At 40.0% G+C, this 72,089-nt stretch overlaps 4 protein-coding genes across 5 annotated transcripts; 3 read left to right on the top strand and 1 right to left on the bottom strand.

Annotated features, from left to right (window-relative positions):
* The first annotated feature begins 12,554 nt into the window (after positions 1-12,554).
* Positions 12,555-30,033, top strand: tspearb (thrombospondin-type laminin G domain and EAR repeats b). Its single transcript, XM_060875600.1, has 12 exons — positions 12,555-12,804; positions 16,857-17,077; positions 17,794-18,020; positions 18,137-18,227; positions 18,400-18,556; positions 18,892-19,023; positions 19,136-19,368; positions 22,046-22,232; positions 22,850-23,082; positions 29,002-29,180; positions 29,268-29,369; positions 29,717-30,033. Exons 1-12 carry the CDS (start codon positions 12,693-12,695, stop codon positions 29,877-29,879), a joined length of 2,037 nt encoding a protein of 678 aa, XP_060731583.1. The 5' UTR covers positions 12,555-12,692; the 3' UTR covers positions 29,880-30,033.
* Positions 30,034-37,897: 7,864 nt separating this feature from the next.
* On the bottom strand, positions 37,898-42,840 carry tmem41aa (transmembrane protein 41aa). Its single transcript, XM_060877153.1, has 5 exons — positions 42,633-42,840; positions 39,334-39,484; positions 39,056-39,217; positions 38,536-38,674; positions 37,898-38,395 (listed from the first exon to the last, which is right to left on the bottom strand). Exons 1-5 carry the CDS (start codon positions 42,779-42,781, stop codon positions 38,205-38,207), a joined length of 792 nt encoding a protein of 263 aa, XP_060733136.1. The 5' UTR covers positions 42,782-42,840; the 3' UTR covers positions 37,898-38,204.
* A 495-nt stretch (positions 42,841-43,335) lies between these two features.
* On the top strand, positions 43,336-56,610 carry ehhadh (enoyl-CoA, hydratase/3-hydroxyacyl CoA dehydrogenase). The gene is made up of 7 exons (XM_060877152.1): positions 43,336-43,508; positions 44,356-44,459; positions 44,872-45,041; positions 45,121-45,232; positions 45,844-45,948; positions 54,304-54,645; positions 54,732-56,610. Exons 1-7 carry the CDS (start codon positions 43,435-43,437, stop codon positions 55,982-55,984), a joined length of 2,160 nt encoding a protein of 719 aa, XP_060733135.1. The 5' UTR covers positions 43,336-43,434; the 3' UTR covers positions 55,985-56,610.
* Positions 56,611-61,054: 4,444 nt separating this feature from the next.
* Positions 61,055-68,413, top strand: nup35 (nucleoporin 35). Of its 2 annotated transcripts, none has more exons than XM_060877151.1 (9): positions 61,055-61,187; positions 62,108-62,275; positions 62,386-62,522; positions 62,609-62,663; positions 64,850-64,985; positions 65,071-65,140; positions 65,221-65,349; positions 65,443-65,589; positions 67,818-68,413. In XM_060877151.1, the coding sequence occupies exons 1-9, from the start codon at positions 61,175-61,177 to the stop codon at positions 67,893-67,895; spliced, it is 933 nt and encodes a 310-aa protein (XP_060733134.1). In that variant the 5' UTR covers positions 61,055-61,174; the 3' UTR covers positions 67,896-68,413. The 2 variants fall into 2 exon arrangements, with proteins under 2 accessions (XP_060733134.1, XP_060733132.1); XM_060877149.1 differs by having other exon boundaries at positions 64,847-64,985.
* The last annotated feature ends 3,676 nt before the right edge of the window (positions 68,414-72,089 follow it).

Genomic DNA, 72,089 nt, shown 5'->3' with positions numbered 1-72,089 from the left:
TATTTGTAGCAGAAATGGAAAAATTGATAAAATCAGGCAGAAAATTCAGACCATTAATTTAATACCAAACAATTTGATTGATAATGCCGTAGATAATATTTCTGTTTTTGATAAGTACTTCAAGGGACTGGCTTATTTTCAATGATTTTTTCTTCAAAAGTGTCAACCTGGATACTGGATCCCTTACCCACATGTTTCTTTAAACAGATGCTACCAGCAGCTACCCAACCCATTCTAAAGATAATAAATTCTTCCCTTAGCACTGGCTATGTGCCGAAATCTTTTAAGCTAGCAGTTATCAAACCTTTGATTAAAAAAACTGACCTCGACCCAAGCCAGCTGGCCTATAGGCCAAAATCAAACCTCCTCTTTATCTCTAAGATCCTAGAAAAGTTTGTAGCTCAGCAGTTATGCTCAGACCTACATAGGAATAATGTTCATGAAATGTATCAGTCAGGATTTAGGCCTCATCATAGCACAGAGACAGCGCTGGTTAAATGACCTGTTACTGATCTATGATCAGGGTTGTGTCTCTTTGTTGGTGTTGCTTGATCTTAGTGCAGCTTTTGATACCATTGACCATGCTACTTGATAGGCTAGAACATGTTGTTGGTGTTAAGTTGACAGCCCTCTCCTGGATCGGGTCTTATTTGACAGATCGCTATCAGTTCATAGATCTAAATGGTGACTACTCTAATCAAACTAAGGTAATGTCCGGTGTTCTAGGCCCATTGCTTTTCTCCATATATATGCAATTATTCGTAAACATGTTATTGGCTTCCACTGTTATGCTGATGACATGCAGCTATATGTTTTAGCTAAGTCACATATGAGTCACCAGCTTAATAAGATTGTGTGAAGGACATTAGACAGTGGATGCTTACTAACTTCCTCCTGCTTAACTCTGACAAGACAAAATTGATTTTTCTAGGACCACAGACAGCCAGAAGTAAGCTTTCTGATTAGAGTAACTCTGGATGGTCTTTCTATTACATCATGTGCAACAGTAAAAGACCTTTGTCAGGATCCAGCCCGGAGTTTGGCCATGTGCTTTTGTTTATGTTCGCGTTCACTTGTCTGCCCGCCCTTGTCTGTTCCTCCCTGCCTATGCTTCCTGTTCCTTATTTGTTAATTGTTAGTTATGTTTTTCAGCCAAATGCTGTAAAAATTGTCATGTGTATTTAGCCGTGACGTGTTGTCTATGGCTGCGCGGAATCCTCGTTATTTGTCGTGTTTTGTGGAGTCCTTGTCTCTGTTTTGTGTTTTTTAGTTAATAAATCAGTTTATTTTTATGCTATCCTGCATTTGGGTCTATTTTTATCCCAACATCGCTGACAGAAAGATTTTGTCAGATTAAGACCCAACAGGATAGCTTCTAGCCTGGACCGGCTTATTGTAGGAGCATTTTTTCTTGGACTGTTCTTTCTGCCTTGTTTTACCCTGGATTTTTGTTTTCTTTGGTTTTTTTGTGTGACATCACTCCGCACCTGTTCCAGTGGGGGACGTCGCTTCACTTCCTGGTTTCCTGTGGAGGATGTCGCCTCACTTTTTGTCCGTGGGGGGTGTTGCAGGCCCGTATGTTTTGCCATATGGATATTTTTTGTTTATTTTTTGCTCCATGGCAGAGGATTTTACCCGCCCTCCCCCCAATTCTGGTTTTCTGGACATGGGTCTGGCCGCGATGTGTCAGGGGTTGTGCTCGGCTCTTATGCTCAGCTGTGGACGTCGCTCGGCCCTTCTTCTCGGCTGTGGATGTCGCTCGGCCCTCTTTGGCTGCGTCGCCGTGTGCCTTACTCCCCCCACCTGCCTCGCCATGTGCCTTGCTCCACGCACCTGCCTCGCCGTGTGCCCTGCTCCCCCCCACCTGCCTCGCCGTGTGCCTTGCTCCCCCCACCTGCCTCGCCGTGTGCCTTGCTCCCCCCACCTGCCTTGCTGTGTGCCTTGCTCACTGATTGGACTGTTTTTGAAGCTGCTGCCACCGACCTGGAGGAGCTCACAGAGACTGTAACATCATATATCAGTTTCTGTGAGGATTTGTGTATTCCTACCAGGACTCACTTAACTTACAACAATGACAAGCAATGGTTCACTGCAAAATTCAGCCAGCTCCGTCAGGCCTGTCAGGACTCAGCCCGGACTTTTGGCCATGTGCTAGTGTTGTCATTCCTCGTCACGTGTCTGCCCCGCCTTCGTCTGCTCCTCCCTGTCACCACACCTGCTCCTCATTGTGTCATCATTGTGTTATATTTAAGTGAGCCGCGTTGCTGAGTGCAGCGCGGATCATTAGTTACGTTTCCCCTCGTCATGTCTAGTCCTTGTTAAATGTTGTCATTCGTATTGTTTCAGTTATTGTCATTTCTGTCTATGTCTTATTTGTTTATTAAACCCCCCTCTTTTGAAGCTATCCTGCGTACGGGTCTGTCTCCTTCCGTCCCCGGTTGTGACAGAATGATCCGCCTTAAAACCCAGCAGACCCAGCAGGATAGCTTCCAGCTCGGACCGGCTTTTTATCTTCATCCCCTTGGACTGTTCCGCCAGTCCTTCAGGTCCTTTTTTTTTCTTTTCTCGGTGACATCGCTCCGCCCTTTTTCCGGTGAGGGACGCCGCTCCACTTTCGGTTCCGTCCGAAGCGGTCGTCGCCTCACTTCCGTCGCGGAGGATGTCACCAACCCGTTTTTGCTCCTTTTTTGTTTTTTGGTGCCCTGCGGCATCGCCCCGCCCTTTTTTCGGTGAAGGACGTCGCTCCAGTTCCGGTTCCGTCCGAGGAGGGCGTCGCTTCACTTCTTCCGCGGGGGGTGCTGCAGGCCCAGGGCGATGGACCTTCCCACCCTCCCACCCTTGGTCATCAGGACGTGAGCTGGCTGCGGTGTGTCGGGGTTGCGTTCGGCCCTTCAGCTTGGCTGTGGATATCGCTCGGCCCTTCAGCTCGGCTGTGACGTCATTCGGCCCTTCAGCTCGGCTGAGGATATCGCTCGGCCCTTCAGCTCGGCCATGGAAGTCGCGTGGCCCTTCTGCTCGGCTGAGGACGTCGCTCGGCCCTTCTGCTCGGCTGTGGACGTCGTTCGGCCCCTCTGCTCGGCTGAGGACGTCGCTCGGCCCTCGCTGCTGTGCCGCCGTGAGCCTTGCTCCCCCCGCTTGCCTCGCCGTGTGCCTTACTCCCCCCACCGGCCTCGCCGTGTGCCTCGCTCCCCCACCGGCCTCGCCGTGTGCCTTACTCCCCCCATTGGCCTTCGCCGTGTTCCTCGTTCCCCCATCTGCCTTCGCTGTGTTCCTCGTTCCCCCATCTGCCTTCGCCGTGTTCCTTGCTCCCCCCATCTGCCTTCGCCATGTGCCTCGCCCCCCCTCCTGGACTCTGCCAGGGTTTGGCGCTTCGGGAGCCGCGCCTTGGAGGGGGGGTTCTGTCAGGACTCAGCCCGGACTTTTGGCCATGTGCTAGTGTTGTCATTCCTCGTCACGTGTCTGCCCCGCCTTCGTCTGCTCCTCCCTGTCACCACACCTGCTCCTCATTGTGTCATCATTGTGTTATATTTAAGTGAACCGCGTTGCTGAGTGCAGCGCGGATCATTAGTTACGTTTCCCCTCGTCATGTCTAGTCCTTGTTAAATGTTGTCATTCGTATTGTTTCAGTTATTGTCATTTCTGTCTATGTCTTATTTGTTTATTAAACCCCCCTCTTTTGAAGCTATCCTGCGTACGGGTCTGTCTCCTTCCGTCCCCGGTTGTGACAAGGCCAAACTGGATGCTCACAGAAATGGGGATAGAGTCTTGTACAAACAGGCCAAATACACACTGGAAAAGCTACGGATTCAGTTTTCCTCTAATGACTCAGCATCAGCATCAGGTCTGAAAGCCATCACCAACTACACAACACCATTCTCCTCACTGTGGTGAATCAACAACTGGCAGACGACCTGAACGAGTTCTATTGCAGGTTTGAAAAAGCCCAATTCACACCTCCTGGAACCCCCGACTCCGCCACACCTAAAATCCAGTTCAGTGAAGATGATGTATGTCAGGTCTTCAGGAAGATCAAGAGAAGAAAGGCACCAGGCCAAGACAGCGTTTCACCAGCCTGTCTGAAAACCTGTGCTGATCAACTGGCCCCCATCTTCACACGGATCTTCAACAGATCACTGGAGCTTTGTGAAGTCCCCGCGTGCTTCAAAAGCTACACAATCATTCCCGTCCCAAAGAAACCCAAAATTACCGGACTTAATGACTACAGACCTGTGGTCATTTGAAAGACTGGTTTTGGCTAATCTGAGGGACATCACTGGACCCTTACTGGACCCTCTGCAGTTTGCCTACAGAGCAAACAGGTCTGTGAATGATGCAGTCAATATGGGACTGCATTATGTTCTGCAGCATCTGGACAGACCAGGGACTTATGTGAGGATCCTGTTTGTGGACTTCAGCTCTGCTTTTAACATCATCATCCCATCACTCCTCCAGCCCAACTTAACCCAGCTCTCTGTGCCCTCATCTGTCTTTCAGTGGATCACCAGCTTTCTGACAGACAGGCAGCAGCTAGTGTGACTGGGAAAACTCAAATCCAGCACCCGCACCATCAGCACTGGCACCCCTCAGGGTTGTGTCCTCTGCCCACTGCTCTTCTCACTGTATACAAATGACTGCACCTCTAATGACCCCTCTGTCAAGGTCCTGAAGTTTGCAGACAAACTCATTCAGGACGGTGACGAGTCTGCTTAAAGACTGTCTGTCTGGTGCAGTCTTAACAACCTGGAACTGAACATTCTCAGGACAGTGGAGATGATAGTGGACTTCAGGTGAAACCCCCCTTGCTCTACCCCCACTTACAATCATGGAGAGCTTTGTTACAGCAGTGGAGTCATTCAGATTCCTGGGAATCACAATCTCCCAGGACCTGAAGTGGGACATTCACATAGACTCCATTGTGAAAAAGGCCCAGCAGAGGTTGTACTTCCTTCGCCAGCTGAGGAAGTTCAACCTGCCACAGGATCTGCTGAAACAGTTCTACACTGCAATCATCAAATCCATCCTCTGTACTTCAGTGACTGTTTGGTTCAGCTCAGCTACCAAATGTGACCTCAGGAGACTACAGAGGGTAGTTCGGATTGCTGAGCAAACCAGTGGCACAACTCTCCCCACTCTCCACGATTTGTACTTCTCCAGAGTGAGCAAAAGGGCAAAGACAATCACTCAGGACCCCTCACATCCAGCACACTCACTCTTTGAACTGTTGCCATCTGGTCGACACTACAGAGCCCTGAGCACCAGAACGACCAAACATAGGAACCAGTTTCTTTCCTCAGGCAATTCATCTGATGAACACTTAACATACACGGAACACACAACACTATTCTTACACATTATTTACTTAAAACACATATTATTTATTAGGGATGAGCGAGTACAGCATTATCTGTATCTGTATCCGTATCTGTTAACCATATGAATTATCTGTATCTGTATCCGTACCCAGAGTGGGTGGGGCTTGTCTTGAAATGGGCGGGGCTTTAACCGGTAATAATTAATTTGTAATATTTATAACACTAGCTTACTACCTTTACGTTTTTATGAAATACAGCAAAAACGTGTCAGACACTCAGTGTCTGGTTACTGGTTAGAGACAGCTGAAGGTTTAAAAAAGAAAAAAAATCTCCGACAGGCAGAGACGCAATGCGAGTCGCATTCTACCAAGCAAGCACCACGTCTGAACGAACCCACGTTTACCAGAACTCTACTGGTTAGTAAGTACGTATTATTAACGTTACAACCCGAAGTAAAAAGCTGAAGAAACCCTAAACGTTAACGGAAAAGACCCGCGAACCCGAGTGACTGAGGGAGAGACAGAGAGCTGTTGTGTGTGTGACTGTGAGTGAGCAGAGCGAGACACAGCAACACAATACATCTGTATGTGTGTAGGGGAGGGGCGCTGTAACTAGCCTATCACAGAACGCTGACACAATCAGCTACCCAATGATGATTTTCATTCAATCCGAGCACAGATATTGACTCGTATTACTCGAATAATACTCGTACTCGGCAGAAGTGCTTTATCCATACCGGATACTCATTTCAGCCGAGTATCCGGCTCATCTCTACTATTTATATTTCAATTGCACATTTCACACTTGTACATTTGTACATACAAATTGTATATATTGTATGTCATTCTGTTACACTGTGGAGCTTCTGTCACTAAAACAAATTATTCGCATGTGAAAACATACCTGGCAATAAAGCTCTTTCTGATTCTGATTCTGAGAATGAGCTGCCAGGTAAGAGGTCAAAAAGAAGGACAAAGAGGAGATATATGTGTGTTGAATGAGGACATGAAGGTAATTGGTGTGAGAGTAGAAGATTATGAGGATAAAGTTAAGTGGAAACTGATGATTTGCTGTGGCGACCTCTGACGGGAAAAGGACAAGATGGCATGTAGGATATCTTCTGTTGCCAGGTTAGAAAAATGTTCCAGTCAAAGAGAAAATAAATACTGGGTGTGTAGTGTAGGGGTAGTTGGGGTAAAAAAAAAAGGTTCTGGAATATTATGGTAGGTTGTGAGGTTATGGAAGAGGTTGGAGTGTAGCTGCTATTTTGCCACAGCTAGCAATTTTTATTTAGGTGTATGTAATATGGGAGGTAGATGGTGGCTGTGAGTGTGATGTAAGCTCTATTAATGATAAAAGAACACACACAAGCAGCCACACAGCCACACACACAGACACACACACACCTCTGCCCAGAGCAAGTCTTAGGGAAAACTGTAATGGAAATTTTATCTGCATGTTCACACACCCAGCTTTCTGTCTCCATTGTTAGATTGGGTTTTTTTTACCCACAATTCCCTGGGCTCATCTCATCATTCAGCCACACTTGCAATCACGCCAATCCTGCACTCACTAGCATGAGTCTAATTATGTAAAATCATATTGAATAGGATCTTTACTATTGCCTCTTTGTGTGTATGTGTGTGTCTGTTTCTTGTTTAATCAGAGGAAGTGATATGGCCTCAGCTGGGCACATCAAAGACATTTGCACACTTTTAATCACCTTCAGCCATGAGATGTTATCTGACAGGCAGACAAAGAGACGTGTATCTGATTGAGCATCCAGATTTAGCTCACTCTGATAAGTCTCTCTCATGCCCACACAGGAAGTGTATTTATCAGCATTGTTTCCACAATTGTCCATAACCTAGGCAATTTAGACAATGAAACCAAGTATGTAAGATGAAAATTAATGACTTTGTTATAGCTATAAACACATAACCACCATAATCGCTTATTTAATCATTTATTTAAATGTTCATTAATGCCTTTACACATTTATTGTTGGTTTTTTGGATGACGAGTTGGACAAACCTCTAATTTAATTATATATAAGTTAAAGTTTAACACAATACTGAAATAAAAAAGGAAATCTTTGAAATAAAAGAATATAATAAACTGTACTGGAGATTATGGTAACAGAGAACACTGGATTAAAGTTTAATGATAGATTTTGTTCTTGCAAACAGTTCAGCACCTCAGGAGGGGAAATAAGAATATACCCAAAAACTGCTGAGGACCTGTGGGGGTAATGAACCATGAAACATTAGAGTGAAGCATATCAGTGTCAGCATAATGTTAGAGTTTCTCTTGTCCTCTTGGTTGTTTCTTTTGACAAATCCCCTCTTTACTCGCTTACTAATTTGGTAAGTAGTTCTAATTTGGTAAGTAGTGTCATTGTACTGTATAGTTACAGTTTGGAATATTTTATAGTGAGATACTGATCATTATTATAATTAATGGTATAATAGATAATGAATAGGTCCTTGGTGAAACAGTAGCAGGATCCTGTGCTCTTACCACCAACTTCACGGGCAGGGAACCATTGATGATCCACTGTGGCAACCCTGAACATGGAGCAGCCGTAGGACAATAACATTGTAGTTTCTAAATAATAAAGTGATTCTGAAACTCTTATATGAGCCCCTTCTTAGGGTATGCACTTTCAGTCTCTGGAGCACTGCTGAAAAATGTAAAAATCTAGGCATTTTTTAAATCCTTTTTTTAACCATAACACAAATGTCACTCTGTTTTTAGTGTGCACAGAGTTTTGCAGAGGTGGGAGACTTTATAACCCACTTGGCCGTGTTTACCACTAGGTTAGTAAAAATAAGGGCTCAGGGGAACTTCAGCTCCACCTTAGTGTGAGTGTGTGTGTGTGCGTGTTCATTTGTGTGTAGTGTTGGGATTGATGTGGGATCTTATGCATGTACACCTGCTGCTTTAAAGATCAACACTTCCGCTCTTTACATCCCTCACAGAGACAGGGTGTGAACTCTAAAGCACCTCAACATGCTCTGACCAGACAACCTCAGTGGTTCATCACAAACACTGACTGTGTATGAGCAGTTTCAACAACACAAACCATAAAAATAATTTTTTAATAAAAGATGAAATTATAAAAAGAATACATGGCAAAGTAGAATTTAATTGATTTAATTCTACCTGATGTGTAACATGGATTGTCTCTTCAGAGCTAGTTATATGGATATATGATAAACTTTACGATAATGATATGAGCAAGAAACTTTGAAAGGAACCAGAATCAAAGATAACCCATCTGGATGACACTGGAAAGTGCAATTACACATAATCTCACAGAGATTTCTGATATAAAAATATATGGCTAGAAAGTGTTTTTTCGAATTATAATTTTGATTATGAAATATTGATATTATATTTTATTCAGTCAGTTTCAGTAAAAACAAAACCTCAATACACCACATAATGTGGTGTGTGTGTGTTTGTTTGTTTGCTGTCTTAGTATCAGACATGCTTTTGCACTCAAACAAATGCATGCAGGGTATTTGCACAGACATTTTTGAAAAGACAAAAGTCAGTGATGGAGGTAGCAGAGATGAGGATAAGGATCCTTCACAATGCTCCAGTCCATCTCACAAGACCACTTGCCCTTTATCCTTTTAACAATCAATGGCTCTATAACATATGGTCATTTATGAACATCCTATCATTGATAACTCTGTGTATCGATGTCTGTTCCATGTAGACTCTCCAATGGCATCCCACAAGGCTCAGTACTTGATCCTTTTCCATTCTACCTCTATTGTCATTCTCTTGGAGTGGTGTCAAAACCCATATAAGGATATGACTATGATAAGGTGAAAATCCTCTCCTTCTCTTCCTCAAAGACCACTGTTTCTGCTCAGATCTTAGTATGTCAGACATGGCAGACATCTCATCTCAGATAGCTTTCTCCCAGACCTTTTCTGTGCTTCCTCCACTAGATTCCTTTATCTGCCCACATCAGATTTAAAATACAAAACACCAACATAGCTCAAACACTCGTCTAAACCTTGATTTTCCCTGTGCCTTCCCTGTGCCTCCAAACTTCCCTTCTTTGTCCTAACCCAACTCTCTCTTCCAATGATCACATGCTTCAATTTTCAAAGGCACTGGAGTGCAGGTAAGTGTGTGTCTGCTTAGTGTGTTTTGGTGTGAAGGTCAGATCAGTGCTGTGTGTGTGTGTGTGTATGTGTGTATGTGTGTGTGTGTGTGTGTGTGTGTGTGTGTGTGATGGTCAGTAATGACTGGGGTTGTCTGATTACAGGCCTGAAATGAGAAACACAGCCAACAACACAGCTGGATTATTGCACTAATTTACATTCCTATTGTGTCCCTAACATTGTTTATCTTTGTGATCACAGCAGTGTCACACATTTTTTGTTATCAGAAATTTTCTGTTTTCACAGTAATGTGATTTTTATCATTTTGAAGACTAATTCTTAAATGGATGCTAGAGAGCAGAATAAATGCAAAAGGCTGAGTATTTGTTCTGGGGAATCAAGTCCATTTTGAATTTTGAAAGAGTCCTTTCCCCAACAGAGATTTCATTTCTCTCTCATGAAAATTTACAGCTTTACCTGTAACTTATACAAAACTGACACTGAAGACTCCTTCCAAGTTAAAAAAAAAAGTCATTACAGAAACTATATCATCATATCATTGTTTACACAACATATATTTGTGTACACTGTACAAGTATGTTGACCTATTAATCGATTGAGACTCTCTCAAAGCACTTTTGTACACCTTTCTGCATAAGGGCATCTGCCACTCACTCACTCACTCACTCACTCATTTTCTACCGCTTATCCGAACCACCTCGGGTCACGGGGAGCCTGTGCCTATCTCATCTCATTGAGCATTTAGAACACTGTGTTGGTTTAAGAGGTGTTGCTCTAGATTGGTGTAAATCATATTTTGCAAATAGAAGTTTTTCAGTCCAGATTGGTGAACATTACTCAAGTAATGCTTTTTTGCCCTGTGGGGTTCCTCAGGGTTCTATTTTGGCTCCTTTGCTTTTTTCGGGTTGTCATTTCACTGCTATGCGGATGACACTCAGGTCTATTTTCCTGTCAAACGAAACTCTGTGGGTCTTGAATCTCTTATGGCATGTTTGGCAGATGTAAAGGCTTGGCTTTCTTTAAATTTTTTAATCTTTAATGAAAAGAAAACTGAAATTATAGTTTTTAGTCCATCTGAACTTTCAAATTCCCCGAAACTAGATTTGGGAGGGATGCCTTCGTGTCTGAAACCATGGGTAAAAAATCTTGGTTTCATTTTTGATGATGGTCTAAAGTTTGACCGACAAATAAATTCAGTCGTCAAAGCTTGCTTTTTTCAGCTGCGTCTGCTTTCTAAAGCTAAGTCTTTTCTTTGTTTTAAAGATTTTGAAAAAGTTATTCATGTTTTTATTTCATCTACTGTAACTGGCTTATTTTGGGATCAGCCAGACAGCTTTATCCCGCTTGCAGCTTGTTCAAAATGCTGTGGCTCGACTCTTGTGTGGGGTAAAAAAGAGGGAGCATATTACTCCTATTCTACGCTCACTACACTGGTTGCCTGTTTGTTTTAGAGTGGATTTTAAAATTTTGCTCCTCGTTTATAAATCTCTAAATGGTTTGGCCCCCCTTATCGCAATGAGTTATTGACTGCGTATCAACCCACTAGATCCCTTCGGTCTTCCAACCAGGATCTATTGTTTACCCCAAAGTCGAGACTTAAGTGCAGGGGAGATCGTGCTTTTTGTATTGCTGCCCCCAGGCTCTGGAACGCCTTGCCACTGTCCATTAGACAAGCCACTTCTCTTAATATTTTTAAGTCCAGGCTAAAGACATTTTTAATTTTGCATATGGTTGATGGGTTATCTGTATGATTTTTCTGTTTGTCTTGTGTGTTTTTCTGTTTTTAATTACCTAATGGAAAGCTCATTGGTCGACAGAAGTTGTAAGTAATTGTGCTATATAAATAAATTGTCAGTGTCAGGCCTCATCGGGCATCAAGGCAGGATACACCCTGGATGGAGTGGGCATCTGCCAAATGAATGTAAATGTAAAGCCTGTGATTGTGCTGCTTTTATTGTATAACTGTTACTGTTGCAGCTGAAAAGTAATCAACCAAAGCAGTCACTTTTCATCTTCATGACTATGCAGTGGAGCTGTTTGTACAGAAACAGTGCTTAAAGCTTTTCCATATCACATTTCTATTTTTTGTCCTTCCCCCTTTTTGAAAAAGCTGAAATCCTCCCACTGGGATGAACACTGAACTCTCAGGACTTTCAGAACCAGTTTTCTGAAGTAGTTCTGAGGTTCTGTGGGGTTTCCACATTTCTGTTGATAAGGAGGAGCAGCTGACTCGGCTCAACAAAGGTCTCTCTCTCTCTCTCTCTCTCTCTCTCTCTCTCTCTCACACACACACACACACACACACACAGATGCACTATAGACACACAAACACAACACTGGGGAATTCCTGCCCACTTCTAAGACAAGACCATTATTGCTGACATAGATTGAAGTTGTCCCCCCTTCTCACTCTGTTTCTTTCTTCTATGTTAATTTCCTGTCTTTCTGTCTTTCTCTCTTTCTGTCTATAGCTTTTGCATTCTCAGTATTAATGCCTCTCACAGGTGAGTTCCTATCCCTCTCTCACACACACACAGATAGAGGGAGTGTGGTGAGGAAACACCTCCTCCTGCTCTCAGCTGTTTTTGTAAGTCTCTCAGACTGACTTTAGCTCAGTAATGAAATTCTGTTCTATAACAAGGTCCTCCTGAAAACATTTGTATGCTACACATAACCATGGAGTTCTTTACTAAGGAATTTACATTTTCTACTCTACATGGGACATTTTCTGTCTGTATTGTTCTTCTGGATCTTCCTAAAATCTGAGGGCACTTCTGATTTTTTTTTTGTTGAAGATTTTATACCTTATGTCTACTGTAGAGTGTTTCCTGGATGTTCCAAATTTCTGAAGCTTTCTCAAGCTCCTGGATGAATCTACAAACTCTCTTGGATATGTAATCAGTTTGAAGAATCACAATTCTTATAAATCTTTAGCCAATAAGAATCCAATATGTTCCTGGATGTACCTCAAATGGGAATGTGTTATGTTGTGAATGTTTCAGTAGAGCCAATCTTCATGATGATATAAGCTCTATCATGCTGGTAATTATTTTAGACTATTGGATAAATCTCAAGAGACTTCTGGATGTAAATTAAATCTGAAGGCTTAACTGTTAAAAAGTCTTCCAGATATTACCGAAGTTCGAAGATCATATCTTGGAGAAGCTCCACTGCTGTGAAGTGAACTGTAATGAGGAGACTCAAAGAGGAGTTTACTTAATCTGACTGATTACATATGAATGCAGCTCTCATGCTGCTGAAGTTGGTCATCACTTTCTGCTGTTTTATCAGCAGCTGGTCATCAACATGGAGGCCATGCACAGGTACACTTCCACACCCAGAACAGCGTAAGTACAGCTTCTCACCTAGAACTGGTAAAACATACCAGTGACTACAGATCTTATCTTACTTAGCACAAGCAAAAACCCTCAACTACAGCAGTTACACCTTAATATCTATCTCAGATAAACCTCCTCAACTAGCAAAGTTCACCTCTAACTCTACACATAAGTCAAATATAGTTCCAGTTGAAACCCCTTAACTAGAGAAGACATCTCACTCAGGTATGACATTAACTCCAGAAAAGATATACATCTACAATGAGAACCACCTTGCACATACATTGAGCAGATCTCCTTACCCAGCACAAGTAAGACCCATCAACTAGGACAGGAACACAACTATTTTTATAATTCGGGTACTCATTACTCTGCACATATTTACCCTTTCACCTAGTAAATGTATACCAAATTACGTAAGTGAAAATCTTCACCTAGAAACGGTACCTTTCCTAACACAAAAACAATTGTTCATCTATCACAGGTGTACCTTTTATGTAGAACTTATTCACTCAGCACAGGTGAATCTCTATAGTTAGAACAGGTTCACCTATTCTCTATACACCAGTACATGTAGCACAGGTACACCTCCCTGACTGTCCACATTGTGTCCTCTCTTTCTAAAGCAGTCATTCTGCTTTATTACCTGGAGCAGGTAGGAGTGCAGGTGTTGGTATTCCTCTAAAGAGTGCTGTTTTATGGCTACTTCAGAAACAGCAAGCTGTAACTTGTCCCTTTCATGTCAGCTGTCAGAGGTGGTTTCTCTATATGTTGTGTAGCCCAAACTCTATAATTACTGTGGATTTTCTAGCAGATTGCCAGGAGATTATGAGCTTCAGGTTCTCTAAACCATTTAAGCTAACTAATTATGATATCAGTCAAAGGTCTGAAAGGAAGGGGAGGAAGACAGTGCTCCTGTATGATCTTTATACTGACTCACTTTCAGAGCAGAATCTACAGCAGCTCCGGAGCTGGGTTTAGTGAGAACTCACATCAAAACCATGTCAAGGGGCCAGACAGAAACACTCCTGTGGTTGTTTCTGTAGATGAGATACATGATTAGATGTGGTCTCCAGGTGTTTTGATCAAACATCAAGGCACTGAGTTTTACAAAATGTTAGCATTTATAGACAACAATTAGACACCGGTGGATATTTATCTTCATTCAGTTCATTTCAATTCAATTGTTATTATAAAGGGCTTTTAACAATATGAAATTGTCACAAATCGGGTTTACATAAATAAATAAATAAATAAATAAATTCAGAATATAAATGATAAATTTCTATTTATCTTTAATGAGGTAGTGAGGGAACAGACCTAAAGGACCCTCATCCTCATCTGGGTTAAACCAGAGAGTGTGATTATAAAATAATTCCATAACTGTGTACTCTATGGTGTGTTAATAAAACAATATAATAATATGTGTATCATTTTATATATCTTTTGCGCATCCTAGCATGGTCTAAAAAAAGTCACTCAGGTGGACAAACTGTCAGCTCAGCAATGATCACTGATCCACAATGTAGAAACTCCCAAATGTCCTTATCTACAGCAACTAAAATAACTTATCTCAGTTCATATCATAGCAGTAACAGTGCTAAGATTTGAACTTACAACCTTCTACTTATAACTCAAAAGTCTTAATCACCACACCACCAGTTTCCACTGCACCACCAGATTTATCAACATCATCTACAGGGTTGTATGGGATGTTTTCTGTCATGTTCAACCACTGGCCAAAATCTAGCCTCGGTTCTCATGGCTCACAGTGTGGTTATTGTGGATATCTATATGTGTACATGGGTTCTTAAGGGTTACAGTGGGGTTACTGTATATTGTGTGTGTCTGTAGATGTATATTGTTTTTTATGGGTTTCAGCAGGGCTCTTGTGTGTGTCTGTAGTTGTATATAGGTTCTTTTTATGTCAGTGGGGCTCTTGTTGGACTGTGTAGGTCTGACTTTTGTCTTTCTGTCTGTTGGTTTCTCTTGTTTATTTGTATAATGTCATTACAAACACAGGTTTCAATTAGATTTGTACGTTATATCTACATATTTGATGTACTTGGGTCAGGTTCATATTTTATGTTTGGGTTTCTCATAGCATAGTGCTGTTACTGTAGCTAGTTAAAATGGGTGTACACTGTATGGTGTATCTGTTTTCACTTTGCAACAATGGTGGGTGAACATCCAGGTGGGAGCTGGATAGGTGGTAAATGTGATCACAGATGAACCAGTTGTGTGAGTGAAAATAATAATGAGTCTTTATTGTTCTCTTTTCCTGTGTGTACCTATAGATTAGACCCTCCGGGTCTCTTTATGCTCATATGACCTGCATTTCACCTCCAGTAATGCATTTGTTTTACAACAATAGGAGGGCCCAGAGTGCCCTGTGTGTTGAGTGAATCAGCAACATTCTAAAATGTGTTATTTGCTCTCTGAAAAGTTTTCTCAGTCTTTGAAATACGATCTAGTCCATTCTATTACACAAGTCTTCTCAATTGCTCCTATTTCCCTCTTTGATTTTGCCAGGTGAATCTAAACACAAGCCCTTTAAAACAAGTCCTTTAAGCACACTGGTTTTACATGGATATCTGACTGAACTTGTTATCAGATCACAGGCCATATGAGTGCAGCATTAAAAATAATCAAACCGCCGTACACTTCATCTGTTAGGGCCTCAGTGAGGCCTATAAGAACATGCTAATAACATGTTTAATTCTTGACTAGCTGAAATCATCACCTGACCATTTGTTTTTGAAATTAGAGGTATTTCCTAATTTATCTAAGTTATATTTAATTCAACTCTTTATTATTTGTATAGCAATTTTAACAATGGACTTTGGAAATCTGGATATGAATTTAATTTGATAAATGTATTTCATGTATCTTTAATGAGCAAGCTCTAATAGAGGCAGGTGGGCAAGGAAAAACTCCCTGAGACAACATGAAGAAGAATCCTAGAGGGGAACCAAACTCAAACAGAATCTGGAAGACACGGGTAGTGCATTTGTAAATAAGTTAAGCTTGACAATTAATCAAACTTTATAATTAATCTTCTATATCTGTATACTATAAATATGTACTAATTGTGTTAATGGGAACTTACAGTATATTACTGAGTTAGGACTATCCAAGGAATAACATCAACAACCATCCTTATGGTTTCTACATGTCACTCTCCACAGTAATTGTGGTGGTTTTGTCCATGTGGGATCATCCTCAGTAGCAGTGATTTATATTCAGGTGATGAAAACTCCAACCAGAAGTAGGGCATCAGGATGGACCAGGCAAGTCCAGAAATCAGAAGGAGTTAGGATCACCACCTTCACAGAAATAGCATGTGTTGCTCAACAGAAAGAGATGGACTTGCTCTTCCTACTCTCCGACTTTGTATCCTAAATGATCTCCAGTGATTATCTCATGTTTTCTGCTTTGTATAAGCTTTTATTTGCCCCTTTTGCAAAAAAAGTTCTCATTTCTTCTCATTCTGTTAATCAGTGCTAGTCCTGATCTATATGGTGCCTTGAGCAAGATTTTAATTTCTGACATTGAGTCAGCAAGGCCTCAGATATTGATCACAGTGTCCATTGTGAGAGTTTCAGAGTGAAATTTGTATGATTCAATGACTGCATCCCTTCTTTTGATCTAAAGCATGTCAACCTATATACATACAGTAGACTCATTAGGGCTCTGAAATTGCATGTTCTGTATTAACGGGTGGTTTGCACTGATATTTTTAATTATTAAGAATTAATGCAAAATTCATCACCAGATAGGATGAGGCAAACTTTGTAAAACGATGGCAAGAAAAACATTTCCCCAAATCTTTCCTAGTTAAAGGAATATTGTTTAGATTTCCAATTAAGGGAAATATTCCTAGGATAGGCCCCAGATCCACCTTCACCCTTACCAGGATAAAGTGGTTAATAGAGTGTGCATACCTCTTTAATGTACCATAGAGTATTTACAAATTTTGTGTTAGTTTTTTTACTGGAACTATGAGGCTAACTGTGGACTGAATATCATGGTCAGATCCTCATTCTGTATATTATCCACAGACCTGTTACCAGTGGACCTGCTGCATCGTGTCATTCCTGTTGTAGGCAGTCACCAGACTCGTGTCCGGATGGTGCAGTCTCAGGGCTCAAGAGGACTGAAGCTCTCTGGTCCTCCACATGCACTGAGTTACCCATCATCAAAAATCTTCACCAACTGCAACTTCTTCCCTGCTGAGTTCTCCATCGTGGTCACACTGAAGATCCCCAAACTAAATCCTAATGTAAAAAACACATACAGAGCAGGTTCTGAATTCCCAGTAAATTATTCAGTGTAATTGCACACTGTTTCACTCTCACTCTCACTCATTTTCTACCGCTTATCCGAACTACCTCGGGTCATCGGGCATCAAGCTGTTTCAGCTTTTATTTAAATTTAAATAGTTATACCTTTCTAGTGTTTAACAGCCACAAAAAACCTTCCAGAATTTAAGATTTAAAGTCTTTCTCTCTCTGTGACTATTGTCCAATCTCTTTACATCCACCTGTTTCTGCCTCTACCTCCCTGTGGAACCGTACCTGTCAGCCCCTACCTCATTTTGTGCTGAATATGTCCCAAACTCCCTACCTTGCTCAGTCTCTATTGCAACCTCCCTACCTTTCCATGACACTGTCCCACATTCTGTAGGTCATTATAGATAGGTCCTATCCTCCTTATGTTCTCTCAGTTCTACCTCAAGTGGTAGAGATCGAGAGAGAGAGAGAGAGAGAGAGAAAGAAGAAAATCCTGCCTGCTTGTGGCTACATCCCAACCAGTTTAACTCTTTATGCTTCTGTCCCAACTTTCCTAACACTTGGTAACTACATACTAACCACCTCATCTTAAAATAGCTACATTTTACGCACCCATATTATCGTTGGTGATATCCTAAAATTGGACACATAGCCATAGCAGAAACTGCTCATGTATGCTAATCTGAGTGTTGATTATTTCATGCAGAAAGATGAGTACATATTCACTCTTTTGGATGGAGAGTCAGATGAGCTGCTTGTTGGTCTTCGTCTTGCTCATGATAAAGTGCACTTCCTGCGGTGGATAGATGACAGGACAGAGCGTGTGACCTTCAGGCAGATGAACATGGCAGATGGACATTGGCATACAATGGTGCTCGCACTCAGTGGCCATTACGCCGTACTCACTATGGACTGTGGCATCCCAGTTGAGCTGTAGGTGAAGGGTTACTAGCAACAATGTTCTCCTCCTCTGATTATCTCAGTCTTTCTGCCTCCCTGTCTGTCTGTATGTGTGTCTTTAACTCTCTGAGTTTTATGCTCAACTGTAGGCAGCTGGAGAAACCATTTCCTGAGCAGTTGTACACAGGTGGCTCTACATTCTTTATTGGCAGCAGAAGGAGATGGAGTGGCCTATTCTCTGTAAGGGATTCCACCTGTCTCACTCACCTGTCTCACATGAACTTGTCTCTCACCAGCACTCACCTGTCTCAAACCAGTATATTTTGTATATTTTTTATTTTGTGTTGCTCTCTGTTTCTCTATGTCTCAGTCTCTCTGTCTCATTGTGTTGTATGGTCTTACTTTCACTCAGGGTTTAATAAGACAGCTTGTCCTCCTGCCTGGATCAGATGCGTCCTCACGTCTTTGTCCCTCGTCTGATCCCACACTGTCTGTTCTGTCAGTTCCTCAGATTCTCTTACAACTGCCAGTCAAACCTTCAACCAACCAATTTACACTTTACCCATACGGTGAGAATGAACGCATGCTCACCATGGGGTCTTTCAAAATACATGTGTGTTTTATATATGTATGTGTGTGTGTTAGTGAAGCATATAACGTTACTATATTATGGGGTTATATTGGGAACTGTGTGACATGTGAATGTTTTGTGCTTTTTGGAGGTCAGCAAATCTGTTGATGATAAAAACAGCAAAGGAATGTGTGTGTGGGTGTGATACTGTATATTACTATATGCTCCTGTCTCTCTCTCTCTCTCTCTCTCTCTCTCTCTCTCTCTCTCTCTCTCTCTGTCTCTCCCTGTGTGTGTGTGTTCCTGATCTTGCTGTGTGGTCTCTATCTGTAGAGGCGGAGTTGCGTGTTACTCAGTATCTTCCTCCAGTGTGTATCAGTGCTGTAGCAGGCCAGTTGTGGTTCAGCATTGAGAAGAGATCGCTGTTCTTGTGTAATGGCACCACATGGATAACCATGCTGCAAGGTACACACATACACACACACACACACACACACACACACACTATATATATATATATATATAACTATAACTATACCTGTGTTGTTAATCCCTTGTTTCTCACCATTGTGTGCAGATAAAGAGAAGTTGGATTATGTTGAAGATCATCAGGATATCTTTACAATCTCAGAGACATTTGATATTGAGGTTTTTCATCTACCATCTCTTGGCTTGTTCATTGCTATGGCAAACCGTGACTCCAGCTACGGTTCAGCTATTTACAGATGGATCAATGGTAGATTTGAGCGATTTCAGAACATCAACACATATGAAGCTCAAGCATGGAAATTCTTCACTGTGGGAAAAAAGGTTTGAGTCTCAAACCTTCTGTTTCCTGTATAGGTTCATTAAGGAGGTTAGAATAAAGCTACACAGTGGTAAGGATATTGGGACAGAGCTACCATTAGGCGGGAAGAGAGCCAAGTGGAAGTACAAAGGTTGTGATAGAGCCATCAGAAGTTAGGGAGATTGAGACAGATGGAGGTTGTTATAGAGCCATAGGGAAGTTGGGAAAGATCTATACAGAGTCTAAAGAGGGTTAAAAGAGGTTGTGACAGATCCATAGGGATATAGGGAAGTTGCATTCCATGGGGCTCTGTAAGAAAAAGGTCTGCCCCCTGCTGGAGTCTTTACAATGACAATGACAATGACAATTTATTTATATAGCACAACTAATTACAACTTCCGTCGACCAATGTGCTTTCCATTAGGTCATTAAAAACAGAAAAACACACAACAAACAGAAAAATTATAAATTAACAAATAACAACAAAGAATTTTCATTTTGATCAAAGTAGTTGTGACAGATCATAAAAAACAAAGATCACTCAGGTACTGAGACCATTAAGTGCTTTATATGTGAGTAATAGTGTTTTGTAGTCTATTGTCAGAGTTAAGCAGGAGAAAGTTAGTTATCTTCCACTGTCTAATATCCTTTATTCATTCTCCAGTTATGTTAAGCTGGTGTCTCTGTTGTGTATTCACGTGAAATAAGAATAGGCAATACACTGAGTACCAAACAGGTTTCTTTACTGAACATTAGCCACATGTGCAACTCCACTTCCTCTCTCATCTGCTACCTTCCTAGCTATCACACACTAGCTCCATCTAGTGTACATCTATTAATTAGCAATGTAATAAGAACACAACAGTCTCTCATCTGACTTAGATGAAATATATAGCTGTGTGTCTCTGTGCTATGATGAGGTCTATATGAGGATAAATGCTGTGCTACGACCTTTTCTAGGACCTTGGGAGGTTTGATATTGGCCTACATATCCTCCAAACATTAAAATTCAATTCAATTTCAATTAAATTTATTTGTATAGCACTTTAACAATCTCCGATTGTCTCAAAGCAGCTTTACAGAAGTATGGAAACAGAAGAGAGAGAAAAGGAAATACATGTATAATAATAATGAGAAGAAGAAAATATAAGAATAAAAATAAATAAGTAAATATACACAATTGAAGTTTAAAATTAATTTAAAAAAGATTAACTTAAAATTTAAAATACTAGATATCTTTCCCTGTCCCTAATGAGGAAGCCGGAGGCGACAGCAGCAAGGAAAAACTCCCTCAGATGATAAGAGGAAGAAACCTTGAGAGGAACCAGACTCAGAAGTGAACCTCATCCTCATTTGGGTGACACTCTACAGTAAACAGTGTAAATGTAAATAATGTCCTTTCTACAACAGTTTATAATAGTGCAGCCGAGAGCTCCTGAGGAACTAATGGTAGTTGAAATGGTCATCGTAAACTCTGAGTTCAGCACAGACCTGATTGCTGATAAACACCAGAACATACAGCTGACTGACACAACATTGGTTCAAAAGAAGGCATGACAGTCTCCGGTGGCTTCATACACAACAATCTCATGAGACACTGACTGACCATGTAGATCAATCCCTGGCAAGGTGACCACCGGGAGACAAGACTCCAACCAGGGGTAGAACATCAGGATTGAGGAAGTCGCTCCGTAAGAAGAGACGATCAGGCCAAGAACTCAGAACACTGGGAGCTCCAGAGTGGCGTATATAGCTCAACAGAGAGAGAGTGAAAAATTGTTAGGCATGACTGTGATGAGGTTATGGCCAATGTAAATTATGTGCAGAGTGCAGACAGGGGCAAGGCTAGCTATGACAGCATAACTAAAAGGCTAGAGCCAGAAGGCGTGTTAGACCTGAGAGCTTCCTGGGATGTAAAGTGTCCCACCACTCCACAGTCTGTGAACCTAAGCAACTTGTGAGGGTGGTAAAGAGACAACATCCAGACATCCCTGTTCACCAAACACTCAATGCCCATGGAATAGCTATTCACAAAAAGCTAAACTGAACAAATGTGTTTTTAGCCTGTACTTAAATACTGAGAATGTGTCTGAGTCCCGAACACTAATTGGAAGTCTCTTCTATAACTGTGGGGCCTTTTGTATTTGAGGTACTACCAAATATCCTGCACCTTTTGATCGAAGTAGGCGTGACGGATTATAAAATACAAAAGATCTCTCAGGTACTGTGGTGCGAGACCATTAAGTGCTTTATAGGTTAATAATACTATTTTATAATCAATGCAAAACTTGACTGGAAGCCAATACAATGAGGATAAGATAGGGGTAAATTCTGGTTCTAGTTAGGACTTTAGCTGCTGTGTTCTGGACTAACTGGAGCTTGTTTATGCTCCTACTGAAAAATAATTCATATTACAGCTACATATTGTGTGTGTGTGTATATATATATATATATATATATATATATATATATATATATATATATATATATATATATACGTATATATATATATATATATATATATATATATATATATATGTATATATATATATATTCATTCATTCATTCATTCATCTTCTACCGCTTATCCGAACTACCTCGGGTCACGGGGAGCCTGTGCCTATCTCAGGCGTCATCGGGCATCAAGGCAGGATATATATATATAATGTATATGTATGTGTTTGTGTGTGTGTGCTTTAGAGATTCCTGGTTGTGGCAAACTCCCGAAGAACTGATGGTAACTGTGAGCTCTCAGTGATTTATAAGTGGCGAGTGAAAAGACAGCGTTTTGTTGAATATCAGAAGATTCAAACACACAGTGCTCGTGACTGGGAGGCCTTTCATATCCATGATGACAACTTCCTCGCTGTGGCTAATCACAGAGAAGGTGGTTTATAGTTTCTAGACCCTCTAAACACACACAGACACTATATATATATATATATATATATATATATATATATATATATATATATATATATATATATATATACACCCAACACACATTTAGACTTACAGTTACACAGACCAATCCTCCTTCACTGTGATTGGCAAGTAGAGACAGAACGAACAGAAACTTCACTGTGACTGACATGTATAGGCAGAGCCTAGTTCCGTGTGACTGACAGTTACAGACATAGCCTACACCTGATTTGTTGAGTCTGACAGGAACAGACAAAGCCCTTACCACCTTCACTGTAACTGACAGGTACAGACAGAGTCTTAACTCCCATACCTCCTTAATGGGCACTGACAGGCACAGACAGAGCCTGAATCACTAAGATTGACCAATGCAAACAGACCCCTCACCTCCCTTACTGGGACTAACAGGTACAAGACAGAGCCCTCACCATCTTTATTGGGACTAACATTTACAAGACAAAGCCCTCACCACCTTTACTGGTACCGAAAGATACAGACAGAGCCCAAATCTCCTTCGCTATTAACAGATACAGAGGTCCTGTTCTTATACTTGTCCTCACACTCCATCTTGCTTATGCACAGGTGAGATGAATCACAACATTGACAGCGTTATTTACAAATGGAACAGACAGTCCAGGAAATTTGAGGTGAATCAGACCATCTCAACATCTGGAGCCTATGACTGGGAGTTCTTCACCATCGGACCTTATCACTTTCTGGTGGTAGCCAATAGCTTTAACGGTATATCCACAGACATCAGCTCCACAATCTACATCTGGATGGGGGGAAAGTTCCAGCCATTCCAGTACATAACGGTAAATCAAGATGCATGAAATTGCCAGATGGGTCTTGAGTGATAAACTGTGGACTACAACCACACCCTTTAATTAATGAAAGCTGTAATTAGTAATGAGATATAGGTTAAAGTATGTGTGTGTTTTGGGAGGGGGTGAATTTTAGGTACTTTAATTGTTTTTAACTTAGCTGCATCAAGACAGAATGTTTCATAGAACTATAATAATAGGCAGACATTTAGTAGGCAATAGTATAAACAGTTAATGAATGCTCTAGATCTGCTTATTTAACGTATGAAAAAACAATTCAGAAAATGATAGACTAAACAAATCTGTTTTTACCCTTTTTTAAACCACTAATTTGAAGTTACCAAACTGAGGTAATTTATATGGTGCGGGGGGGTTTACACTTGATGTACCAACATATAGCCTGCACTTTTGATCAAAGTAGCCTTTTGAACTAAGTAGGCCTGGTGAATCATAAAAAATACACGAACAAAAGATTGCATGTACTGTGATGCAAAGCCATTCAGAGCTAGGGCCATTGGTAGTATTTCCAAAACAATGTGGAATTTGTCTGTGAGCCAATGCAGTGACAACTGACATTGTCTCAAAGCAGCAGTGTAGAAACATAATACATTTTTTTTGTTTAAATTTAAGTTACTATTTATCTCTATCATTTACCCCTAATGATGTGGAAAGGAAGAAACTTTGAGAGGAACCAGACTCAAAAGAGAACCTCATCCTCATTGATGTGACACTGGACAGGAAATAATTTAAATGTAAATGTAATGTCCTTCCTACACCAGTTTGAAGGAATTGTGCAACCAGGAGCTCCTGAGGAACTAACAGTCAGTGTCATTTCTTAGTTTATTACAGACTTAACACTAATACCTTCCTGCAAAAGTCTTCAAATGTTCAATGATGAAGACTTGAGCACAAAACTGGCTGATGCAATGGCAGTTCAAAGAGGGTATGATAGTCTATTCACAGTAGTCCCATGAGTCACAGATCTGTCCCAGCAGAGTGACCAACAAGAGACTCCAACCAGGTGTAATGCACCAGGATGGATCAGGTAGGTCCAAAAAAGAAGAAGTAATCACACTGAGAACCCATGAGTGGCATGTATAGCTAGACAGAAAAAGAAAGAGAGAGAGAGAGAGAGAGAGAGAGAGAGAGAGAGAGAAATATTAGGTATGCTTGAAACTACCAAATAGTCTGCACCTTTTGATCAAAGTAGCCATGAGGTATCGTAAAAAAACAAAAGATCGCTTTAGGGTTAGTATTTTATAATCAATGCGAAACATGACTGGGAGCCAATGCAATGAGAATAGGGTGATATTTTCATATCGTCTGGTTCTAGTTAGGACTCTAGCTGCTAATTTTCTGGACTAACTGGAGCTTGTTTGTGATCCTACTGGAACATCCAGACAGTAAAGCATTACAAGTCAAGTCAAGAAGCTTTTATTGTCATTACAACCATATATAGCTGTTGCAGTACACAGTGAAATGAGACAAAGTTTCTCCAGGACCATGGTGCTACATAAAACAAAGACAGAGCTAAAGACTTGGTGAGTAGTTCTAGCCACATAAAGTGCATCTGGTTCAAAGAGTGCAAGACAGGACAACAAGACAGAAAGACAGTGCAGGACAAAAGACAGTGCAAACAAAAAAATACAAGAGTAGAGGTATAACAGTTGAAGCTATTACCATGTTTACAAATAATTGCACCAAGGGGTAGCACATACAGTATAGGGAGAAAAGCAATGAGCCTAAAACAGAACCATGCGGAACTCCAAACATTACCTAAGTTTGTTTAGAGTAGTCACCATTTAAATCTACGAACTGATAACAATCCTTCAAATAAGACCTGAGCTAGGAGAGGGCTGTCCCTTTAACACCAACAAAATGTTCTATCCTATCAAGTAGAATAGCATGGTCAATGGTATCAAAAGCTGCACTAAGATCAAGCAACACCAACAAAGGTTCAAAAACCAGTCAGTATCTGGTGTGACCACCATTTTCTCACACAGTGCAACACATCTCCTTCACATAGAGTTGATCAGGTTGTTGATTGTGGCCTGTGGAATGTTGGTCCACTCCTCTTTAATGGCTGTGCAAAGTTGCTGGATATTGGCAGAAACTGGAACATGCTGTTTCTAAGATGGAAACAACTGCTGTTCTCAAAGGATTTTGTAACTTATCAAAATGAATATTAAAGTCTCCAACAATTACTGCTTTGTCTAAAGAAACAACTAGGTTTGAAATGAAATCTGCAAATTCACAGAGAAATTCCGAATGTGGTCCAAGAGGTCTGTAAATAACAATTAGAGGAACTGATTTAGTAGACAATTTTTGTGGCTACATATGTTATGTTAGCATGAAAAACTTCAAATGAGTTGAACATATGTCTAGATTCTTGCTTGATACCTAGCTTATCATCAATCAATCAATCAGTCTTTATTTATAAAGCACATTTAAAAACAGCCGAGGCTGACCAAAGTGCTGTACATCAAATAAAAAAACACAATTTAATCTTTGTAAAAACAACATGCTAGGAAGACAACAACTCTTAAAAAAAAATCAGGGCGTGTTAAATGCTAAGGAAAAGAAATATGTTTTCAAGAATGACTTGAATGTGGCAATAGAAGGGGCTAGCCTGATATATAGAGGTAGGCTATTCCATAATTTGGGTCTCACAACTGCAAAGGCCAGATCACCTCATTTTTTAAGGCGAGATCGCAGTACAACAAGTAAGCATTGGTCACACGATCTTAAGTTTCTTGACAGGGAATGATGGGAGAGTAGACTGGTCAAATACTCAGGGGCCAGATTATTTAGTGCTTTGTAAACATAAAGTAAAATTTTAAAATCAACTCTAAATTTGACGGGAGGCCAGTGTAAGGCTGATAAGATGGGAGTAACCGACTCATGTTAGCGCGTCTTAGTAAGAAGTCTAGCTGCTGAATTTTGAACCAGCTGTATTCGAAAGAGAGATGACTGGAAGACACCATAATAAAGAGAGTTGCAGTAGTCTAGACGTGATGTAACGACTGCATGTATGTTTGGAAATTTGGAATATGTTTGGACAGCTGTCAGAGATGAAAAAAGCTGGATTTTACCACAGCATTAATCTGTTTGTCGAATTTAAGGTTGTGGTCAAAAAGAACACCCAAGTTCCTAGCGCAGAGGGTTTCATGAAGAGTGAGAGAGCCACAGTCAACGTTTACAATGCAGTTTTCCGTAGGATCGAATAGGATTATTTCGGTTTTATTTTCATTTAAGTTTAAAAAAATATTAGAGAGCCAGATCGTACTGTAAGTTCCTTCAGGCAAGCCAAAAGCGGTTGTAGGCTGTTTCAGTCATTAAGTTTTAATGGGAAATAAAGCTGTGTGTCATCGGCATATAAATGAAAATACACTCCATACTTATTGAAAATAGAGGCAAGTGGAAGCATATATAGAAATGGTCCAAGGATTGATCCTTGAGGAACTCCAGAGTTAAACGGTATTGCAGAAGAGGAGTACTGACCTATGTGTACATTGAACCATTACTTATTTGTAAGATAAGAGAGAACAGTGCCACGAATGCCCACAGCTTTCTCTAAGCATGTAAGGAGTATCTCATGATCAACTAAATCAAAGGCAGAGCTAAGATCTAATAAAACTAAGGCCACAGATCTTCTAGAGTCAGTTTCCATAAAAATGTCACTTGAAACACTCAACAGAGCAGATTCAGTACAGTGTAGTGCTTTAAAACCAGACTGGATTGTTTCTTGTACAGAGTTCATGTTTAGATAAATTTGCAGTTGAGTTAATACTTTTTTCAAGTATCTTGGAAATAAAAGGCAAATTTGAAATATGACGAAAATTTGAAAATACAGCAGAATCAAGATTAGGTTTCTTTAGATAATAAGGTGTTGTTACCACAGCATTTTTGAGATCTTTTGGGAAAGAGCCAGTAGACAAGAATTTATTAATAAACATTAAGAGACCTGGACCAACAGTGTCAAAACAGGTTGAAGGACAGGTCAAAGAACACACTGGAGCATCATGAAATGTTATCACAGAATTTGAAATCTGAGAAAATGTAATGTTAGAAATGTAATCCTGTCTACAAAATATTTCCCACATTTTTCACAGAGGGTTAGAGAAGGCTCTAAAATAGTATGCACAGGAGGATTTAAAACAGAAGTAACAATAGAAAACAGAGATTGAGGTTTATGATGACTTTTTACAAGTTCTGAGAAATATGTACATTTTGCAGTCTTTGCCGCTTTGCCGCTTTCCGCTAGATGAACACCAAGAAATTTGGTGCTTTTGACAATCTCTACAGGTGATCTGTCGATGTTCAGATAGTGGTCGCTCTGTGCTCTTCTGAAGTTTCAGTTTTATGAACATTCAGAGACAGGTTGTTGGCTCTACACCAGGCAGTTAGCTGTTTCACCTCCTCTCTGTATGCTGACTTGTCATTCTTGCTGATGAGACCCACCACAGTCCTGTAGAGTACCTCATCGTTAGGGGGAGGAATGATCTTCTTTGCCACTGTTCTGCACCTCAAACCTAGCATGGAAGTTGTTCAGCACATCTGGTATCGCAGGCAGGTGAATCTGTCTTGTAGTTTGTGATTGCCTGGATGCTCTGCAAGTGGCTGTGGATTTTCTGGGCATGTGCATGCTTTGCTTCTCTGATGGGTCTGGACAGTTTGGCCCTTGCTGTTCTTAGGGCTGCCCTGTCCCCTGTTCTAAAATCTAGGTCTCTAGACTTCAGCAGCACTTTAGCAGTCAACCACGGCTTCTGGTTGGAGCGTGTAGTGATGGTCTTGGAGACGTTCACGTCATCACTGCACTTGCCGATGTAGCTGGTCACTGTACTCCTTCAAGTTGACAGAGTCGCAGTTGGTTGCAGCCTCCCTAGAAGATGTTAGTCAGTGAACTCAAAGCAGTCCTGAAGAGCAGAGGTGGCTTCTGCTGGCCAGGTTTTCACCTGCTTCAGAACCAATTTATATCTTCTGACGAGTGGTCTGTATGCTGGAATTAGCATAACAGAGATGTGGTCTGAGTATCCAAGGTGGGGGCGGGCTCTGTACGATACGTGCCGGGAATGTTTGAGTAAACAAGATCAAGATGCTGAAAAGTTAACATTCTGATGGAATTTAGGGAGCACTGATTTTAGATTTGTATGATTGAAATCTCCTGCGATGATAAACAGTGCAGGGTGAACATTCTGCAGATCGCTAATAGCCCTATAGAATTCACATAAAACTTCTTTAGCATTAGCGCTGGGGGGAATGTAAACTCCGACAATGAAAACCATGGTGAATTCCCGTGGTAAATAAAATGGCCTGCATCTTACAGTCACAAACTCCACTAACGATGAGCAGTAACTAGAAACAAGCACAGAGTTCTTACACCGTTCTGAGTTGATGAAAACACAAACACCACCACATTTTTTCATTGTTTTTTATTGTAAATAAATATGCATCTAAATAGTTTATAACTAGATTTTTGTAAAGCTACTTTGGGCCTTTGTCTTTTGTTACACATGCTATGTAGCGACAATTGAATTTAATTTAATTTGAATGGTTAAACTGACTGTCTCTGGTTCAGATGTTAAAATTAGCATATAAACTCACTAGTCATTACAATAATCTGGCCTTGGCTGTGGAGAATGTGGTAGATATTTGAGAATTTATCTGCTTACCTGAACTGTCTAGTTATCTCACAAACTTCTGAGGACCTCTGTAAAGTTCAGTGAAGTGATGGCAAAGCCTACAAACTAACTTGCCAAACTCTGAAACTGTGAATGTGCCTTCATGTTATTGGATATGCCTAGTAGGTTCCTGCATCCACCTTCTTTTTATCTGCAGTATTTCTAACCCCTCATTGCTAATTACAAACCTGATGAAGGAGTGTGACTGAATTCAATTTGATCGTTTCAGACATTTGGAGCAATTGATTGGGAGATGTTTCAGATTGATAACAGGTTCTTTCTGGCTGTGGCGAACTCTCAGAAACTCAGTGACTCCAACACAGTTGTCTACAACATCAACTCCACCATCTTTGAACTTAACACCACTTCACAGAGCTTCATCAAGTTCCAGGATATAGCAACAAGCAGGTGAGTAAATGTTGAAGCTCTCTGTGTCCTTCATCAATGGCCAAGGATGTGCATTAACACTGAGCATTGTGTTAATTGTGTTTGCAGTGCTTTAGATTGGGAGTTCTTCACTGTGGGTGATGATAAGTTCCTGGTGGTGGCAAACTCATATGATGGAGCTTCATACTCTTTAAACAGTGTTATATATAGGTGAGGTGTATCATGGTATAACTTTGCTAATCCACAGCTAGAGCTTTAATGGTTTTCTTTTGTTTCTTGTGTTTGGACATGAACATGAACATAATTATCCTTTTAGATTTTAGTATTTAATATCCTAAAACCCTAGGCACAAAATTGATGTACAAATCATAGAGCAAATAAAATAAAACACTGACATTCTCCTGTAATCCTAAGATATTAAAAAGAAAATTAGAGATTCAGATGCTGAAGTGAGCAGAACTTTGGGGGTTTTGAAAATACATAGAACTATTAAATGTGATCAGTATAGAAGTATTAAGTAAAAATATCTCTCAAACTGTGTGTGTGTGTGCCCTTAGGTGGCAGGGTTATGAAGGATTCGTGCCTGTGCATAGACTAAACACAAATGGATGCCGAGACTGGGAATTCTTCACTTCCTCTGATGGATCATACCTCATTTCCTCCAGTGCCAGAGCTGCTTACTCTAAAGTCCTCAAGCTGAAAACCTACTTCCAGCATTGAGTCCTAAAAGCCACAACATCAGGAGAAACATCTAATTCACAGCACATCATATATACATTATACCATTACATTATGACTTTTGTCATCAATATGTAATTGTCAGAAATAACAATAAAACAAGCTACAAACATGTTAAAACATGCTATTACAACCTTTCAGAAGGTTTTTATGAAGCTGTAGCACCCTCTGTAGGACATATCTTATACAACAAGGTCTAATCTACTATATTTAAGAACACATATGGAGTGTTTAATGTTTAATGTATTTATGTTTCATTTACTAGTTGTTCTAATCAGTTTTCAATTTTATGACTGTTTACAAACACAATTTTTCTGTAATTCGTTTCTGCACAGTGAGAAGTAAGCGTCTTCTTTTTCATCTTCTTGTCGTTGTTGTAGAAATAGTAGTACAAGTTGTGTGATTTTTAGTTTATAAATATGACTGGCAGCTATCAGAGCAAAAAGTGATATGGAAGCATATATCTATGAAATCAATACTGTTAAATACTATGTTTTTATGATATTTTAATTATTCATCTATAATTATTTCAATTATCTAGAATAATATTGTAAATATTAAATGTGTTTCTGACATTTATACTATTTAAATAAAATGATATATAATAATATATAATATTATATAATAATATTATATACCCAAACACAACAATGGGGGTGCCCACTGGCCTAGACTACTTGTTCTGAGCAGGTGTTGTCAGTGAACCGGGGCCCCCTGGCACCATCTCAGGGCCCCCAGTTTGAGAACCACTGGCCTAGACTACTTGTTCTGAGCAGGTGTTGTCAGTGAACCGGGGCCCCCAGTTTGTGAACCACTGGCCCTAGACTACGTGTTCTGAGCAGGTGTTGTCAGTGAACCGGGGCCCCCTGGCACCATCTCAGGGCCCCCAGTTTGAGAACCACTGGCCCTAGACTACTTGTTCTGAGCAGGTGTTGTCAGTGAACAGGCTGTAAAACTGTTGGCTAAGTTACAGACACTCATGAAAAACTCCTGCTGATGATCTGGGAAACGTCTCTAACAGCAGTCACAATGTCATTGTTTGTGTCAAACACGTTGTGAATTAGTTGTAACATTACAACAGGAGATCATGACTTACTCTGTGCTCAAAGTGATGCTCACAGCTCCAGTGCTTTTCTCTGTGGGTGAACGAGGATGATGATGATGAACAATTCCAGGATCTGCTTTTTTTTCATTGGTTGTTGTGTTAAATCTTACCCAGATACAATAGAGCTATTTTCTGATTGGCTGTTGTGTAGCCTCTTTTTTTGTTTGGCTGATAAGTGTCAGGCTCGACTAAGAGCTCCAGGGGAGACGCGCTTGGTTCCTGCCCGGTTCCATAGAGACAGCGGTGCGGACTGATACATTTTGGGCGCTGAGGCTTATTAAATATATGATAAATAGTCAAAAAGTTTTTCTGCGTGACAAATACAATGTGTGACGGGAGCGTATATACATAATACATATATATATATATATATATATATATATATATATATATATATATATATATATATATATATATGTTAATTTTTTTATGATCTTTTTTTTTCCAATATGCAGCTGAACATGGCATTTGTTTGTTTATTTGCTCGTTTGTTTTTGCATAATATTACTGTTTTATTGATCTGTGTAATTCTAAGTGTTCTCTCAGTAATAATGATCATGTGCATTAAGTAATCATCAGGGGTCTCATTTATAAAGCGTGCGTACGCACAAAACGGGGCTGAAAAAGTGTGTACGCCAGTTTTCGCACAAAGGTTGTGATCTATAAAAATCAAACTTGACGGGAGAATGTGCGAACCTTTAAGCAAACTTTGAGACGTGTGTACGCACATTCTGGAGACAAAGGGAATTGGCGACACAGATGGTGAGGTCGTGAACTGAAGTTAGATTGTAGAAAATACATGTGAGAAGAACGATTATAAGAATTAATGACATTAATGACAATTAATTTTCACTCCATTTCATATGTTATATTTACATTATCATGAAGATTAAATCCAACAGTGTTATTTGTGCCGATTGTTTTAGGCTATATACATCTAGTAAAATCCAAACGTAATTCAAAATGTATTAAAAATAAAATAATAATAATCATAATCAGCGCTACTCCGTCCAGGGTGTATCCTGCCTTGATGCCCAATGACGCCTGAGGATAGGCGCAGGCTCCCCGTGACCCGAGTAGTTCGGATAAGCGGTAGAAAATGAATGAATGAATGACATTAATGACAATTAATTTTCACTCCATTTCATATGTTATATTTACATTATCATGAAGATTAAATCCAACAGTGTTATTTGTGCCGATTGTTTTAGGCTATATACATCTAGTAAAATCCAAACGTAATTCAAAATGTATTAAAAATAAAATAATAATAATCATAATCAGCACTACTCCGTCCAGGGTGTATCCTGCCTTGATGCCCAATGACGCCTGAGGATAGGCGCAGGCTCCCCGTGACCCGAGTAGTTCGGATAAGCGGTAGAAGATGAATGAATGAATGAATAATCAGCGCTGCCTTACGGTCACATTGTCCACAATGGGAGAGCAGGAGGAGATGGCGCGACTACATGTGATACAAAATAGCATGAAATACCCTTTTATTAGAGAACTGCAGAACACAGTGTAAAAACGAAATATTTTCCTTAATGTACATATCAACATATCATAAAATGTCAAAGTCTGCAAATACAGTCATGAAGCACAATCGCTACTCATCATCGGTCCTAACTATTACGGTGTTCATTACAAAACTGTCATGAAGAAGCATGTGTTCACTACATTTTCGTCTTAAATTTTCGCCCACAAATTAATTCTGTGATTTTGTCAAGGTGTTAACGATCAGTCTAATTGCTAGAAACATATAAATCCTCCGGTGACCCGGGTATGTAAGGCTTCATGATGGCACTGCTGGCACTGTTGGAGGATTACGCCAATGGCAGAATAAGGAGAGAACGAGTTTTCAGGGACTATGATGATATCCTGGCCCATTATGATTCCCTAGAGCTGTGCTCTTAGATCTATGTGCTGAATTGGGTCCAGTATTAGAGAGGGCAACACGCCGGAAGGCAGACAGGTAAATTATTTATATAAAAAAACTATAAGTAATCCTCAACTTTGTCTCTAAGACCTTTTTGTATATGAAATAATTCTATTGGAATCCATCATCTCACCCTATAGGTCTGGTATATCACAGCCGTCCCTGAGTGCCATAATATCTGTCGTTTTGAATGGTATACTTAATATGGGTAGTCGATACATCAGGTTCCCCTACACTGTGCGAGAACAGGCCGAAATTAAAATGCAGTTTGCAGCAATGTCTGGTTTCCCAAATGTAATCGGCACAATTGACTGCACTCATGTTTGCTATAAGTTCACATCTGAAAATGAATTTGCTTATGTTAATAGAAAGCATGTGCATTCTATTAATGTGCAAATCATATGTGACTCCAACATGACCCTCACAAACACTGTGGCACGCTGGCCTGGTTCAACACATGATTCCTTTATCTTGACACATAACAGTGTAGGGAACAGACTAAATGCAGGCGCAGTACGTGATGGTTGGCTTCTTGGTGAGTTTAACAATATTAAAAAGTAGAAACGGTAACAATTTTGTTTTTAATATAATTATAACAATGTTGGCTCCTCACCCCATTTTTAAACCCGCAGAGCGCAGAGGAAACTCATTATAACGAGGTCCACTCTCGTGCCCGCGCAGTGATTTGCATTGACTATTTATGGTTAAAAATGGGTGTGTACAGGGCGGGATTTCACGTACGCACATCTGCGGGTGATCTGTGATTTATAAAGGGAACGTTGCTTAGAGGAGTGCGTACGCACGGTTTTATAAATCGGAATTTTTTTTTGCCGTACGCCATTTTTGGCTTTTGGGCGTACGTAAACTTTTAGTAGGGATCCTACGCACAGTTTTATAAATGAGACCCCAGTTCACCAAACCGATTTAGTTTAGTTTTGATTATTGTTTTAGTTAACTATGTCTCACCCTGGTGTCTAACACAGGCACCGACCATACTCTCGTTTCCCGTTACATTTTGCTGTAGTTGTAGAATTACATTTAGATTTATTTACACAGAGATAACAGGACGAGTTATTAGCGAACACCCACTCACAGTTCAGGGGCTTGCAGTGGTCCATGGTTTCTGCTGTTAGTCCTCTGACACGAACAATCACAGATTCCACAGAATGAGCAACAAAGAGAATATGTGTGAGTAAATATGTAATTTTAATGATTTTATCTGTTGTTTGTCATTTGAATGTTGGTAATATGACAAATTGGAATTAGGTTTATTTTATAATTCATTTTACAATTCTGGTAAAATTACAGTTTTGTTGTAATTGTTTGTGTGTAAACGCTTTAAAAAGGAATTTAATTCCACCTGTTTTTTAAGTGATGCTGTCAGCATAGTTTAGAATATGCGCGTGCGTTGCATCGCGTTAGGAACACGTGGTAACTGTGTATGCGCAGAATGTCTTCGTTTATAGTGTTACAAAAATCTATTCTAATTGCAAATAAAGTTAAATCAGTAAAATTCTATACAGGTACGAGACAGACTTATTAAACTGAATTTGAGCCAAATTAACAATTATCTTAAAACGACACAAAATAGTATAATTGATAATGATATATAATGAGAGTTGTATTACTTTTAAAAGTAATGTTTTAAACTTCAATAATTTATAAAATCTTTAATTGTTTATCCTTTTTCAGATATTTCTAGTAATTGCTAATATTGTTTTTATGAGTTAAAAGATTAAGAATGTTATCTGTAACCTTTAACAATCTAAAATTGGAAGCAACCCAGTCATCATGGTTATTAGCACATAAAGGGGCAGTTGTGGATTCTAAAAGATGTGGCAAGCAATTACTTATGTCTTAATATTTGCTATAAAAGCAAAATAATGTATTGTGTACAACTTTCCACTTTATCCAGACGTAGTCAGTCAGCTAAGGCATGTTTGGTTTCTAATGTTTGTTTATTTACTGTGCAATAAACGTGAGACTTGTTAGTGGTTAGATTTCATCAAGTACAAGAAGTAGAATAAGCGAACTTCATTCTCCAAATATGTCCCAGCTGATGGAGTGCATTTGTGTTAAAGATGGCCGATGTGTCAATCCTGATGTTCTACTCCTAGTTGGAGTCTACAGTAATCGCCCACTGGTCACCCTGCCAGGGATTAATCTACATGGTCAGCCAGTGTCTCATGGGATTGTTGTGTATGAAGCCACCCGGAGACTGTCATGACTTCTCTGAACCAGTGTTGTGTCAGTCAGCTGTATGTTCTGGTCTTTATCAGCAATTAGTTCCTCAGGAGCTCCCGGCTGCACTATTATAAACTGTTGTAGAAAGGACATTATTTACATTTACATTATTTACTGTAGAGTGTCACCCAAAGAGTCTGGTTCCTCTCAAGGTTTCTTCCTCATATCATCTCAGGGAGATTTTCCTTTCCACTGTCACCTCCGGCTTGAACATTTGGGATATATATAAACAATATTAAAAAGTAGAAACGGTAACAATTGCATTTGATATTTCTAGTAATTGCTAATATTGTTTTTATGAGTTAAAAGATTAAGAATGTTATCTGTAACCTTTAACAATCTAAAATTGGAAGCAACCCAGTCATCATGGTTATTAGCACATAAAGGGGCAGTTGTGGATTCTAAAAGATGTGGCAAGCAATTACTTATGTCTTAATATTTGCTATAAAAGCAAAATAATGTATTGTGTACAACTTTCCACTTTATCCAGACGTAGTCAGTCAGCTAAGGCATGTTTGGTTTCTAATGTTTGTTTATTTACTGTGCAATAAACGTGAGACTTGTTAGTGGTTAGATTTCATCAAGTACAAGAAGTAGAATAAGCGAACTTCATTCTCCAAATATGTCCCAGCTGATGGAGTGCATTTGTGTTAAAGATGGCCGATGTGTCAATCCTGATGTTCTACTCCTAGTTGGAGTCTACAGTAATCGCCCACTGGTCACCCTGCCAGGGATTAATCTACATGGTCAGCCAGTGTCTCATGGGATTGTTGTGTATGAAGCCACCCGGAGACTGTCATGACTTCTCTGAACCAGTGTTGTGTCAGTCAGCTGTATGTTCTGGTCTTTATCAGCAATTAGTTCCTCAGGAGCTCCCGGCTGCACTATTATAAACTGTTGTAGAAAGGACATTATTTACATTTACATTATTTACTGTAGAGTGTCACCCAAAGAGTCTGGTTCCTCTCAAGGTTTCTTCCTCATATCATCTCAGGGAGATTTTCCTTTCCACTGTCACCTCCGGCTTGAACATTTGGGATATATATATAGTATTTAAAATGATATATTTTTTAATTAATTTAAAACTTTAAATGTATGTATTCATTTATTTATTTATTTATTTTTATTCTATTTCTTCTTCTTCTTCTAATTATTATTATTATTATTATAATTATTATTATTATTATTTTTCATTTCTTTTTTTTCTCTTCTGTTTCTATACTTCTGTAAAGCTGCTTTGAGACAATGTGAACTGTTAAAAGCGCTATACAAATAAATTGAATTGAATTAAATTGTGTAATGTGATGCACTTTCCTCATGATGTTTTTCTTTTGTTAAGGAAAAGAAGAGAATTCAGATGGTGTTTATAATGACTTAAAAAAAACAGAGTTGCATGCTAATCTTAACGGCGATGCATGAAGCTCCTTTGGTGGTGTGTAGCATTTATGGGCAAAGGGAAAGGATGAGGGGAAGAAAGAAGCAGCTGAAAGACAGACACATGACTCAAATAAACTGGAAAAAAGAAGAATAGAGGAGTTGATGTAATAAGGTTAACATGAAGTTTGTTCACTCTCAGTAAATATAATTGTATGTGTCTGTCCTTGGGCATGCACATTCTCTTCACACACACACACACACACTTTTGAAGCCATTAGTCACGATGCATTTTAAATACTGCTCCACAGTTGAAAAAAGTGGAAGTGACTTTTTTCATTAGTTTTTCAATACTTTGTTTAAATAAATATTTATTTTTCTGATCCGTAAACTCATTTAGTACAATAATTAGAAATATATTTAAATATTTTTAAATATTCACTATTATTATTTGTAAAATCATTTTGTAACTTCTAATTATTTTTTATTAGTTTTTTGTTTCTTTATAAAATTTGTTAACATATTTTTTCACTGTCGATTAAGATTTATTTATGTTTATATATTTGTGTCTTTGAATGCTTATTTTTGTTAGATGAGTTTGTATTTCTTAAAAATATTTAATTTGCTGAATCTTGGACACATTCATTTCTCAACTTAAATGTTGTTTGAATACATTTATTTATTATTTTAATGTGTTATTTTTTCCCCTCAAGCGACTCCTGATCTGTTTGTGTTGAAGTTTAATCAAGCTGCAACTTCAGACACCTGTAGCTGAGCAGTGATTGTGAGTGTATTGTGTTATCGTTATGGAGCTGTGTGTGTGTGTGTGTGTGTGTCTGTACTATTAAAGCTGAGGTTTACATCACATGATCAGTGTTTTTACTGTTCTGTGTGACACTGCTAATTGGTTAGCTGTTGTTTTGGTCATTATTTAAATTATTTGTAAAGCACTTTTGACATTGAGCGTTGTCAGAAAGCACCTTTAGAGAAATCTGCAAGATATTTGTAATATTATGTCGTCCTCCTACACGTTGCTCTGTGTGGTTCAGTGACAGATTTTAAGCCGTTTCAGATCAGTGTGAGACTGTGTACTGTAGTTTGTATAACAAGCCTGCACTGAAATGATAATCCTGCCTTTCATTGTCTAGGTTTTTTCCTTGATAATAGGTGCACAATTAACTTTAGCTAGTCTACACAATTTTATTAACATATAGTGGGTGGGCACAGTGGTTTTAGCCGTAATCCTGATGATGTTACTCAGTAATGAGCAAGTTATATAAATACAGTAATAATTACTTACCAGAAGGGTTAAAGTTTGTAAGAAATAAAAATCTCCCAGAATTTATTACCTTCACAACAAAGATATTTTAATGTAGAATTTTGTAAACAAACTGAACATTTGCTTGTCATTCAACTGATGAACAGGATTTTATTGATTTTGAATGTCTCTATTGGTCCTTTTATCAGGAGGCGATCACATTTAAAAGAAATAAAAAAAAATCACAAAATAAAATATACCATCTATATATAAACACACAGAACACAAAATAACAGAATTATACCTATCTAAATACATAATGTAATACAGTATCTCCTATAAACACACACACACACAGTTATAGTGAAAACTGTGTTTCTGTGTGGATCATCATTGATCTTTGTGCTCTGGGAGTGTGTATGTGTTTCTATAACGACGGATTAATGCGGCTGGCAGCAGGGCCACACATGCAATGAGCAGCAGCTTCAGCACCACGTTCCATGACAACACGTCATCCAGAGATGACAGATCAGACAGGACCACGCCCGTCTGTACACACACCAGGTTATATGGTATCAGACCTACAGACACAGACACCAGGTTATTTGACACCAGACCTGAAACAAATCTGTTAAATTCATCACTCACCCTGTAGCTATTCTCTGATGAGTGAAATTATTTACATAAATTCATCAGTGTGTGATCAGAGTGCGAATGGTACCGATGAGAACGGAGAGTGAGAAGTGAGTGAGGGGGATGTTGATGATCGGAGAACTCATGTTGAGGAACCAGTTTGGACTAACGGGGAACAAACGCAGGAACAATAGGAAGAAGAACAAACTGCTCTGGTTCTCCTCCACCTAAACACATACACACACACAGAGAGACAGTAAATGACCAGCTCAATGTATATGTGCAGACACCAGACACTTGTCTCTTAGTTTCCAGCTCCTAGTTTCTCCAGTTTCTGGTTTGCCTCATCCTACTTTTTGTTCTCAGTGTTCAGTTCCTTCAAATGAATCCTGCTTCCCAGTTAGGAAGCTTTTATTCTTACCTCTACAAATTCTGTGTAGTAAGATGTCAGATTGTAAGCTTCTCCATGAATAAACAATTTTGAAGGAGGATACTTTTTAATAGAAAGTTCAGACTGCTCTGTAGTATCAGGTGAACCTCACGGTCACTTCAGTGTACGTGTGATGTACTACTGGTAGTAATAGTGTTAAACACGCAAACAAACAAACCTTTCTCTGCAGCTGAGCGACTCTTTCAGGGAATATGCGGACAATGTGCTGCTTGCCGAAGAAGTGAGAGAGCAGGAAACACATTGAGGCTCCAACAGTGGTGAGAACAGAGCACAGAACAAGACCCAACCAGGGTCCAAACAGCGCCCCTGCCAGGATGTTCTACGCTCACACGCCAGACAGAAACCATTAAAGTCAGAAAATCAGTGGATTATATGGCACCAGCATATAATATAATGCCTGTGTGTATATGTGTGTGTGTGTATGTGTGTGTATACCAGTAGTGATGACCCTGGGATGGCGAACGCCTGTTTGTACAGATAAGCACTGGAGAACAAGAGCAGGACAAAGCCACTGTGTTCCTTCTTATACAACCGTAACAACTCAGCCATTTGGTTTAATTCCTGCAGATCTGATGGGAACTTCAACCTGACACATATCAGGAGATATTAGGGATGGGTTCTCCTTCATTCCTCTGGAAGTCACTCTGGATAATCTGCCAAATGCTGTAAATGTAATTGTAGTTCCTAACAGTCTCAAATTAGTTTGTGTTCCCCTACAGACCCTATACACTACAGACCGTATACACTACAGACAGTATACACTACAGACCCTATACGCTACAGACAGTATACACTACAGACCCTATACACTACAGACAGTATACACTACAGACCCTATACACTACAGACCCTAAATGCTACAGACAGTATACGCTACAGACCCTATACACTACAGACCCTAAACACTACAGACACTAAACGCTAGACAGTATACACTACAGACCCTAAACACTACAGACCCTAAACACTACAGACAGTATACACTACAGACCCTAAACACTACAGACCCTATACACTACAGACAGTATACACTACAAACAGTATACACTACAGACCCTATACACTACAGACCCTAAACACTACAGACAGTGTACACTACAGACCCTATACACTACAGACCCTAAACACTACAGACAGTGTACACTACAGACCCTATACACTACAGACCCTAAATGCTACAGACAGTATACGCTACAGACCCTATACACTACAGACCCTATACACTACAGACCCTATACACTATAGACCCTAAATGCTAGACAGTATACACTACAGACCCTAAACACTACAGACCCTAAACACTACAGACCCTAAATGCTAGACAGTATACACTACAGACCCTAAACACTACAGACAGTATACACTACAGACACTAAACACTACAGACCCTATACACTACAGACCCTAAAAGCTACAGACAGTATACGCTACAGACCCTATACACTACAGACACTAAACGCTACAGACAGTATACACTACAGACCCTATACACTACAGACCCTAAACGCTACAGACCCTAAACGCTACAGACAGTATACACTACAGACCCTATACACTACAGACAGTATACACTACAGACCCTATACACTACAGACCCTAAATGCTACAGACAGTATACGCTACAGACCCTATACACTACAGACCCTATACACTACAGACCCTAAACACTACAGACACTAAACGCTAGACAGTATACACTACAGACCCTAAACATTACAGACCCTAAACACTACAGACAGTATACACTACAGACACTAAACACTACAGACCCTATACACTACAGACAGTATACACTACAAACAGTATACACTACAGACCCTATACACTACAGACCCTAAACACTACAGACAGTGTACACTACAGACCCTAAACACTACAGACAGTATACACTACAGACCCTAAATGCTACAGACAGTATACGCTACAGACCCTATACACTACAGACAGTATACACTACAGACCCTATACACTATAGACCCTAAATGCTAGACAGTATACACTACAGACCCTAAACACTACAGACCCTAAATGCTAGACAGTATACACTACAGACCCTAAACACTACAGACAGTATACACTACAGACACTAAACACTACAGACCCTATACACTACAGACCCTAAAAGCTACAGACAGTATACGCTACAGAACCTATACACTACAGACCCTATACGCTACAGACCCTAAATGCTACAGACAGTATACGCTACAGACCCTATACACTACAGACCCTAAACACTACAGACACTAAACGCTAGACAGTATACACTACAGACCCTAAACACTACAGACCCTAAACACTACAGACAGTATACACTACAGACCCTAAACACTACAGACCCTAAATGCTACAGACAGTATACGCTACAGACCCTAAACACTACAGACCCTAAACACTACAGACAGTATACACTACAGACCCTAAACACTACAGACCCTATACACTACAGACAGTATACACTACAGACCCTATACACTACAGACCCTAAACACTACAGACAGTGTACACTACAGACCCTATACACTACAGACAGTGTACACTACAGACCCTATACACTACAGACCCTAAATGCTACAGACAGTATACGCTACAGACCCTATACACTACAGACCCTATACACTACAGACCCTATACACTATAGACCCTAAATGCTAGACAGTATACACTACAGACCCTAAACACTACAGACCCTAAACACTACAGACCCTAAATGCTAGACAGTATACACTACAGACCCTAAACACTACAGACCCTAAACACTACAGACAGTATACACTACAGACACTAAACACTACAGACCCTATACACTACAGACCCTAAAAGCTACAGACAGTATACGCTACAGTCCCTATACACTACAGACACGAAACGCTACAGACACTAAACGCTACAGACAGTATACACTACAGACCCTATACACTACAGACCCTAAACGCTACAGACAGTATACACTACAGACCCTATACACTACAGACCCTAAATGCTACAGACAGTATATGCTACAGACCCTATACACTACAGACCCTATACACTACAGACCCTAAACACTACAGACACTAAACGCTAGACAGTATACACTACAGACCCTAAACACTACAGACAGTATACACTACAGACACTAAACACTACAGACCCTATACACTACAGACAGTATACACTACAAACAGTATACACTACAAACAGTATACACTACAGACCCTATACACTACAGACCCTAAACACTACAGACAGTATACTCAACAGACCCTATACACTACAGACCCTAAACACTACAGACCCTAAACACTACAGACCCTATACACAACAGACAGTATACACTACAGACCCTATACACTACAGACCCTAAACACTACAGACAGTATACTCAACAGACCCTATACACTACAGACCCTAAACACTACAGACCCTAAACACTACAGACCCTATACACTACAGACCCTAAACACTACAGACCCTAAACACAACAGACAGTATACACTACAGACCCTATACACTACAGACAGTATACACTACAGACAGTATGCACTACAGACCCTATAAAGGGTTCAATATTAAATCTATGCCAATAACAGTAGTCTCCATGTGTATAACACCATGTGTAACTTACTGGGGGTGTCAGGACTAGTGAGCACTACATAGGTGTGATTTGGGACACAGAAGGTATTTTCACACAATTACATGCACAAGTTATAGAGCTGATTTTCACTGTAATGATGAGGACATGTGTGACTGACCTGATCATGTCCATGTCCTGCTGGTCACTGCTCGCTCCCACACGGCTGTGTTTCATGGCCCGTGGTACAGGGGGCAGATAAAAGGACAGATAATACAGATATAATGTAGAAAGTAAAATGACACAAACTAACCCCACTACAGAGCGCATGGTTCCGTAAACACACAACCAGGAAGTAGGGAACAAGGGGGCGGGCCATGAAGAGGTCATGTGACTGTGGGCAGCCAATTGGAATTCGTGTTACTTTTTAAATAGCTTAAAAAGTTTTTAATGCTTCGGAAAGTGTGTGGAGATTGTTACTATTGCATTAAGAAAATAAATTAATAAGAATAAAATTACGTTTTAGGAAATAGAGATACTAACAGAACCGAACAGAATCTTTTAAAATAATTTATTATTATTATTATTATTATTATTATTATTATTATTATTATTATTATTATTATCATTGTTGTTATTATTATTATTATTATTATTAGTTGTAGTAGTAGAAGTAGTATTAGCAATATTTTACATTTTAACTTTTATGCGCAAATGTGCGCAGTGCTGCAAAACCTGAACGCACCTTTCCCAATTCACTAGTTGTTACAAGTTCAGCTTTAGTAACAGTATAACTCACTATATAACTCACTATATAACTCAGTGTATAACTCAGTGTATAACTCTACCGGACTTTAACCTGCTGTTGTGTGTAAAAGACGAAAATCACCTGATAACAAGGTGAAGTTTGTGAACAGAACAAGGTCCAGTTATTTTATACAGCAGTGTGTCTATGATACTGAGACAGATTTTATTCTTTAACAATGGCTCTGTACACGAGAGTGAAGGAATCAATTGCTGTCATTACTCTGAAAAACCCCCCTGTTAACGCTCTCAGGTGAGTGTATATATGTGTATGCGTGCGTGTGTGTATCTGTGTGTGTGCATATGTGTGTATGCGTGTGCGTTTGTGTGTTTATCTGTGTGTGTGTGTGTGTGTGTGTGTGTGTGTGTGTGTGCATGTGTATGTGTGTATGCGTTTGTGTGTGTGTGTGTGTATGCGTGTGTGTGCGTGCGTGTGTGTGTATGTGTGTTTGTATGTGTGTATGCGTGTGCGTTTGTGTGTATATGTATGTGTGTATATCTGTGTGTGTGTGTGTTTATGCGTGTGTGTGCATGTGTGTATGCGTTTGTGTGTATATGTATGTGTGTATATCTGTGTGTGCATATCTGTGTGTGCGTGTGTGTGTATGTGTGTTTGTATGTGTATATCTGTGTGTGTGTGTATCTGTGTGTATATCTGTGTGTGTGTATATCTGTGTGTGTATGTGTATACATATGTGTGTATGCGTGTGTGTATGCATGTATGTGTGTGTGTATGCGTGCGTGTGTGTGTTTATCTGTGTGTGCGTGTGTGTGCGCGTTTGTGTGTATGCGTTTGTGTGTATATGTATGTGTGTATCTGTGTATGCATGTGTGTGTATCTGTGTGTGTATGCGTGTGTGTGTGTATATGCGTGTGTGTGCATGTGTGTGTGTATCTGTGTGTATGCGTGTGGGTGTGTGTTTGTATGTGTATATCTGTGTGTGTGTATCAGTGTGTGTGTGTGTGTATATCTGTGTGTATATTTTTGTGTATCTGTGTGTGTGTGTGTATATGTGTATGCATATGTGTTTATGTGTGATTCTCTCTCTCTCTCTCTCTCTCTCTCTCTCTCTCTCTCTCTCTCTCTCTCTCTCTCTCAGCACTGCTGTACGCAGAGGGATAGTGGAGTCACTGTCCCAGGCATTGCAGGACGAGCAGGTGAAGGCCGTGGTGTTCTGTGGAGAGAACAACACCTTCTGTGGAGGTGAGAGAACACTGCAGGTTAGCAGCAGATTCTACAAGTCCTGTAAGTTGTGATGTGGAGCCTTCACGTATCAGACAGCACATCCCACAGACGCTCAGTCTGTTGACATATAGGGCATCTGTAGGTGAAGACAACAAATTAAACTCACTGTTTTATGGTCAGCAAACCATTCTGTACACTGACATTATATAATACCGTTATTCCTCTTATCCATCAAGCACTTTTGATAGCTAATAATCACTGGATCACACCACAGAACTGCTGTTTACAGATGTTCTGACCCAGTCATCTAGACACAATCTGTCCGTTTTCAAAATCATTACAGTAGTATTCTTGTACAGTACACTGGTAGCATTCACTGTGTGTGTGTGTGTGTGTGTGTGTGTGTGTGTGTGTGTGTGTGTAATTATAGGAGCAGACATTAAGGAGTTTTCGGGCTCCATGTCTGGTCCTCCTCTGGTTCCAATGATCCATTCCATAGAGGCTAGTGAGAAGCTGATAGTGGCGGCCATAGAGGGCGTAGCTTTGGGGGGTGGACTGGAGCTAGCACTTGGCTGTCATTACCGTGTTGCTGACACTAATGTAAAACACACACATACAAGTGTTTTTACTGAGTCATTTGACAGTGTGGAGTTACAATATGTGTGTGTTTGTGTGTTAGGCCCGTTTGGGTCTCCCTGAAGTGACCCTTGGTTTGCTTCCTGCTGCTGGAGGAACTCAGCGTCTTCCTCGGCTCATCGGCATCACTGCAGCCCTGGAGCTAATCACCACAGGTCTCACACACAAACCCCCTCACACACTTTGTATATATAGACTAAATTGTTGGAACCCCTCCACTAAAGAAAGAAATCCCCACAACAGTCACTGAAATAACTTGAAACAGACAACAGTATTAATAAATAAACAATTTACTGAAATTTGACTAATGAAAATCAGACATTGCTTTTGAATTGTCTTTCAATGGAAGCATTTAAAAACAAACTAATGAAACTGGCCTGAAAAGGATGATGGTACAACATAGAAAAGATTAAATCCAATTTAGGGACATTAAACTAAAGTGTGTCCTGTAATTAACATAAACGTCTTCAGACTTGTAATCAGTCAGTTTGTCTATTTAAAAGGTGAAACATAGTCACTGTGCTGTTTGGTTTCATGGTGTGATCCACACTGAACATGAATGGACCACAGAAATATAAGAGTTTTCAGGAGATTAGAAGGAAAATTATAGACAAACATGTTAAAGGTAAAGGCTATATGACCATCTCCAAGCAGCTTGATGTTTTTGTGACTACAGATGCATGTTATTCAGAGGTTAAAGGTCCATGGGACTGTATCTGACCTCTCTGGACTTTGACAGATAATGTTGTAATGGATCTGTCTCCAGGTCGCCATATATCAGCTAAGGAAGCGCTGAAACTCGGCATTGTGGATCAGGTTATTGAGGGGAATGCTGTCCTGGCTGCCATGGCGCTTGCACTAAGTGTTATAGGTATGTAGGTGTGTGTGTGTGTGTGTGTGTATGTCTGATTGGTGTAAAGCATTAACATGTGAGATGGTACTGGGTTATACTTAACAAGTACTAAATAGTCCACTAGACTGTACAAAATGTACTGAAAATGTGTCATGTATGATCAAAGACAGGAATTGAGGGGAGACTTTTAATTTATTTTTTTAAACACTTTCTGAATCTTGGGGCCTTTTTATGCCTGGTCACTTCATGTGTTGTCTCTGATCCGATAGCTATCTGATTTGTTAAAACTGTTCCATTTACACTGGGCCACATAAATGCGTCTCGGCGAATCGGATATCAATCCGATCTTTCTACTCCCGTTCAAAATGCAAATATATTTTACCTAATTTCCGGGGTAATTGAAATGGAAAACGCTTTGGTGTCTGCGCTTTTCAGAATGCAATCAAAAAGAAGACGGAAAAACTCGTAATGGCGGTTATGCTACAAAAAACCAACACTGCGTGTCATCTATGTTATTTGTTTCAGGCGCGATGCACGACTCGTGAGTCACTTGCGAGTGACGTACTTCCGTTTGGGAGGAGTATAGCGCAGGCGTATGTGGCTTGAACAACCACATTCATTTACACCTGTCCAGTTTCATCTGAAATGTGTCCCAGACCACCTCCGGAAGGGGTTTGAACGATCGGATTTATAGCTGTCTTGAAAACGTTTCGGAGGGCATTTAGACCTGGGGTCTCATTTATAAAGCGTGCGTACGCACAAAACGGGGCTGGAAACGTATGTACGCCAGTTTTCGCGCAAAGGTTGTGATCTATAAAAATCGAACTTGACGGGAGAACGTGCGCACCTTTAAGCAAACTTTGAGACGTGCGTACGCACATTCTGGAGACAAAGGGAATTGGCGACACAGATGGTGAGGTCGTGAACTGAGGTTAGATTGTAGAAAATACATGTGAGAAGAACGATTATAAGAAGTAATGACATTTAATTTTCACTCCATTTCATACGTTATATCGACATTATCATGAAGATTAAATACAACAGTGTTATTTGTGCCGATTGTTTTAGGCTATATACATCTAGTAAAATCCAAACGTAATTCAAAATGTATTAAAAATAAAATAATAATAATAATCAGCCCTACTCCGTCCAGGGTGTATCCTGCCTTGATGCCCAATGACGCCTGAGGATAGGCACAGGCTCCCCGTGACCCGAGTAGTTCGGATAAGCGGTAGAAGATGAATGAATGAATGAATGAATGAATGAATGAATAATCAGCGCTGCCTTACAGTCACATTGTCCACAACGGGAGCACAGGAGGAGATGGCACGACTACATGTGATACAGAATAGCATGAAGTACCCTTTTATTAGAGAACTGCAGAACACAGTGTAAAAACGAAATATTTTCCTTAATGTACATATAGCTATCATAAAATGTCAAAGTCTGCAAATACAGTCATGAAGCACAATCACTACTCATCATCGGTCCTAACTATTACGGTGTTCATTACAAAACCGTCATGAAGAAGTATGTGTTCACTATAACATTTTCGTCTTAAATTTTCGCCCACAAATTAATTCTGTGATTTTGTCAAGGTGTTAACGATCAGTCTAATTGCTAGAAACATATAAATCCTCCGGTGACCCGGGCATGTAATGCTTCATGATGGCACTGCTGGCACTGTTGGAGGATTACGCCAATGGCAGAATAAGGAGAGAACGAGTTTTCAGGGACCATGATGATGACTGGCTAATAAGCTGATTTAGATCTCCTAGAGCTGTGCTCTTAGATCTATGTGCTGAATTGGGTCCAGTATTAGAGAGGGCAACATGCCGGAACCATGCCATCCCAGTCCAAATACAAGTCCTCACCACTCTGGGGTTCTTGGCAACCGGCTGTTTCCAGCGGGCATTGGCAGACAGGTAAATTATTTATCTAAAAAAAATATAAGTAATCCTCAACTTTGTGTCTAAGACCTTTTTGTATATGAAATAATTCTATTGGAATCTATCATCTCACCCTATAGGTCTGGTATATCACAGCCGTCCCTGAGTGCCATAATATCTGTCGTTTTGAATGGTATACTTAATATGGGTAGTCGATACATCAGGTTCCCCTACACTGTGCGAGAACAGGCCGAAATTAAAATGCAATTTGCAGCAATGTCTGGTTTCCCAAATGTAATCGGTGCAATTGACTACACTCATGTTGCTATAAGTTCACATCTGAAAATGAATTTGCTTATGTTAATAGAAAGCATGTGCATTCTATTAATGTGAAAATCATATGTGACTCCAACATGACCCTCACAAACATTGTGGCATGCTGGCCTGGTTCAACACATGATTCCTTTATCTTGACACATAACAGTGTAGGGAACAGACTAAATGCACGCGCAGTACGTGATGAGTGGCTTCTTGGTGAGTTTAACAATATTAAAAAGTAGAAACTGTAACAATTTTGTTTTTAATATAATTATAACCTGCAGGCAACAGCGGCTACGCCCCTGAGACGCTGGCTCCTCACCCCATTTTTAAACCCGCAGAGCGCAGAGGAAACTCATTATAACGACGTCCACTCTCGTGCCCGCGCAGTGATTTGCATTGACTATTTATGGTTAAAAATGGGCGTGTACAGGGCGGGATTTGAGGCTGGTTCACGTACGCACATCTGTGGGTGATCTGTGATTTATAAAGGGAACATTGCTTACAGGTGTGCGTACGCACGGTTTTATAAATCGGAATTTTTTTTGACGTACGCCATTTTTGGCTTTTGGGCATACGTAAACTTTTAGTAGGGATCCTACGCACAGTTTTATAAATGAGACCCCTGGTCTTTTTACCATTGGATAGCTATCGGATCACAGAAAACGCATGAAGTGACCAGGTGTAAAAACCCCCTGATTCACCGGCAGAAAGCCATTCATGCTTTTATTAGCTTGTGACTAGATTATTGCAAAGGTCTTTATGTTGTAGTCGATCAAGCTTGCCTGCATTGTCTGCAATTTGTGCAAAATGCTGCAGCTCGTATGCTGATCAATACTCTCAAACATGATCACATGTTTGAGCTAAACCATTAAGAGCCTTGTACGTAAGTAGCAGCAGTTTGTAATCAATTCTAAACTTAACAGGTAGCCAGTGTAGAGATGATAAAATTAGGGTTATATGGTCATACTTTCTTGTCCTAGTGAGAACTCTGGCAGCTGCATTTTGGACTAACTGTAGCCTATTTATTAAAGATGCAGGACAACCACATAGTAATGCATTACAATAGTCCAGTCTAGAGGTCATGAAAGCATGAACTAGCTTCTCAGCATCAGATACAAACAGGATGTTTCTCAGCTTGGCAATATTTCTAAGTCAGAAGAAGGCTGTGTTTGTAATATGGGTGATATGATTTTAAAGACAAGTTACTGTCTAATAAACACCCAGGTCTTTCACTGTTGAGCTACTAGTAACAGTACATCCCTCTAAATGGAAGTGAGAGTGAGAGTTTCTGTGTACTGGTTTTTGTACCGATAAGTAATATTTCTGTCTTATCAGAGTTTGACAACAGAAAATTACAGCTCATCCAAATTTTTATCTCTCTAAGGCATTGAGTTAATTTGGACACTTTAGCTATTTCATCTGGTTTTGATGGGATATATAACTGTGCGTCGTCAGTATAACAGTAGAAACTAATCCCCTGCCTTCTAATAATGTTCCCTAATGGAAACATGTATATTGAGAAAAGCAGAGGTCCTAGAACTGATCCTTGAGGGACCCCATAATTAACTGGCAATAAACTGCAGGATTCACCATTTAATTCTACAAAATGGTATCGATCAGACAGGTAGGATCTAAACCAACTTAAAGCCTGTCCATGAATACCTGTGTAATTTTGTAAGCGATCTAGAAGAATGTTGAGATCTATAGTGTCATATGCAGCACTAAGGTCAAATAGAACTAATAGTGACATACAGTCTTGGTCTGAAGCTAAGAACAAGTCATTTTTAACTTTAACTATTTTTAACTTTTTAACTATGATGGGGCCTGAAACCTGACTGAAACTCTTCAAAGATCTTGTTCTCCTGTAAGAAGGAGCTCAGTTGAACAGATGCAAACTCACTCTCACTCATTTTCTACCGCTTATCCGAACTAGCTCGGGTCACGGGGAGCCTGTGCCTATCTCAGGCGTCATCGGGCATCAAGGCAGGATACACCCTGGATGGAGTGCCAACCCATCGCAGGGCACACACACACACTCTCATTCACTCACACACTACGGACAATTTTCCAGAGATGCCAATCAACCTACCATGCATGTCTTTGGACCGGGGGAGGAAACCAGAGTACCCGGAGGAAACCCCCGAGGCACGGGGAGAACATGCAAACTCCACACACACAAGGCGGAGGCGGGAATCGAACCCCCAACCCTGGAGGTGTGAGGCGAACGTGCTAACCACTAAGCCACCGCGCTCCCCAGACACAAACTTTTCTAGTATTTTAGACATAAACAGACAATGTGAAATAGATAGATATATACAGATAGATACAACTTTATTCTCATTGTATTGTACAGGTACACAGCAACGAAATGCAGTTTGGCATCTACCAGAAGTGCAAAATGTAGCAGTCGTGCAAAAGTGCAGATAAATATCTAGCATATTTACAGCAAGTGGTATATATGGAAGCATATACAGTGAATAAATATAAAGGCGTACAGTGAATAAATAGAAAGGCTATAACAGTGCAGAGATGTATGGACATCATTAAGAATTACAGAAATGGTTCTAAGGCTATGGTATTGAAGAGGAATGTGCAGAGTGAAAGGTTACAAGATTATGGCATTTAAGGAGTTAGCAAGCTGAATAAACAGTCTACTATATATATATATATATATATATATATATATATATATATATATATATATATATATATATATATATATATATAAAATGTGTGTGTTATATACACATAGATGAATGTGAAATGTTTGGCAGAATGTACAGTAATGATATAAAGATACATATAGATAAAAAAATAGTGCAGATGTAATGAGGATGAGGAGTAAAAAGGATAAACTATGTAATATGTACATGTATTTTACAGAGGTTATATACAGTGTTTTGTTTTTGTGTTTGTTTTGTAGTGATCTAGTGGTGTAGTGTAGAGTTCATTAGTGTGATGGTGGATGGAAAAAAGCTGTCCCTGAACCTGCTGGTTCTGGTGCGCAAGTTCCTGTATCTCCTTCTTGATGGAAGGAGGTTGACTGGGATGTGAAAAGTCCTTGATAATTTTGTTAGGTCTGCGCATCTGCTGTGGTGAATGTGTTCAATGGCAGGTAGTTGGGTGCCAGTGATGCGTTGGGCAGTTTTGACCACCCTTTGCAGGGCTTTACGTTCACACACAGTGGAGCTTCCATACCATACGGTGATGGAGTTGGTCAGGATGCCTTCGATGGTGCAGCGGTAGAAACTCGTTAAAATCCCCAGGGACAGATGAGATTTCTTGAGACTCCTCAAGAAGTACAGGTATTGTTGTGCTTTTTTAACCAGAGCTGAAGTGTTCTGCTCCCAGGACAGATCCTCAGAGATGTGAACTCCCAGGAACTTAAAGCTGGAGACTCGCTTTACCTCAGTTCCGTTGATGTTGACTGGTAGATGTCTCCTGCTGTTGGATTTCCGAAAGTCCACAATGAGCTCTTTGGTCTTTGTGGCATTGAGGGTCAGATTGTTGTTGGCACACCATGCTGACAGGTTTCGGATCTCTTCCCTGTAAGCTGATTCCTTGTTGTTGTCGATCTGGCCGACTACGGTGGTGTCATCTGCATACTTGATGAAGATGTTGGAGTTATACAGAGGAGCATACTCGTGGGTGAACAGGGAGTAGAGTAGTGGGCTCAGGACACAGCCCTGCGGGATGCCAGTGTTCAGAATGAGGGTTGAGGATACCTGGTTTCCCAACATAACAGATTGAGGTCTGTTGGTGAGAAAGTCCAGAATCCATCTGCAGGTGGAGGTGCAGATACCCAGGTCACTGAGCTTAGTATTCAGTACAGTGGGGAGGACTGTATTGAACGCAGAGCTAAAGTCAATGAACAGCATTCTGATGTAGGTGTTGCTTTTATCCAGGTGGGTGAGAGCTGAATGAAGAGCTGTGGAGTCTGCATCCTCTGTTGACCTGTTCGGGCGAGTGTCAGGTCCAGTGTAGGTGGTAGGTCAGCAGTGAGGTGATTCAGAACCGGTTTCTCAAAAGCATTTCATAGCAATGGGGGTGAGTGCAACTGGGCAAAAGTCATTCAGGCATTCAGCAGCTGAGTGCTTAGGCACAGGTATGATGGTTGTGGTCTTCAGGCATGTAGGAACTGTGGCTTGGGCCAGTGACAGGTTGAAAATGTCAGTAAAAACCTGTGCCAGTTGTCCAATGCTTGCTCTGAGAACACGCTGCCTTGCGTGCATCCACCCTGCTAAAAACTAAATAGACATCCGTTGTTGAGGGTGAAAGTGGGCTGTAAGCTGTAGAAGAGTCCGTCTGGTTTGAAGGCACTGCTGGTTGGTTGAGCTGTGTGTTTGTAGTCTGTGATGGTCTGGATGCCTTTCCGCATACGTCTGGGGTTAGAGTTGTGGAAGTGCTCTTCTATGTGGAGTTTCAATATGAGTTTTGCTTTCCTGATGCCTCTTTTCAGGTTGGCCCTGGCTCTGTTGTAGTCCTCTGCACTAGTGTTAATTTCGTCACCTATTTTTAATTTAGTCTTAGTCTTAGTCTTGTGCCAAATGTCCTTGTTAGTTTTAGTCATATTTAGTCATTCACGTATCTTTTTTTGTTAGTCAAGTTTTAGTCGACTAAAAGTCTTTTAATTTTAGTCTAGTTTTAGTCAAAAAATTGTAGTCTTTTTTAAAATAACACATTATTACTGAGATTATTACTGATAAACATTACAGTAAAAAAAGTGTTTCACATCTCAAACATTGGTTAAATGTCATAATTACCTGACAAAATACACTTGCTGAATGATTTTTTTTAGGATAGCTTTTAATTTGACTAATTGTAATTTTACATAGTGCTTATTTTATTGTCTATTTTTGTTGCTTTAATTTTAATCTTTATATTATGTGTGTATTTTTGTTGTTTTTATTTTGCTTTTGTAAAGCGCTTTGAGATGTTCGTTTTTTTGTTTGAGATGTTTATTTTCTTTATAGAAAATAAAGGTTATTATTATTATTTTTGTTGAATGCAAATGTTAAACGTGTTTCTGGTTTTCAATTTCTGATTTAGGAGACACATTCACAAATGATTAACCTGTTCTGAAGAGTATTTTATTTTAACCAACACAATTCAAAAGCTGGAGCCCAACAGACTCCGACTGACAACTTATGTTACAAAGGGTTTTAAAACTGTTTTGGTTGCCTTGTGTCTCATGTTTCTGTTCAAATCAGAAATAAAATAAATATACTCAGAAAAACTGAAAAGAATAGGCCACTTTACTGTGGGCCTAAAATATAACCTATTTACAGTCCGCGAATCACAAAAGTATCAGTAGGAAGTTGAGAACACTCGTTTAAACAGTGCATACACTCAAACTTGACTGCACATCACATTTTTTACTTTATTGATACTGCTTTTAATCGTAATGCAAAGACCGGTCATCGGGACATAAGCTGTCATGTACAATAAAAGAGGCTGCGCAGCGACAGGAAATATCACACAATATACACAAAATAACACAAAAAGCCTGCCTAGACCAGGGGTGGACTTGCACTCAGGATTTTATTTTTTTTTTTTGAGCCGCGTGTGGACGAATTCTTTCTACACACACACTAAACAGCGCGAAGCCGCGAACTCGTTCTGAATATTTTAAAGGCGTAACAGCTGATGAAAATGCAGAGACAATTGTAGACGAAAATGAAGAGAGATTTTATCTTAGTTCTTATTTTATACAAATAGGTCTGTAATTTGATAGTTCATTAGGATTTAAATTAGGTTTCTTAATGAGGGGCCTAATAACTGCCAACTTAAAGGATTTAAGGATGTGACCTAAAGATAACGAGGAGTTAATAATATAAAGAAGAGGCTCACCAGCTTTATGTAACACTTCTTTCAGTAATTTAGTTGGAATGGGGTCTAGTGAACATGTTGTTGGTTTAGCTGTAATAAAAAGCTTATCTAACTCTTCCTGTCCTGTAATTGTAAAGCACTGTAGTTGTGCTTTTATTTCTTTCTTTCTTTTTTTAATTGCTGTAAGGTGCTATATAAACAAATAATTTATTGAATTTATGTATGTCAGATCAGCCATGTCAGTGTTTTTTTTTTACTTTCCTCAAAAAAAAATACTCATCTCTTCTGATAATATTAGTCCAGGTGTGTGTGTGTATTTTTGTGTGCGCCACAGGTCAGCCACTAAACGCCCGCAGGTTGAGTCTGCAAGCTCCTGCATGGGTGCCAGATGTGGATTATGTATGCGAGGCAGCTTTAGCACGGGTGAAGCAGCGTTCTCGCGGAGCGATGGCTCCAGTGGCATGTGTTCAGGCCGTCAGAGCAGCGGCCATGTTGCCCTACAGTAAAGGAATGGAGAAAGAAAGACAGCTGATGGACATGCTCTTTAGGTCCAGCCAAGCTCGAGCCATGCAGTACGCCTTTTTTGCACAGAGGAGTGCTGGGAAATGGAGTCTTCCTAATGGGGCACAGTGGAACAACACCAAGGCCAGGAATGTTGAACGAGTTGGAGTCATAGGTATGTATCTAGAAAGTGCAATCCATACATTTCCTCCAAGTTCATCAGTTACAGACAGTGTGTTTAAATGTTCTATCTGTCCTTAGGTCTGGGCACTATGGGTCAGGGCATTGCTGTATCCCTAGTTAAAGCAGGAATATCTGTAGTTGCCATAGAGGTGGATACAAAGCAGTTGGAGTTGGGTAAGAAGGCGGTGACTGCCATGCTGCAGAGATACGCTCAGAGACAGGGAGTCAGTTCTCCTTTACACCTTCTCAAATTCACACTCTCATTCCACCAACTGAGGGATGTGGACCTGGTCATCGAGGCTGTGTTTGAGGACATGAACCTTAAAAAGCGTGTTTTTAGTGAACTATGCAAAGTGTTGAAGGAAAACACCATTATATGCACCAACACATCAGGGCTGAATGTAGATGAGCTCGCGGCAGTCACCGATCGACAGCACCTGGTGGTCGGGATGCATTTTTTCGCTCCAGCTCACGTCATGAGGCTTCTCGAAGTTGTTTATGGATCAGGATCATCACCTGAAGCTGTTGCAATAGCAATGGCACTTGGAAAGAGAATGCAAAAGGTGTGTGTTGCTGTGGGAAACTGCTCTGGCTTTGTGGGTAACCGCATGTTAAAGCATTATATGGATCAGTCTGTCTACCTGCTGGAGGAAGGAGCCACTCCTGAGCAAGTGGACCAGGCTCTCGAGGAGTTTGGATTCGCCATGGGGATCTTCAAAGTGGCCGATCTGTCCGGTTTGGATGTTGGATGGAGAGTTCGTAAAGCTTCTGGTTTGATCAGTCCCGACATTGACCCAGTAAAGCCTTCACGATGGCGGTTTGGACGGAGATATTGCCCTCTTCCTGACATGCTGTGCCAACAGGGACGCTTGGGGCAGAAAACAGGCCATGGATGGTACCTCTACAACTCTCCTGGGTCCAAAGAAGCAAAGTGTGATCCGGAGATCCTAAAATTCCTGGAGGATTACAGGCTTAAGTATGGGATCATACCACGGCGTATCTCCTCACAGGAAGTGATCGAAAGATGTGTCTTCAGTTTGGCCAATGAGGGACTCCGTATCCTGGAGGAGGGGATAACGGCAGGTCCAGAAGACATTGACATTATCTACTTGTTTGGTTATGGATGGCCAAGATACCGCGGAGGTCCGATGTTTTATGCAGCTCAGGTTGGGTTGTCTGTTGTGCTGGAGAAACTGGAGCATTATCACCACCTTCAACCAGATGTGCCGAGTCTAGAGCCAAGCCAATTACTGAGGAAACTGGTGGCTGAAGGAAGTCCACCAATACAGCAGTGGAAGAGCCATATCAAGAACCTGCACAGTCAACTGTAAACTACGTGGTAAATACTTGCAACATTTTAAAGGAAATGTTAATGATCAGAATGCCACTCATCAAGTTCCAGGAGGAGAGCTCAGCTTTACACTCGAAAACTGTAATGTGGTCAGAAATATCAAGTTTTTATTGTTCTTTTTTTAATAAAACACACCAATAGATTGCCACCACAACAAAAATAATAATTAGTTTTAATAATAATATAATTATAATTTTTTTGTTTTATTTTGTTTGTTTTGTTCATTTCAGTGGTGATTTCTGGATCAACATTGTGCAGTACTGTGTACAGTTCTGTCATCTCTGATCAGTGTAAAGCATTAATATGTGAGATGGTACTTGGTTATACTCAGCAGGTACTAGATAGTCCACTAGACTGTACAAAATGTAAGTGTGTCATGCATAATCAAAGACAGGGAGGACCACTCAATAAAGGAAAAACTTTATTTTATTTTGAAACACTAAGCCTTAAACATCCACCCATTCGGATGGGATTAAACGTACATGGGGCCCTAGAATAGCTTCTTATTTTTCAGGTTCTACTCTGTGATATTACGCATGTCCAGATCAGCCATGTCAGTGTTTTATCTTTCCTCAAATAAAGTTACATGCTGAATTATTCACTAAACTCATCCCTTCTGATAATATTAGTCCAGATACCTGCATGCATTTCACTGCTGTTACTGCTCTCATATCAACAGGCAACACCTTTGCCCGTTCCCCAGAAATTACTCTCTGCCCAAATCACCAAAACAAACATAGTTGTTTCTTGAAAAAATTGGGATCTTGAATTGCGTTTTCAAATTCTTGCAAAAATGGCAAACTAAAAGCTATGTTTGTGATGCAAAAATACAGGTTTGTAGAAAATACAACTCATCGGAACCACACTCCTCTTGTGGTCAGTTTATTTCTGTCTAGATTTGTATAGATGTTTTTACACTGAGGAGACATTCCACAGTCCCAATCCAGTCTCCAGCGTAAAATCACATGATGAGATTCTGGAATGTGATTAGTAGTGGTGGAGAGAAGAGCTTTTAGAGTGCAGATTAATGAAGGATCAAATAAAAAATATCAAATGAAATCAAATGAAAAATATCAGGCATGTTTCATATTAATCAAATAGATGCTTAAATGCTTTTTGTTCATTCATAAATAAATGGAAATTATATATTTTTATTATTATATAATTGTATGCAGAATAACATGATTATAATATTATTATATTTGCTACATATTACACCATCATATACATGTCTGTGATCATAAGGGTACATGATATTATTATATTAAGATCAAATGCAGATCAATATTAATATTATTAAATCTTTACTGCAGTAAATTGTGAATTTATATCTATAAAATCTTTAACAATTTAATGAATAAAAATAAAGCTTAAAAAACTAGCTTAAAATCAAACAATTTGATAGATGTAGATAATAATATTACTGGTTCTGATTGGTACTTTATACAGACTGTTTTACTCCCCTTTGAGAGACTGACCGTTTCACTGATTTCTTCATCAAAATGATCAACCAGCATATTGGAGCCCTTAGCCACATGTTTCTTTAAACAGATTATTCCCTGGCTATGTGCAGAAATCTAATAAAAAAACCAGACCTTGATTCTCCGCATCAATACACAATTGTCAGACTGTGTATTTACAATCACCCCCTGCACAAAACAAAACAAACCCTACTTAGTCCAGAATGCAGCAGCTAGAGTACTGACTAGAACCAGAAGTTATGAAACCATCAGCCCTATTTTATGCACACTGCATTGACTCCCAGTCAAATTTCACACTGATTTTAACAGTGAGGGCAGTGGGGGCTCAAGTGGTTAAAGCGCTGGGTTGTTGATCAGAGTATTCGGGCTCAGGCCCCAGCACTGCAAAGCTGCCACTCTTGGGCCATTGAGCAAGGCTCTTAACCCTCTCTGCTCCAGGGGAACTGTATCATGATTGGCCCTGTGGAGCCATGTTACAAACCCTATTTTTTGGTTGTCTAGGGAACAAGGGTGCAACATTAAAACATTGAACGGGTACTGGAAAAGATTACTGGAAACCATACAGTCCACCTTGATGTCATTTATTACATGTGTTTACCTCAATACATATCGTGAACATAAATTTACATCCAATAACAAAACCCAAAAATAACTCACAAAAGAACAGGGACAAGAGAAAAGAACAAGACCGTGCCAAATCAAAGAAAGAAACAAAACATAACCAAACTCACTAAACAGGAAAAAAAAAACGTCTACTCTAACTCAACCACTACGATAACCCATCCATTAACAAAAAGAAAAATCCTCTGCGTCAAAGACGCCCTAAATACACTACACTTACTAACAAACAAAAATACAAAGAGTGGCACGCGTCACTAACCTAGTGTACTAGACAGCAATTAATGGCTCAGTGGTGCACATGTATGTCACGTGACTTCCTACCTGGTCTTTGTCTCTTCCCCCGTTCGGTACTGTCATTTGATCAGCCCGAGAACAAACCGCAGGAAATACCAGAGAGACGAGACCCAAAACTGGGCAGAACAAGCATGCGAGTCCACGACCAAACAACCACTACAACAATTGTGTCATGCCAGAGAGAGCTCCCGCCTCCTGAACAGGTGCGCCTTTAAATCAGCAGTAGGGCGTCCTCATTGGTGGATCCGTGCGCTGTCGTCACGGTGATTGGCAGACATATTGTCCATACAGGTAGTCGCATCGCCCTACTAAAACAAAAGTTAGACACACAGAACAAACACAAGGGAAGAAAACAAAAACAAAATACCATTCCTGGAAACTATTAATATGGGACGTAACAAGCCAATTCCCCAGGAGCTCTTGGTTGCACAATTCCACTTGACTACAAACCATTGTATAAAGGACATTATTTACATTTACATTATTTATTGTCCAGTGTCACACAAATGAGGATTGTTTCCCTTCTGAGCTGGCTTCCTCTCAGGGTTCATTTCTCATATCATCTCAGAGAGTTTTACCTTGCCACCACACCACAGGCTTGCTCATTAGGAATAGCGGATAGAGATAAATAGTAATTTAATTGACTTATTCTGTTTTGATGCTTTTGTAATACTGCTTTGAGACTCATTAAATTGAATTGAACTGAATTTAGTCAGATGTCACGGTGGCAAAAGGAACTAGACTGATAATGGAACCCCATCCTCATCTGGGTGGAATCGAAGAGTGGGATTATAAATTATAAACACCAGAGAGTGGCATAATACATAATGTCCTTTCTACAACTTGTTATAGTCACATTGGGTTGTGCAGGGCTGCCAACTTTTGAGTTCAGCTTAGCGTGAGATTTGGGGGCGGGGCTTTGGTTATGGGGGCGTGACTTATAGAGGGGCGGGGCCTGGCGTGGAATAAAATACAAACACAAAATCCTTGCATTAGCAGAAGTGTATTAAGTATATATTGATTGTCAAAGTATTTGGTATCTGTACAGAATTTCTTGGGAGATTTACATTACATTTAATTTTCACATTTTACAGAAATAGAAATAGTGTCTTTTCCTGCTGCTTCTCAGGGTCACAGGACTTCTTGGAGGGCTGATAAGCTGCCCACATTGATACAAGTGTTCTTTTCTTGCCTGTCCCTGACACTTTAGATAACATCCTATAACAGAACATTCAAATGTATCCATACTGACACCATACTGACACCACCACCAGTCAGATATCTGGACATGATTGATGAGCTGTGATTGATATAAATAAAATCATTTTAATATGGGATGTCATTGACTTGACCTTCTGTTCTTAGAAAACAATAATTACCATTACTAGGCATGTCCAGATATTTGTCATCTGGAAATGCTTTTGTACTGTTTTTTATGATAAAGTTATGTAAAATAACTGCTCAGTGCTGCAAAACAAACAACTCTGCTAATGCTAACTAAATTCTATATAAACTATATAACAGCACAGGCCTATTAGTTACTAGTCTAAACTGGGCGGAGACACGGAGCGCCCTGTAACTCACTGAACTGCCTGCGTTCACAATTCACACGGTGCAGATGGGAGGGAGAACGGCTGACTACACAGTTTATGGGAATAAATTTATGGGGGTGTGGCGTGAGAATATGGGGGTGTGGCGTGAGAGCGTGAGAGTTGGGTCAATTGCGTGAGTCTCACGCTGAATGCGTGAGAGTTGGCAGCCCTGGTTGCGTAACCAGGAGCTTTTGAGCAACTTATGAATCAGCTAATTTCTGAGAATTTAAACACTATTTTGTTTCTACTTAAGCAATCAAACGGAATCAGGTGTTTCTATCGACAGCAGTCCCATGGGTCTCCAAGCTGTGCACACAAAACCATCCCCATCAGCAGTAACCACCACCAAGTGGTAAGACTCCAACCAGAGGTAGGGCATCACTATGGATCAGGCAGGGCTGGAGAAAAAAAGAGGTCATGCTGGGAACCAATCACTAAAGCATCCAACCACTTCACAGTCAGCAACAAGTGAACATGTGAGAGTCATAAAGAGACAGCATCCAAACATCCCAGTTCACCAAACACCTGCCAGATCTAAAACTATTCATAAATACCAGTTCATTTGCTACGGTGTAATGAAACCCTGACTCTAAGTAATCAGTCTCCTGATGAAGTTCTGTGGGTTTAGATGCTGATCCAGTCATGTTTAATACAGTAAGACAATGTGAAACCTTCATGTCTAAGACACATTTTAAACGAGACGAGAGAATGATCTGAGGTAGCTTCAGACGTGTGGAAGTGTGGCTATTTTCTCATTTTTATTCTGAATGTTAGATTTTACATCCAGTGTATGTTCTGATTGTGTCTGATTACAGTCTAACACTGAATCTAATCCCTGTAAAGTCTGCGAACACTTTAAAATTATGTTTATGTTAATATGAAGTGAATATTTGAACGTTATCTCATATTAATAAATGTTTTCATAAATTATTCCTAAAATACAAAAAAAAACCCCCAAAAAAACAAGAAGAATTAAATATAGCAAAATTAAAACTTATATAGATATTACTGTAGTATTTGTTTGCAGTGCTGGGGCCTTCATAACTGCGCACGCGCAAAAAGACGGCTTCGGAAACAGGCGTCACTTCCGGCTTCGCTTTTGAAATTTCTGACTTTACCGCTCCGCTAAAGTTAGTATTTTTTATTGTAAATAAACTTAACTACATTCACTTTTACGGTGTGATGGACATTCATGGTGAGTGAAATATGTTTATTTCAGCGCTAAAAAGACATATGTATATGTAGCTAGGTGCTGTTAGCATTAGCATAGCATTATTTACTAGCCGGGTTGCTAACTATTAAAGTTTTTATATTCTCTAGTGGTCAGGATTAGTATTATTTATGTGTTACACGTTTATTAACACGTTTATTATTTAATACGGAGACATGATTAGAGCTTTATTGGTTGTGCTACACTAAAATAATTAAACTAGCACATAAACGTGTGGGACTTTGTAATACTGACGGCGTTGTAGCATTCAGACCGTGTGTCTATACAAATAACTACAATAAATATCGTGTATCGCCGTGTTACTGTGTGTGTGTCTCGCCGTGTCTCACTGGGGGTGTGTGTGTGAGTGTGTCTCGCCGTGTCTCACTGGGGGTGTGTGTGTGAGTGTGTCTCGCCGTGTCTCACTGGGGGTGTGTGTGTGAGTGTGTCTCGCCGTGTCTCACTGGGGGGGTGTGTGTGTCTCGCCGTGTCTCACTGGGGGGGTGTGTGTGTCTCGCCGTGTCTCACTGGGGGTGTGTGTGTGTGTGTCTCGCCGTGTCTCACTGGGGGGGGTGTGTGTGTCTCGCCGTGTCTCACTGGGGGGTGTGTGTGTGTCTCGCCGTGTCTCACTGGGTGTATCTTGCGGTGTTAAAACATCAATTGACCAGATAATCATGCTGATGATCTAAGTAGTATAATATAATGTGTTGGTTGGGTGCAGATAACATAATCTGATGAAATGATGGTGCAGGTGGATGATTTTATATATATATTACATTGAGCTCCTCGAACACGTGCAGCTATTATTTATTTATCTATGTATTATTTACTCATGTAGAATCAGGGTTTAAACCTGTAGACCAGCTTAGTAGACTTAAAACTAAACAAGCTTCATTCTTTGTCAGGTATGGAGCCAATGTCTCTGGGTTCCCCATCGTCCCCAAAGCCAGTGGGTGGAGCTCAGTTCCTCCCTGGGTTCTTGATGGGTGACTTGCCTGCACCTGCTACTCCACAGCCAAGACCCCTAAGCTTGAGTGTGGGTGGAGCTGATACTAGAGCACTGCCCCTCACAGGTACTCCACAATCCTACTACAAATAATAGTAGATACAATAACAATAATGATGATAACAGCAGAACAACAATTTGTATTTTACATTATTACAATTATTATACTTGTTGTAGGTGTATCAGGAGGTTCTCCTCCTCAGCCGGTTGTTCCTACACCTAAAGATAAAAGTGGTGCTCCACCTGTGCGGAGTATTTATGATGACCTGTCCAGTCCCATAGTTGGATTCTCTCCTCTCACATCACGCAAACAGGTCACACACATGTCGTACACACATTATTCTTACTCTTATCATCACACCATACACTGCAGTATTCAGACGTGTGTGTTTGTGTGTAGGTGTACTCTGTGATGCACACACCTTTGGCTGGTGTGGCTGCAACTCCAGGATCCGGTGAGAAATGGTCACATGACCCTCTTTCTAATAGGGTTTGTCTTAGGAATGTGTTGTTAAATCCACATATAGATCTGTAATATATGAGGTGTGCATTGAAGGATTAGATTGTAATTTTGGTGAAGACATGGGCACTATAATATATTATCCTTTTTATATAAGAACAAAAAGACACTATACAAGATACTAAGACATACTTACATTAAAAAGGAATTCATGACATTCCCCCTCAAATTTCTGTAAGTGAAGTTACAGAATGTTAGAGTTGGAGCTCAAGTCAAGAAGCTTTTATTGTCATTTCAAACATATATAGCTGTTGCAGTGAAATGAGACAACGTTTCTCCAGGATCAGGGTGCTACATAAAACAAAGACAGGGTTAGGACTTAGTAAGTAGTCTTAGCCACATAAAGTGCAACTGTGCAAACAGTGCAGGGCAATACAGACAAGACAGTGCAGGGCAATACAGACAAGACAGTGCAGGGCAATACAGACAAGACAGTGCAGGGCAATACAGACAAGACAGTGCAGGGCAATACAGACAAGACAGTGCAGGGCAATACAGACAAGACAGTGCAGGGCAATACAGACAAGACAGTGCAGGGCAATACAGACAAGACACAAAATACAAAAAAGGGGAGGGGGGGGCTTCTTTGTGAGAGACCACAGACTCTGTACTATGTTTACCAATTATTAAAAACAGGCATGTGCAACCTAGCTAGCAGGTGAAGAACTCAAACAACAAAATCAGCAGCTAACCTACTTTAAATTTGCAAGAACTATAGACTAATACAATAACAGGCTTAAATAAACCCAAAACATAAGTCCACTTACAGTTCTCACGGACACGCATTTTATCAACTGGCTAGTTATCCGCCAGACAGTGACGGACCACGTCTGTCTCATTTCGGCCGTGTGGCGTGCGTGCGTGCATGTGGCGCGGTGTGAAGCGCGTCCGCGATATTCTCCGAGATGCACTTGACGGCCTTTTGTGCAGCGGAATTTTTTTTTTTTTGGACGACCTAGTTAAGGCGGTAGGGTTTCCCAGCTTAGGCAGGCCGCCTGAACTGCAAAGTGCTGCAGTAGCCAGTGTGTACAAAGAGCAAAAAAGTAAAAGAGTGTGCAAAACAGCATGTAAACAGTTTGATGAACATAAGCAGCATGTAAACAAGTTGATAGGGTGTATATTAGAAGTGTGTGTATGTGGTGTAGGTCAGTGCAGTCCATACAGGTGATGTGCATGTGTATGTTGTGCTCAGTACAGTTCAGTTATTAAGGAGTCTCCTGGCTTGTGGGAAGAAACTCCTTAATGTTTCTGGGTTGTTTGTTAATGCAGATCAGTGTGCTTTATAATGTCTTGAAGGTTTGCTTTAGAACATATGCGCCTTTGTGTTTAAAGCTTCAGCTTAAATACATTTTCATTAAAATACAAGTACACAGATATAATTCCCACTCTAATGTGCTTTCATGAATTTATGGATGAGGATGAGATTCACTTCTGAGCTTTGGTTTGTATATGCACTCTACAAACAAAAGTGAACCTAAAATCTCAGCTATGCTACACTTCCCTCGCAAACTTAAGTACAGGGGGAGGCACGTACCCCTTACCTAAGGTGTCTAGACAGATGAATATACTATGTATAGCACAAAGTTTTAGCGCACTCCTCCTTACTACTTCCAGCCGTGTAAGCAGAGTAAGACTGCACACACAGCCGTTATTTCAAAACCTCGAGCCAGCAACACAGAAATGCAAAGAGCAAACAGTTCCATAAGACAACATCGTGCACGCCCCAGATTCGGTGCCATGCTCTCTCTTTTATTTTTTGCTTTTTTTCCGGTCTCTCTTCCGTGGCGGTGTCCGCACGGTTTGGCTCCTCCCCGCAGTGACCTGGACTGAGCAAGTGGCCAACATGCCCCCCCACCAATACCACTGTAATAAGAGGATTGCAGAAGCAACATCCAAAATATGTGCTATGACGCGTAATACTCAGGATAAGGGCATCTGCTAAATGGTGCATGTGTAATTGTATATGGGTTCAAATACACTGCCACTCTAATATACCGTAGGCTTGTTTTTGAATCTGTCTGTGACAAATTTTAGGAGAATAATGTCTTGAGGTTTAAAATTTGTTTAATAATTTGTAAAAGTTTAAAGAGACCATTTCTGGTGTGTGTGTTTGTATAGTAGGCAGTGTGTTTAGCCCTGCCTCTTCAGGACATGTGAAGAATGCCCTGTCACCTGCACAGGTAGACCCGTTCTTCACTCAGGGAGACACCCTTTCCTCTGAGGATCAGCTGGATGAGACCTGGGTCACGGTCTTTGGGTAAGTAGGTGAAGCCCTGCCTTTTATCTAGGTTAAATCCTTGGTGTTATGCAAATGAAAAACTTAGATGTGTAATGTCTTGCAGGTTTCCCCCAGCATCTGCGTCATACATACTCCTTCAGTTTGCTCAGTATGGGAACATCCTCAAACACATAGTGGGTAACAAGGGTATAGATCAGCTACTTTATCCCACCAACACTCCTCTCTCTAACTCTGTGTGTGTGTGTGTTTTCAGATGTCTAACTCAGGAAACTGGATGCACATTCAATATCAGTCCAAACTGCAGGCCAGAAAAGCGCTCAGTAAAGATGGCAAAATATTCGGAGAAGCCATCATGATTGGAGTCAAGCCTTGTATTGATAAGGTAGGCGCACACGCATGCACACACACACACACACAAACATACAACACAAACATGTGTTTGTGAGTCCTTTTGTATGTGTCTGCATGTACACAGTGTGTGATGGAGTGCTCAGATCGAAGCAGTGCTGCAGTGTTCACTCCTCCGGTGAAGAACAGTAACAGTGTAACTTCCATCTCTACACCACGTTCATCCATGAGACCCCTCAGCACACCACTCACACACACCAATGCTGACTATCAGGTACGCACACATGCACGGTCACATATACACTGATCAATGCCTTGCTCAATTATGCATGATATTAATGATCTGTTTCTTCACAGTAATGATAGTGTACAGAATCTATGTATAGATTTGATCCTTGATTCATCTGCATCAAGTCAGTGCTTTAGGCAGAGGATGTGTCTAGTTTTACACTAACAAATACCAGACTGACAACTTATCATTTATGTTCTCTGTACACATGTAACACTGACCATGTTGGTGCCAAGTGTCATCAGAACTGGGATCATGTGTAAATAAGTTGTCATGATGTAAAGAAGTGATGAATCCAAACCACTTGCATAAATAATTCCTTGAATCAGTCCTGTGGTGTGCTTTGGCAGGCATTTCTTAAGATCTGAACTCACTTCAACTTCAGTTTCTATCTGCCATTATTTCCTATTTACTCTTTCACTGAAAAATAACAAACAAAAAAAAACTGTTATGTGTGGTTTCTCCTTATTCTGCCATATAAACACACTCATTAAATCTGTAATTATCTCAGAAATTATGCTGGTTCAAATTGCTCAGGAGTTCTAGGTTACACAACTGCACTTGACTATAAGCAGTTGTTGAAAGAACATTATTTATAATCCGACTCTGTGTTTATAATGATTTATAATCCCACTCTGTGTTTACGATGATCTTATAATCTCACTCTGTGTTTATAAAGATTTATAATCCCACTCTCAGTGTTTATGATGATTTATAATCCACTTTCTCATGTCACCCAGATAATGAACAGGTTCTCTTTTCAGTCTGGTTCCTCTCAAGGTTTCTTTCTTTGTCGTCTGAGAGAGTTTTTCCTCACCAACGTTGCCTCAGGTTTGCTCATTAGAGAAAATATAAAAAAAAATCTTAATTTTTCTTCTAAATTTTCAGATTCCTATAAAGCTGCTTTCCATTATCCAAAAGCGTTATACAAATAAAATTGAAGGGAATTAAATAGTAGTTAGCTTGTTTTTGATGATCTTATCTGAGAATAAATCCAGTATGTAGCTGACAAAGTAACTTGTAAATCACAATAAAATTTTTACACTGATTGTGTTTAACCAGGTAGTTTTGTAAATTCTACATTTTAAATTTAAATTGATCGTTGGTGAACAATCCAGAGATGACAGTGGTGATTATAAATTTACTGCAACAATATTAGGAAAACTGACAACGGAGAGAGTGATTAGAAAAATAATTTTCCTTCTGTAACTGTAGTTTTTCTATACTTTTTTGCATAATCTTTAAGAATCATTTTACCAGTTCACCAAGCACTCTATGTCCAGGAACCCACCAGATCTTCCCCTTTACCTAAAGAAAAACTATTATAAATAGCAGTTCAGTTGCTACTCGAGGCTGCAGTGATATGTTGACTCTGTTTGCCTGATGTAGTTCTGTGGATTCTGATGCTGACCCAGTCGTGGATGATAATTCTGGGGGTTTATTGGTGAATCTCTCTGAAGTAGCAAATGTAAATGTATGACTAGTGAATATATTGTGTCTGACAGATTTTAATGAGACAAGGGTCTGAGATGGAATTATTTTATATATTTAATCCAAAGGTTAGAACAAGATCATGAGTGTGACCTCCATTATGAGTGGGTCTTATTACATTCAGGTTAACCCCTACTGAATCTAACATGGAAACAACTGCTGTTCTCAGAGGAACTTATCAAAATGAATATTAAAGACTCCAACAATTACTGCTTTGAAATGAAATCTGCAAATTCCCAGGAATTCAGAATATGGGCCAGGAGGTCTGTAAATAACAATTAGAGGAACTGACTCAGTAGACGTATTTTTTGTGGCTACATATTTTTGGTCAGTTTTTGTTATTTCAGTACAATGTCCACTGTACTGGGGATACATTTGCAACCCTGTCCACTGATTGCTATCTTTGGGCTTCCAGATAAGGCATCTCAGTTGAACCCGCTGTCCCTCCTTCTCACAATAAAAAGTGTGATTGTAAAAGTTTATTTTGGCTCATTCTCCAGCTGCAATGGTTTTGCTATTGGCTCCAAAAACAGTCTCTTTTCTTAACTTCTAATTTTCACTTTGTACATTTTACATATTGTAATTGTGATTTATGTGATTCATGTGTATCCTGTTGATGTCACATGAACATATCAACTTCCCTCCAAATGTGGTGGATATTGCAATTACTTGCTTCGTCAAGCCAACAACAAAATTTGTCACGTGTTTGTGTGTGTGTGTAGGTGGTGTCGGACAAAGGGACCCCACGGAAAGATGACAGCTTTGTGTCCAAAGCAATGGAGTACATGTTCGGTTGGTGATGGAGGTGTGAGACAGACCATGTCACTGGCCGAGTGGAAATAGTGTTGTAAGAGAGGTCACAGAGAGCACGTTAGTGCATGCTGGATCTTGATAAATGGACACACAAACACACAAGTTGTCAGCTGTGTGATGATGAATGGACGTCACAGCCTGAATCATGCTGCTCAGAGAACACTCAGATGTCAGAGATATCTAATCACATACATACAGACGGCAGCACTGATCCTTTTAATTATCTCAAAGCCTTTTTTTTTTAAACCACATGTACATTCAGAATTGTATTCACTGATTTGTATTTTGAATCCTCTCAATTCTGTACTGATGTGTAAATAAATATCACTTTGTCTAACCAGTTTGTGAGAAAATTCAGTGAAAGGAAGTTAATAGACTGATTTTGAGTTTGTTTGGAGTTGCTCATCACCTCCTAACCTCTCACTTAAGCTGAGCGAAATGATTTTTACAGATATTTGATCTTTTTATCCAGTGTTAATTAAAAAATGTTTTTAATATTTGAAAACAGGATATTTATTGTGTGGACATTATTTAAAATCATCTTCAGTGTGTTAAAATGAAGCAGTATTGTATTGCTGGTAGTTTGTGTTCCATTCAATCTAAGATACATGTTTAGAAATATCTTTGAGAATCATGGTGTTATTTTTGTCTTAACCATACCTTCTACTCTTAACAGACCAGTAGTGTGGGATTCATTGGCAGACCTTTTTCTAGAAGCCTCTTGTCCCTTCTTTTTTAAACATTAACACAGGTCCTCAAGTGTGAAAGAGTTTTTGTTGCCAAACTAAACTTCCTGCCACTTTTACAAAGGTTTTGATTATTGTATATTTATTCATCTATACTTGTGTTTATATTGAATTATGCCAATCAGCCAAAGAATATGATACTAATTTACACTTAGCAACACCAGAAAAGGCAACGCTAGAATAAAAGGGAAATGATGACTAGTTGAAGTGCTTCCTGAATAAGCACTTCAACTAGCACTTCTTTCCTTATCTTTTGCATTTAAAAAAAAAAAAAAAAACTTTGACACTTTTTCATTGTAATTTTGAACAAATGTTTTAAACTCATGGTATCTTAAGTATGTAACTTAGTGAGCCAGCATTAATGTATTCAATGTTAGAGCACTTGTGTATTTAAGCACTTATGTACGTCGCTCTGGATAAGGGCGTCTGCCAATTTTATTTTCAATACCTTTTTTGTGTTTCACCTCTAGGTTATATTCTTGAATATCAGAGAAACCATCTCATGAGCCGTTGATTGTGGTAATACATTCGGGACAAAAACATGAGGTTTATGATCAGTATGATCTGTAGGGCCAACAGTAAAGCTTATTAAAGATTGAGCTTCTCGCTCAATCGTGGAGTACTTTACTTGGTGTTTGTTTAACTTTCGAGTTATTTTGGTTTACTTCCCTTGCATCCTCCTGTATCAACACTGCTCCAATTCCCACACCACTTGCATCAACCTCCAGTTTAAAAGGCCTAGCAAAATCAGGGGCAACTACAACAGGAGCAGAACACAACAGCTTTCACGTTTTTAAAAGCAATTTGGCAATCAGGAGACCACTTGAATGTAGTAGTGGGACTTAGTAAGGACGTTAAGGGCTTGGCAACTGAAGAAAAGTTTTTACAAAACTCTTGGTAATAACCAACCATTCCTAAAAATCTATGTAATTCTCGTCGGGTTGTGGGAACTGGAAAGTCAGCCTCAAAGTTAGCCTCCAATGGAGAAACATTTCCTGGCCAACCCTCGTCCCAAGATAAAAGACATTGTCTTGTGCAAACTCACATTTTGCCAAGTTTACCGTTAAACCAGCTTCTTTTAGTCTAGTAAAGACAGCACAAAGGGATTCCGTATGACCAGTCCAATTACAGGACTGTATGACCAAATCATCCAAATAGGTGACACAGTTTGATACATCAGCAAGTACAATGTTAACAAGTCTCTGAAAAGTAACAGGTGAATTTTTCAACCCAAACGGCATCACTGTATATCGTAAAAACGCATATGGAGTGATGATAGCAGATAGCCCTGAAGCTCTCGGAGTCAGTGGAACTTGCCAATATCCCTTAAGAAGATCTAATTTGTTGACAAAAGTGGGTTTACCTACAGTATCAATGCAATCATCAATTTGTGGTAATGGAAACGAGTCAGTGGCGGTTACGGCATTGAGTTTTCTGTAATCAGTACAAAGTCTAAAAGTGCCATTTGGTTTTGGCACCAACATACAAGGTTAGCTCCATGGACTACAACTAAGAAATGCCAACCCATTTTTCACCAAGTATTCCACCTCTTTAGGCATAATTTCACGTTTTGCAACATTTAGTCGATAGGGATGCTGCTTTAACGGAACATCCTTCATTACTTTAATGTCATGTTGTAAGACAGACGTCTGTGTGGGTACATCACCAAATATCGAGGGAAATTCCTTAATTAAAGCTATGATATCTTTACGCTGAGGGTCAGGTACATGTAAATAAGCAACCACCGAAAGAGTATCCGATTGAAGAGTTTATAAAAAGCTGGGAATTTATCAGCCTCGCACCTAACTGGGAGGAAGATCTGTTAATCACGGACCCGTCAGAGTCTGAAGACTTCACTAGTGCAAGTTCTGGAACAATATTCACAGACACTTCACAATCTAGAAATAGCTTTAACATATTTATGTGACACACCTGACTTTTACGTTTCTGATCTGGAGTCTCAATGACATAATCAGTCTCACTTAATTTCTCCTTGATTAGATATGGACCTAAAAACTTGGATGATAGAGCAGATCCAAGAACAGGTAGAAGAACAAGTACCTTGTCACCCACTATGAACTCACGAGGTATTGCTTTGCAGACAAATAGACGCTTCATCTTGGCTTGAGATTCACCTAGCATTTTCTTCGCCAATTCACATGCTTTGTGCCAACGCTCAAGAAAAGTACTCGTGTAATCCAAAACATTTTTCTGTTGCTGTTCTTTGTTAGACACAAAAGTCTTTTTTAGTACTTTCATTGGGCCTCTAACAGAATGTCCAAACACTAGCTCTGCTGGACTGAACCATAAAGACTCCTGAACTGCTTCTTGTGCAGCAAACAAAACCAATGGAACACCTTCGTCCCAGTCTTTCCCACTGTCCATACAAAATTTCCTTAACATGTATTTCAGGGACTGATGAAACCGTGCTAATGCTCCTTGTGACTCAGGGTAATATGGACTTGACATTTGGTGTTGCACGCCTAGCAGCTTCACGACTTGTGGGAACAGAGTAGATGTAAAATTAGATCCCTTGTCCATTTGGACAATCCTAGGTAGACCAAGCATAGTAAAAAATTTTGTAAGGGCTCTCACTATTGTCTATGCAGTAAAATGGTGCAAAGGGATAGCTTCTGGAAACCCGTGTAGCAGTGCATATAACAGTAAGTAAAAACTGATTTCCTGCATTTGTTTTGGGCAATGGCCCAACACAGTCAACCAACACCTTTTCAAAAGGTTCTCCCATCACTGGAATATGATGCAAGGGTGCAGGAGGGATTACCTGATTTGGTTTTCTTACCTTCTGACAGGTAAGTTTTTGTGATCTTAAAGTGTCCAGCCCAAGGATGATCATGAGGTACACTCAGAACCAAGTGTCGACACTTTACCGGGACTACAATTTGAAAAACAGCATTTTTCACCTCATTTACTCTAGACGTCCACTTGTGCATTAAAAACCATCATCAAGAAAGAAAGCTACTTGTTTCTGGTTCACCTCATTCAAGTCAAGTACAGAATTAATGAAAGAGCATAAACTTTCATCACAGTGTTGAGCAGAAATTAATTCATTTCTAGTAACATTTTTACTAGATAACAGGCTTGTGAGCAGCTGGGTTTTAACCTCTGGTTTAATCAATACATCAGACACTAAGAAAGAGTCAGAAAGATCCAACACATCCCCAGAATACTTTGTTTGTGAACGCGTGACAACACATGACAAAAAAACTTCAGGGAGCTTCTCTGCAAATTCATCAGATTGGCAGTCAGCACACACGTTACTTCTATTACTGGAACATCTTTTCCTCCCGCTAAGTCATTACCTAAAATAAAATAATAAAAATCTACTCCAGCAACTGGTAAGACTGGCTGAACCCCAAGCTTAACTAACCCAGTCACCACATGAGATTTCAGTTACATAATGTATGGGAACATGAA

Source organism: Tachysurus vachellii, chromosome 8 (assembly GCF_030014155.1).
Source record: "Tachysurus vachellii isolate PV-2020 chromosome 8, HZAU_Pvac_v1, whole genome shotgun sequence".
Classification (NCBI taxonomy): domain Eukaryota; kingdom Metazoa; phylum Chordata; class Actinopteri; order Siluriformes; family Bagridae; genus Tachysurus; species Tachysurus vachellii.
The sequence above is the reverse complement of the archived record's forward strand: the minus strand, read 5'-3'. Positions and strand labels throughout refer to the sequence as shown.

Excerpts from the sequence above, each read along its gene's own strand:
- tspearb (XM_060875600.1), top strand. The coding sequence starts at position 12,693 with ATGAATGCAGCTCTCATGCTGCTGAAGTTGGTCATCACTTTCTGCTGT. Across the intron at positions 18,228-18,399 it reads GATGGAGTGGCCTATTCTCT|GGTTTAATAAGACAGCTTGT; the intron begins GTAAGGGATTCC and ends ACTTTCACTCAG. Across the intron at positions 29,370-29,716 it reads TTAAACAGTGTTATATATAG|GTGGCAGGGTTATGAAGGAT; the intron begins GTGAGGTGTATC and ends GTGTGCCCTTAG.
- tmem41aa (XM_060877153.1), bottom strand. The coding sequence starts at position 42,781 with ATGCGCTCTGTAGTGGGGTTAGTTTGTGTCATTTTACTTTCTACATTA. Across the intron at positions 39,485-42,632 it reads CAGGACATGGACATGATCAG|GTTGAAGTTCCCATCAGATC; the intron begins GTCAGTCACACA and ends GATATGTGTCAG. Across the intron at positions 38,396-38,535 it reads CTCACTCTCCGTTCTCATCG|GTCTGATACCATATAACCTG; the intron begins GTACCATTCGCA and ends CTGTGTCTGTAG.
- ehhadh (XM_060877152.1), top strand. The coding sequence starts at position 43,435 with ATGGCTCTGTACACGAGAGTGAAGGAATCAATTGCTGTCATTACTCTG. Across the intron at positions 45,233-45,843 it reads CCTGGAGCTAATCACCACAG|GTCGCCATATATCAGCTAAG; the intron begins GTCTCACACACA and ends ATCTGTCTCCAG. Across the intron at positions 54,646-54,731 it reads TGAACGAGTTGGAGTCATAG|GTCTGGGCACTATGGGTCAG; the intron begins GTATGTATCTAG and ends ATCTGTCCTTAG.
- nup35 (XM_060877149.1), top strand. Across the intron at positions 64,986-65,070 it reads ACCTGGGTCACGGTCTTTGG|GTTTCCCCCAGCATCTGCGT; the intron begins GTAAGTAGGTGA and ends AATGTCTTGCAG. Across the intron at positions 65,141-65,220 it reads GGAACATCCTCAAACACATA|ATGTCTAACTCAGGAAACTG; the intron begins GTGGGTAACAAG and ends GTGTGTTTTCAG.